The sequence below is a fragment of the Chiloscyllium punctatum genome, chromosome 1 (assembly GCF_047496795.1).
Source record: "Chiloscyllium punctatum isolate Juve2018m chromosome 1, sChiPun1.3, whole genome shotgun sequence".
In the NCBI taxonomy this organism is placed as follows: Eukaryota; Metazoa; Chordata; class Chondrichthyes; order Orectolobiformes; family Hemiscylliidae; genus Chiloscyllium; species Chiloscyllium punctatum.
This window is the reverse complement of record NC_092739.1, coordinates 92,406,864-92,478,952: the sequence shown is the minus strand read 5'-3', so window position 1 is coordinate 92,478,952 and position 72,089 is coordinate 92,406,864. Positions and strand designations below refer to the sequence as shown.

The 72,089-nt window shown below is 40.7% G+C and overlaps 1 protein-coding gene and 1 long non-coding RNA gene across 2 annotated transcripts; one reads left to right on the top strand and one right to left on the bottom strand.

Annotated features, from left to right (window-relative positions):
- Positions 1-15,536: 15,536 nt before the first annotated feature.
- On the top strand, positions 15,537-30,489 carry LOC140482391 (uncharacterized). The gene is made up of 3 exons (XR_011961718.1): positions 15,537-15,642; positions 23,986-24,118; positions 30,094-30,489. It is a non-coding gene; the product is annotated as an uncharacterized lncRNA (long non-coding RNA).
- A 3,248-nt stretch (positions 30,490-33,737) lies between these two features.
- LOC140482387 (bone morphogenetic protein 2-like) lies at positions 33,738-64,524 on the bottom strand. Its single transcript, XM_072579797.1, has 2 exons — positions 64,071-64,524; positions 33,738-34,636 (listed from the first exon to the last, which is right to left on the bottom strand). Exons 1-2 carry the CDS (start codon positions 64,387-64,389, stop codon positions 33,813-33,815), a joined length of 1,143 nt encoding a protein of 380 aa, XP_072435898.1. The 5' UTR covers positions 64,390-64,524; the 3' UTR covers positions 33,738-33,812.
- Positions 64,525-72,089: the final 7,565 nt, after the last annotated feature.

Here is a 72,089-nt window from a genome sequence, read left to right as displayed (position 1 = left end):
CTTCTGTTTCTCTCTCCACAGCTACCTTGAGACCTGCTGAGTTTCCCTTTTTGTTTTCTCTTTTTACTCTAAAACTGTGATTGTTTGTTTAGGAAGTACATGTTTATAATGCATTACCCTGCATTTAAAGATAAAAGTGAAATAATTGGTGAATGGGGCAAGCCAAGTAGGAAGAGTGTTCCCTTATGTCTGTGACATGTTCATCAGAGGCACATTCCAGGGCCTCTTCACTTGAAATCTCAATCTCTCACTCCTTTGACAAGACAACTGAGCTCCTTATGGATCTAGGGTTCTCAAAAGATATGACTGTCTAGTCTCAGGAGTGGTACTGCTCGCAGCGAGGACTGCTGCATTTACTGAGCTGTCAACTAATCCAACCAACTAACACTCAAATGTGAGATTACCAACTGAGGTGAGTTAGCCCAACTCGTCCATGCTGACCAGTTATCCCAACCTAATCTAAGCCCATTTGTGAGCACTTGGCCCATATCCTTCTGAACACTTATTCAAATACCAATCCAGATGCCTTTTAAATGTTGCAATTGTACCAGCCTCCACCAATTCCTCTGGCAGCTCATTCAATACACGCACCATCCTGTCTGTGAAAAAGTTACCCCTTAGGCCCATTTTAAAATTTTCCCCTCTTACCCTAAACCTATGCCCTCTAGTTCTGGACTCCCCCATCCCAGGGAAAGGACTTTATATATTTACCCTATCTATGCCTCCCACGATTCTATAAACTTCCAGTCTCCAAAATTCCAGGAAAAACAGCCGCAGCTTATACAGCCTCTCCCTGTGGCTCAAAACCTCCAACCCTGGCAACATCCTTGTAAACCTTTTCTGAACCCTTTCAGGTTTCACAACACCCTTCCGAAAGGAGGGAGACCAGAATTGTACACAATATTCCAAAAGTGGCCTAACCAATGTCCTGTACAGCTGCAACATGACCTCCCAACTCCTATACTCAATGTTCTGTCCAATAAAGGAAAGCATACCAAATGCCTTCTTCACTATCCTATCTACCTGCGACTCCACTTTCAAGAAGCTATGAACCTGCACTCCTAGGTCTCTTTGTTAAGCAACACTCCCCAGGACCTTACTATTAAGTGTATAAGTCCTGTTCTGATTTGCCTTTCCAAAATGCAGCACCTCCCATTTATCTAAATTAAACTCTATCTGCCACTCCTCAGCCCATTGGCCCACCTGAACAAGATCCCAATGTACTCTGAGGTAACTTTCTTCACTGTCTACTACACCTCCAATTTTGGTGTCATCTGCAGGTTAACTAACTATACCTCTTATGCTCACATCCAAATCATTTATATAAATGATGAAAAGTAGTGGACCCAGCACTGATCCCTGTGGAACTCCACTGGTCTCAGGCCTCCAGTCTGAAAAAAACAATCCTCCACCACCACCCTCTGTCTTCTACCTTTGAGCCAGTTCTGTATCCAAATAGCTAGTTCTCCCTGTATTCCATGAGATCTAACCTTGCTAACCAATCTACCATGATGAACCTTGTCGACCAACTTATTGAAGTCCAGATAGATCACATCCACCACCAGGCCCTCATCAACCCTCTTCGTTACATCTTCAAAAAACTCAATCAAGTTTGTGAGACATGATTTTCCACACACAAAGTCACGTTGACTATTCCTAATCAGTCCTTGCCTTTCCAAATGCATGTAAATCCAGTCCCTCAGGATTCCGTCCAACAACTTGCTCACCACCGGTGTCAGGCTCATTGTTCTATAGTTCCCTGGCTTTTCTTTACCATATTTCTTAAACAGTGGCACCACGTTAACCAACCTCCAGTCTTCCAGCATCTCACCTGTGACTTTCAATGATCCAAATATCTCAGCAAAGGACCCAGCAATCACTTCCATAGCTTCTCACAGAGTTCTAGGGTACATCTAATCAGTTCCTGGGGATTTAACCACTTTTATGCTTTCTAAGATGTCCAGCACCTCTTCCTCTGTAATACGTACATTTTTCAAGATGTCACCATCTATTTCCCCACATGCTATATCTTCCATGTGCTTTTCCACAGTAAACACTGATGAAAAATACGTGTTTAGTGTCTCCCCTTCTCCTGTGGTTCCACACATAGGCTGCCTTGCTGATCTTTGACGGGCCCTATCCTCTCCCTAGTTACCCTTCTGTCTTTAGTATATTTATAAAATTCCTTTGGATTCTCCTTAACCCCATTTGCCAAAGCTATATCATGTCCCCCTTTAACCCTCCTGATTTCCCTCTTAAGTATGCTCTTACTGCCTTTATACTCTTCTAAGAATTCACTCGATCTCTGCTATCCATACCTAACATATACTTCCTTTTTCTTAACTAAGACCTCAATTTCTTTAGTCATCCAGCATTCCCTACACCTACCAGCCTTTCCTTTCACCCTAATAGGAACATATTGTCTCTGAACTCTCGTTATCTCATTTTTGAAGGCTTCCCATTTTCCAGCGTTCCTTTACTTGTGAACATCTGCCTCCATCTTTCAATTTTTGAAAGTTCTTGCCTAATACCGTCAAAATTGGCTATCCTCCAATTTAGAACTTCAACTTTTAGATCCGGTCTGTCCTTTTACATCACTGTTTTAAAACTAATGGAATTATGGTCACTGGCCCCAAAGTGCTCCCCCACTGACACCTCAGTCACCTGCTCTGTCTTATTTCCCAAGAGTAGGTCAAGTTTTGCAGTTTCTCTAGCAGGTACACCCACATACTGAATCAGAAAATTTTCTTGTACGCACTTAACAAATTCCTCTCCATCTAAACCCTTAACCCTATGGCAGATCCAGTCTATGTTTGAAAAGTTAAAATCACCAACCATAACCACCCTAATATTCTTACGGATAACTGAAATCTCCTTACATGTTTGTTTCACAATTCCCCACTGACTATTGGAGGGTCTAAAACACAACCTACTTTGGTCTTGAAGGAACCCACCTACAAGATGGTTACCAAAGTGGGCTCCTGCTACAACATAGCGAGCAGCAGTGACCACCATTATTTACAAAGAGTGCCAACTCAGGGAATTAGAATTTAGAACTTGAAAAACTGAGGAAATGCATGCCAGTGACCAAAATGACTTCAATAGGAACTAATGTTGGCAATGGCTACTGACAACAAACATCTCATGACAAAACGCAACATTGAAAAATACTTCACAGAAAAACGCAGAAAGCTTTTCAGATCTGAGATGTGCAGGATCAGAACAAGTGAAGGACTTAAAAGTTAAAGGTAGGGGCCTGGAGAATGTTGTTAAACAGAGAGACCTAGGGGTTCAGGTACCTAGTTCTTTGAAAGCTGTGTCACAAGTAGACAGGATGTTAAATAAGGCATTTATCATGCTTGCCTTCATTACTCAGACCTGTCAGTACAGGAGTTAGGACATCATGTTGTGGTTGTATAGGCTGTTGGTGAGGCCACTTCTGGAGTATTATGTATAGCTTTGTTCATCCTGCTACAGGAAGGATATTATTACATTGGAGAGGGTACAAGAAAGGTTTCCAAGGATATAAAGGATAGCCTGGGATTTTTTCACTGGAGGTTGATTTGAAGTTTATAAAATAATGAGGGGTATGGATAAAGTGAATAATCAAGTTCTTTTTCCCTAGGGTAGGGGAGTTCAAGACTAGAGGGCATATATTTAGGTGAGAGGAGAAAGATTTAAAAGGGACCTGAGGGGCAATGTTTTAACAAAGAGGGTAGTTTGTATGTGCATTGAATTGTCAGAGAAAATGGTAGTTGCAAGTACAGTAGCAACAGTTTAAAGACATTTGGACAAGTACATGAATAGGAAAGGTCTAGAGGTATATGGGCCAAACACAGGCAAATGGAACTGGATTAGTTTGGGAAACTTGGTCGGCATGGACGAGCTGGACCAAAGGGTCTGTCTCCATATTGTATAACTCTATGTATCTAAATCAGCAGCGTTAAGGCACAGCTATGGAATGTATCATGAGGCAGTCTGTGGAAGCAGTCGCAAGTCTGTGTTGAGACAGCAAGCTGTCTAGATATCAAGGATTCCATGAGTTAAAGACCAACATTTTTTGTGCAAAAGGAGAAATTTTAAATAGTATGGCAATTCAGACTGAAAGGGCAGTAATGTAAAAATCAACAAGTTGCAGCTCCAATCGTGTTTATTGGGAGGAGTGGGCTCCAGTTTGCCGGGAATTGGCCCTAGTACTGGGAATGTTAAATCTGTACTGATGAGACAATCTCCTCCTGAACCATACTGGCTCTTCTTACCAGCCGCTTAACAAGGGAAGTAGAGAGGATTTTAAACTAAGCAGTGGGTGTGAGGATTCAGATTTGGGAACATGTGATAAATTAAAGAGTAGAGGTAAGACCCAAGAGAAAGGTGTTAAGATGGGAAATGATAAGCCACTGTGACAGGAGGGAATAGAGAGTATGAATATCTAAGCAATCAGATGAAACTAGAAGTTGCACACAGAAAGGATAGAACTAATGTACATATTATTTGAAAAAAAAATGAACTAAGAGTACAAACAGAAATGAATAAGTGCAATCTGGTCACCATTTCAGAAACATGGTTGCAGGATGACATGGATGGGAGTCTGAGTCTTGAGGGTACAGGGAAACATTTAAGAATTTCAGGAAACTAGGTAAAGGTGGAGGAGAACCTCTGTTAGTTAATAATGGTATCAGCACAGCAGAGTGGTATGAGGTAAATTCAGGAAACCAAGATGTGGAAACAGTTTGGGTTCAAATGAGAAATGATAAAGGCAAAAGGTTACTTGTGCAAGTGGTGTACAGGCCCATAACAATAAATACATGTAGGGTGCAACATAATATAGAAATAATGGGAGATTATTGGAAAGGTATAATGTGAGATTTTGATACAATAACGACTGGAAAAGGTCAGATAAGCAAAGATAGCCGAGATGAGGAGTTCATGTCATGCTTTTGGATTGCCCCTCAGCAAAGTACGTACTGGAATCAAGTAGAAAGCAGGCTCAACAGAATATGGTTATGTAATGAGATAAGATTAATTAACAATACTGTAATGAAGAAGCTCATATATAGCACTAACCATAATATGATTGAATTTTACATTCTGTTTGAGGGAAAGAGGAGTGGCCTGAGACTGCTATTTAAATTTAAATAAGGCCAGGTATAAGGGAATTAGGTTAAAGGGCAAGTCAATAAAGATGCCATAGCAGAGATTTGGGAGTATTTTCAAAAGATACAATAAAAATACATTCCAATGTGTCCAAAAAATTTCAAAGGATAGACCCACAAATCATGGTTAACGAGCAATGTTAAAGATGGTATAAAACTAAAAGTAAAAGCAGATAATTGAGCAAAGACGGGTAGAAGTTCAAGATATTTTATGGAATATAACAAACAACAAATAATTCCCCAAAAATTATTAAAGAAAGAAAATAATTACAAAAGAAAGACAGCCAGAAATATAAAAACAAATAAGCCCATAAGACCACAACGCACAGAAGCAGAAGTAGGCCATTCAGCCCATCAAGTTTACTCTGCCAGTCAATAAGGTCATGGTTGATCTGGTAATCCATAACTCCACTTTTCTGCCTTTTTCTCATAATGCTTGGTTCCCTTACTCATTAAAAAATGTGTCAATCTCAGCCTCTAATTCATTTTGTGACTAGCGTGTCTGATGTCGATAGTGAAGAAGATGCTAGAGTTCATCATCAAGGATTTTAGAGCAGAGCACTGAGAAAACAGTGGTAGAATCAGACTCAGTCAGCATGGATTTACAAAAGAAAAATCATGCTTGACAAATCTTATAGAATTCTTCAAGGATGTAGCTAGAGTTGATCAAGGGGAGCCAGTGGATGTGGCTCAGGAGTTCAGAAGACTTTTGACAAAGTCCCACATAAAACATTAATGTGTAAAATAAAAGTGCATGGGATTGGGCTAGTATTTTAAGATGGATTCAGAATTGTTTAGCAGACACAATGTAAAGAATAAGAATAATGTTTTTTTTCTGACAGTGGCAGTGAATAGTGGGGGAGTGCAAGGATCAGTACTAAAGTCCCAGTTATTCGCAATATAAATTAATGATTTAGATGAGGGAACTAAATACAATATCTCAAAACTTTCAGATGACACAAAGCTGGAAGAGTGAGCTGTGATGAGATATTGCAGACTGATTTGGACAGGCTGAGTGCAAATGCTTCACAGATGCAGCATAACATGAATAAAAGTGAGGTTATTCACATTGGTAGTAAAAATAGGAAGGCAGGTTTTTTTTGAATGGCTGTAAATTGAGAAAGGGGTAGGTTCAATAGCTCTGGCTGTCTTCGGACACCAGTCATTGAAAGTAAGCATGCAGGTGCAGCGGGCAGGAGAGAAGGCAATCTTTATGTTGGCCTTCATAGTGAGAGGATCTGAGTACAGGAACAAAGATGTCTTGCTAGAAATATACAGGGCCTTGATGAAGCCACACCTGGAATATTGTGTGCAGTTTCGGTCTCCTTATCTGAGGAATGTTACTCTTGCTATGGAGAGAGTGCAGCAAAGGCTTATCAAATTGATTCCTGGGATGGCAGGACTGATACATGAGGAGAGATTGAGTCAGTTAAGATTATATTCATTGGAATTTAGAAAGATGATAGATAGAAAGATAGAAACCTGTAAAATTCTAACAGGGTTCAGGTCATAGGTTAAGGAAAAGTGGTAAACCTTTTAGGAGTCAGACAAAGAGGAATTTCTTTGTCCAGAGAGTGGTGAACCTCACTACCAAGAAAATGGTTGAAGCCAAAACATATTCAGTAAAGAGGTAGTTCTTGTGCCAAAAGAAATCAAAAGAGAAAGGGGAGGATGGGATTAGGGTATTGAGCTCGATGATGAGCCATGATCATATTGAATGGTGGAGCAGGCTCAAGGGATTGAATGGCTTACTCCTGCTCCTATTTTCTCTGTTTATTTATGACCCAATCTCAAAAGCCCTCTCTGGAAAGGAATTCCAAAGATTCAGTACTCTTTGGGACAAGAAATTCCTCCTCATCTGTCTTAGATGTGCAACCATTTATTCTGAGATTATGCCTTCTAATCTTAAAATTTCCTACAAGAAAAAATAACCTTTCTGCATCTACAATGTCAAGTCTCTGAAGTAACATGCATATAAGGCAACCTCTCATTCTTCTACATCCCAATGAATACAGGCCCATTCTACTTAACCACTCCTCATAAGACAGTCCCTCCACATTTGGCACCAGCTGAATGAACCTTCTCTGGACTGCATCCAATGCAACTACAGCTTTCCTCAGATAACAGAAATCATAGTTTCTACAAATAATTAAAGAAGGAAAGAGTTAACAAGAGGGCATAGTGAAATAGAGGTTTAATAATGGAAAATAAGGGAAAAGCCAATAAATTGAACAGGTATTTTTCAATCATCTTCATTATAGATGATGCAGGTAATATCTCAGAAGCCGTGATAAATCAGGAAATGGAAAGGGAGGAGGAACTTTCTTTAACAGTTTCCACAGTTTCTTATTGTTAAGTACTTTGGTTAGTTTGCCCCACAAGATAAGTAAGCCAAATGATGATATATAATTTTACAATAACCAACCCACGACAAATAATTCAGACGTATTGAAGTATTTGTACATTTAAGTCAATATCCCACCATGTTGTTACTGATTTTATCTACCAAATTTTAACCTTTGTTGCCTCTAATAATAATGTTTTTGAAAAAAAAAATCCTTTGTAATTCAAACTGTTTCTGCCAAAATTGGAACATCGCATCCAAACCTCAGCAAGTACTCATTAGTTCCTTTTCTGTGACAGTCCCATTCACAGTCAACTTTAACGGTTTATGATAATACATGGCCATATTCATGTGCCGTGACCCTTCAATGACCTCTTCACATTCAGGATGCAGCAGACAGTACATGAGTGTTCTAATTTGACGTTCTCTTTTAAGATGCCATTGGAAGCTCCTTTCCCATATTGTGATACAATTTTTCCTTTTTCTGCATGAGATACCTACAGGGGTTGGGGTTGGGGGGAGGGGTTGCATTTTGGAAATAGTGCTGAACATACAATTTTTTTTTTTACAAATCAGTAATACCTACAGAATGCTGCAGTGTTCAGACCCAAATGTCAAAGGCACAATACCATGTTAAGTACCCACGATGGCATCCTTCCAATTTCAATTACTTGCTTATTCATTTCTATAACAAAGCAGTTTGTATGCTCATATTTCACATACATGCTATCAGCCTAAAAATGTGTAATATTTTCCCATCTGTACAGGTTCAGGGCTTCCTTGTACTCAGAAATAACAACTGTACATATGACAATCCCAACCGTCCTAACATTTGTTTATTCTGCATTCAGTTTGAAATTGGACTGACTCAGGCTGTGCGGAGTTGACGGAGATTGTTGCTGTACTGGCTCCTGACTTGAGATTTTGATTATCTATCCACGGATGGAATTCCTTACATAGCACATTGCATTACTTAACAACAGGCTGTTTTATATATATCAACATATAATTTCTTCTCCTTTCACTTAGCTTCCAAGTGGAAAGTCAGTTTGGCAAACATTTAGGTGATGAAGGTTGCAGAGGCTGTGGACTCTTCTCCTTCAGCGTAGAAACATAAAAGGAGCAAGAGTACACAGTTCAGCCCTTCGAGATCATTCTACCATTCAATATGATTGTGGTTAATCATCCAACTCAATATCCTGTCCTGCTTTTTCCACATACCCTTTGATCCTTCAGCCCTAAGAAGTACATCCAATTCCTTCTTGAAAGTATTCAGTGTTTTGGCCTCATCTCTTCTTGTGGCAGAGAATTCCATAGGCTCACCACTCATTGAGCGAAGAAATGTTCTGTTACCTCAGTCCTAAATGGCTTACCCTCTGGTGAACCCTATTCTAGACTTCCCGGTTACCGGCAACATCATCATCATCATCCTACATTTTGGCCACATCCACCAGTCCCAAGCTGACATACTCAGCATCATACCTTGTACCTGGCAAGAAACAAAAAAATGAACAGAAAGAGCTTCTACTGGTAGAGAGAAAAAACAAGAGTAGCTAAAGTGAGTTTGGAATAATTGGAGGATGCCATTGAGGAATTGATAATGGGAAATTGATTGCAGCACTTGGTTTTGTGAAAGGGAAATCATGTTTGACCAATTTTGTGGAGTTCTTTGAGGTTGTAATGAGCAGAGCTTATAAAGCAGAACTGAAAGATGTTGTGTACCTGAATTTCGGGAGGTGTTTGATAAGGTGCCACATAAAAGGAGAACAGAGAAATGGCAGATAATTTAAGGCACAAATAGGAACTCAGGGTATTGGTAGAAATATATTAGCATGGATTGAGAATTGGTTAACACACAGCAAATTAATGGGACTTTTCTATTTGGAAAGACATATCTAGTGGAGTGTTACAATGATCAGTCCTAGGGGCCTCAATTATTTACTATATGTATTCATGACTGCAGATGGGCAGAGTGTAAAATATCTAATTTTGCTGATGATACAACAACAGGTGAGCTGGCAAGCTGTGATGAGGCCATAATGAATCTAGAAGGAGATACAGATAGATAGAGTGGATAAAAGTTTTCCAAATGGAAGTTAAATGTGGAACAATGTGAAGTCATGCACTTTGATTGGAGGAATCAAAAGGCAGACAATTATATTATAGTCTAAATGGAGAGAGAGACCACAGAAAAGTACATCACAGAAGGATCTGGATGTCCTTGCACATGAAACCCGTAAGTTAGTATGCAAGTCGAGAAAGATATTAAGAAGGCACATGGAACTTTGAACTTCATTGCTAGGGGCTTGGAGTTTAAAAACAGGGAAGTCTTATTACAACTATATCTAGTATTGGTGAAGCTACACCTAGATTAATGTGGACAGTTTTAGTCCCTGTATTTAAGAAAGGATGTATTGGTAATGGAGGCAGTTCAAAGGAGATTCACTAGACTGATTCCTGGGATGAAGGATTGACTTCTGAATGGCTAAACAGGTTAGGCCTTTATTAATTACAGTTTAAAATAATAAGGGGTCATCTCCTAGAAATATAAAAGACTCTTTGGGGACTTGACAGGATAGATGTTGAGAAGATGTTTCTACTAGTGGGAAAACCTTGACATAGGGAACATAGTTACAGAATAATGGGACACTTATTTGAAGCTGAGATCCTGAAATTTCTGGAAAAAAAATCCTTTGTTAATTCAAACTGTTTCTGCCAAAATTGGAACATCACATCCAAACCTCAGCAAGTGCTCATTAGTTCCTTTTCTGTGACAGTCCCATTCTCCAAAGATAACAAATGTCAAGAGTTCTTTCCCAGAGAAAAACTGAGGCTAGAAATACTAAAAGTAATGAAAGAAGATATATATTTAAAATACATTGAGTTGAGAGTGATATGAAGCTGGCACAAAAGAGGAGTTGAGTTTTGAGAATGTCGGATTAGCAATAATCTTAGACCACAAGATTATAAGGAGCAGGAACAGGAGTAGGCCATCAGCCTCTCAACTCTTCTCCACTATTCAAGAGGATCATAGTTGATCCGACATTCCTCACATCCACTTTCCTGTCATTTCCCCATAACCCTCGGGTTCTCTTACTGATCAAGGATCCATGTCAGCCTTAAATATGCACAAAGACTCTGACACTTTGTGCTCTGTGGCAAGGAGTTCCAAAGACTCTCAATCCTCAAAAGAAATTCCTCCAAATCTCAGTCTCAACTTGTATCCCTTTTTTCTGAGACTTTGCCCTCTGCTCCTAGCCTCTCCCATGAGGGGAAATATCATCTCAGTATTTACTCTGTCAAGTTCCTTAAGAATCCAACATGTTTCAATGAGATCATCTCACATTCTTCCAAACTCCAGCGAGCCCCAGCCTGTTTAGCTTTTGCTCATAGACAGTCCCTCCATATCAGTGATCATTGTAGTGAACCTTCTCTGAACTGACTCCAATGAAATAAATTCTTTCCTTAAATAGGGGGACTAATCTACTCCAGATGCAGTCTTATATCTAACTCTCTTTAAATACCTTCATGGAGGATTTCTAGCCTCCATAACTCTCTGAGATAAGGAATTCCTGACATTCACTATCCTCGGAGAAAGAAATTCCTTCGGTCCTCAGCCTTGTACAGTTGGAATAAGATTTCCTTACTCTTATACTCATACCCCCTAGAAAAAAGGACCAACATTCCATTAGCCTTCCTGATTACCTGCTGCACCTGTGTGTTGGCTTTCTGAACAAGTTTCCCAAGACTCTTTGTATTGCAGCTTTCTGTAGTTTCTGTTCATTTGAAAAGTATTTTGTTCCTTTGTTCTCCCTTCCAAAATGAACAATTTCACATTTTCCTACTTACTCAACCTATCACTATCTGGTTGAATTATGGGGCAGATTTGAGGGCTGAATGGCCTATTTTGTCTCCTATTTCTTATGGCTTTGTGTACCCTCTGCCCTAAGTTGCCTACAGGTCTTTTTGGTTCTTGTACAGCTTGCACTGATTAGTGTTTGGACACATATATCACACACACCATCAGGCTGCTCTTGTCCACAATGGAGTAAACCCATGTACAATACTTCAGTCATCTTTACTCATACATAATTCCTGACCATTATCTGATCCCCATTGTTATTCTCTTGTTCTGGATGATTTATTTTCTACGTAGGCCTGTCTGAACCAATTTACTACCTGGTAATATAAATTATTTCTGTTTCTCGTGCATCTCTTTGACAAATCTATCCTCTGTTTGCCTATTATTGCACCTGTTCAGTCAATGTAAGCACTAACACTTTTTTACGAACAGTTTTTAACACTAACAAGTTTATCAAGATTAGTGGCAACACTTATGTTGCTCTAATGGTCCTGTGCAGCTCTTTACTCAACCTCTCCATAAGGATTTATTCATTCTTTCCAAAATTCCCAATATGCAATGCAAGCCTTGATTGACTTGAAGGTGGTTGATGAGAAAATGGCATCAGGTGAGAATGGACTGACATCAAGTTGACAAGTCAAATCATCCTTTACAGATTCAGATCAATTTTTATTTTGATTGAGCATTAGCGCAATGTTTAGGCTACTGGACAAATAAACTGGAGATGTGGAAACAAGAGTTCAAATTAAGCTTGGCAGTGTATAAACTTTTATTCAGCTAAATTAAGTAAATCTCAAACAAAAGCTATTGTCAGTAATGGTCACCATGAAAATCACCAGATAATTGTAAAAATACATAGAGGCATAGAGATGTACAGTACAGAAACAGACCCTTCAGTCCAACTTGTCCATGCCAACCAGATATCCTAAATTACTCTAGTCCCGTTTGCCAGCATTTGGCTCATCTCCCTCTAAACCTGTCCTATTCATATACCCATCCAAGTGCCTTTTAAATGTTTTAATTGTATTAACCTCCACCATTTCCTCTGGTAGCTGCTTCCATACACTCACCACCCTCTGTGTGAAAAAGTTACCCCTTAAGTCCCTTTTGAATTGTTTCCCTCTCACTTTAAAGCTATGCCCTGTAGTTTTGGACTCCCCCACCCAAGGAAAAGACCTTGTCTATTTACCCTATCTATGCCCCTAATGATTTTATAAACCTCTGATGCTCCAGGGAAATTAGCCCCAGGCTATTCAGTTCTCTCCATATAGCTCAAACCCTCCAATCCTGGCAATATCCTTACAAATCTTTTTTTATTTATCTGATTTCAGGAATGAAATCTACTATCCTCCATATAACGCCAGATCCAAAGTATTGTGTTGACTCTGAACTGTCCTCTGAAATGTCACTCAGATACAACAAACCACAACAAAAAGGTATGTCAAGAATATGGCTGGACAGAGCGTATGGAATTCATCTAAGTTCAGGGATTTGGGGTTTTTCTCGTTAGAGGAGAGGTGATTGAAGTGAGGTTTGATAGAGATATACTGTAGATTTAAATGAGGGACTCAAAGGAAAGCTGTTCCCATTAGACGTTGTGTAAGGACTGGTGAAGACATATTTAGTTTTTGGCCAAAGATACAGGAAGGATGTGATGAAGAACTCAGCAAATAGTAATGACCTGGAACTCACTGCCAGCAAAGGTGGTAGAAGCATACAGGATCAAAATTAGATTTCTAAAGGAAATTGGATGGGCAGTTGAGGAAAATAAACTTGCAGGTCTATGAGGTTAGTGCAAGAGATTGGAACTGACTGGATTGCTCTGTAGAATGTTGTTGTGATCTCATTGAGTCAATTGACCTCCTTCTGTGCTGAATGATTGTGTCTCATTCCAGCCCAGGTGATGAAGGTGAATATTTACCCCACTGTGTTTCTGATTGTGATTCACTGTTCTGCTATTGAATGAAACAGCATTCAAACCATGCATGAAGTTTAAAGGAGCATCGGTTTCATGAGAATGTCTTTGAAAAATCCTAACACAATAACAACGCACAAAATAGGGCAAAGTAACAGCTACTGTTGTCTATATAGCCATTCCTAAAATATAAACTACTCCTAAAATCAAATGAGGATTGCCTGCGCAGTTTTCACTTGAATTTGCTGGTGCCCTAAGTAACCCCACTGTCTGTGTGGCCTGTTCATTCTATATATTTACTCCATCTGTTCATCCACTACCCCACCCTACCCCAGGCTCTAAATGTGAAATTTAAATAGGTTAAATCTTGAACAAAGAAGGAATTGTAAGGATGGCATTGCTAGCCACCACCAGCAGTTTTGGAAAATGGATTTCACATCTTAAGTATTAATGAGTTACCCATTAGAAGGATTGTGAGTAAATTCATCTTGAGCTTATCCTATGAACAGTTTCTGCAAACATTTCCATCTCACAGTGTCAGTATATGTTCAACTCACTAAGGTATTATTTAAAAGTTTAAGTATTTAGAACATATGCCTATGTGGTAGTCATTAGCGAATTTTTATTGTGTGCGTGACAACCATCAGGTTTGTTGTTTGGCTGGTCTTTTGCTCTTCAGTGAACATTTACACTGATAAAGTGCAAATTTAAATCTTGGCTTGTACAGTACTTGCACCTGGAAACTTGTTTCTCTTGGCCTACAAAAGTTGTATACTTTTAAAGTTGCCACATCATTACACAATATGTATTTTGAAGTTTGAGGCCACTCTAACAAGTAGCAAGGTCATTATCCTAATTTAGTTTTGCAATGAGCAGTAAAACAGCTGTAGGAGTCCATAAGGTTCACTTGAATTTCCCTTTTGAAGTGCATCATCACATATTTCTCAATTCTTTGACTGTGTATAGCATAAAATCTGGTGAAGAGGTGGAATATCGTTTACTCATCACATTGGCCATTTTGGTTGGTTTTCATGACATAAGTAACTTAGTTTGAAAGCCTGTTTTTTGATTCTTTGTTTTCTATTTGTTGTTCAAGATCTTTGCTATCAGGCATCTTCTGCTCCTGCCTTGACATTGATTTTCCATGTCTAAGAATACAGAATTAACACAGCACATAACTAATACTGCACAGAACTAATACAGCACAAAGGAGGCCATTCGGTCCATTGGGTTTGCATGAATTTCACAATTTCTCTTTCTGCGAGGCCTTGCAAATTTCCTTACACTATCATCCCAAGTGCGCCTCATTAACCAGCAGGCATGCACTCTACTAGCCCTCTCATCCAAAGCTAGCCCAATTCTCCCACTCTCCATAGCTGGAGAAAACTCATCACAGCCAGGCTATCTTGGTATATCCCAGCATTCCTGGCATCAGCATCATATTTAAAAGATCAATATGCTGCCCATCAATCACTGGTAATCTAGGGCTAAGTAGCACATTTGCAGATATTAACCCCAGACACAGCAGATGAGGGAAAATTGGGGCCCCACTTTTCCAACAGGGACCTGGTGAACAGGAGAGGAAAGCCATTCTCTTCCCGGAATGCCACCAGAAACAAAAACAGAAAGGGCTGGAGAAACTCAGCAGGTCTAGCAGCATCTGTGGAAAAAAAGAGTCAAGACCCTTTCTCCAGAACTGATCCACACCACTTGAGTCTGCTGTCTTGGTCAAAGGTCAGTGCAGTCTCCACAGTCTGGAGAAACATCCAACAGTGCAAATGAAGGTGAATGACCTTCTTCCCTCATGACATCTTCCCTCACATGCTCTTGCCACCTCAAACCCACCTACCATCCCTGCAGTATTAACCCTCTCTGCAGCCTACTCACTCACTCAGGCCACCTCACAATCTTTCCCTTAGCAGCCCCAGTACTAACAGCTCTGCCACCAACCTTCACCCACTCAATCTCTCTCCTCCTCTCATTCCAGCGGAGAGTAACCCATAATAGGGCTGAATGAGCCAGACCAGGTGGCGGGGTGCTGGATATTTGACAAGGATATTTTGGTGATGACTGGTGAAGACTGGGACCACTCCTGTGTGGACAATGAAACCTCCTTGTGCCCATAACCAAATACGAATCATTGTTCACAATTACACTACTCTCCCATTACCTCCACTGTACATTTAATGTTAGCATGCATCAACTTCTACTCCTTGGTCACAACATTCACTCTTTTATCTTCTGCAGTCACCAGTGGGATATCAACAGTGTTAACTGTCAAGAGTCTTGCCATAGACAGAAACTCTGCAAGATATGGTGCCCACCATCTCGGAGAAAGAGGGTACGGGGTGCCTGACAGGAAGTCCTGGTAAGGCTGCCTCTTATATCCAACAACAAGTCAGACTGATACCTCAGTGAATATGTTTTCTAGATTAGAATCTGGAGCACTGGAAAGCTGTTGAGTATTTCTTTTCTGTACCTCCACACCTGGCCTGGGTTTGTTGCACTGGACCCAAGATGCTGACTGTGGCCCTTCCCAGGACAGTAGCAGTTCTGATCCCCTGATAGTGACTGCCTCAACCAGCCGACAGATTGTGCCCCCTTCCATGGACTGATATTGGAGGCTGCCTTGACTTTCTCTGCCAGGAACTCCTGAATGAAGTGTGGTTCCCTGGAATTTAGATTTAAATTTAGATTTATTGTCACATGAATATAGAAAATACAGTTAAAAGTGTTTTTCGCGCATTATACGCAAAGCGTCGCAATGCTGTGGCACCATCTTGAAACGCTGAATATAATACAAGATTTTACTGCAGTAGAGTTCATCTTTCTCTCTTCTTCTTGTTCTTCCTTCACTGCCTCTCCAGAGTTGGAGTCTCTGATATCCTGAGTCTCTTTAATGGGCTCTGGCATCTTGATACTGGCCTCTGCCACTGCCAAATCATGCCTGGAGTCATGGGCCTGGGATGCGAGGGTTCCATATCTCTTGTTCCCATCAGTTGTCAGTATACTCTGCCATCCCTTTTGCCAATGCTTTCACTCTGTCAGATGCTCGGGCCTAACCACAGACCTGGAGCCTCGGCTCAGCCTGGGGGTCCGAGCTGGCGGGGAGTTAGCCCAGGGCCTGCTTCTCGCTTGCTGGGGGATGCTGGGCTGGAGTGGAGTCATGTCCAGCTCATCCTAACGTTGTTGTGACTACCACCACAGGCCTTCTCTTTCACTCGCCATTCTCCACGCTTAACACAAAAAAAGAAAAAAAGCAAAAGCAAAAAGAAGAAAAGAAGTGAAAGAAAGCAGATGGGAGCAGAGGAGCCCTAGGCTCAGCTCTGCTAGATCCACCACTGTCTTGTTGACTGAGGAACGCCTGGCTCAGTGGTTGGGGTGACACAGTGGCTCAGTGGTTAGCACTGCTGCCTCACTGCGCCAGGAACCCAGTTCGATTCCAGTCTCGGGCGACTGTCTGTGTGGAGTTTCTACATTCTCTCCATGCCTGTGTGGGTTTTCTCTAGGTGCTCCAGTTTCCTCCCACAATCTAAAGATGTGCAGGTTAGGTGAATTAGCCAAGCTAAATTGCCCATAGTGTTCAAGGATGTGTAGGTTAGGTGCATTGGTTAGGGATAAATGTAACGCAATAGGGTAGGGGAATGGGTCTGGGTGGGTTACTCTTCAGAGGGTCAGTGTGGGCCTTTTGTAAAGATTCTAAGTTATAGGACTCACATTAGACTTTGAGAAATGGCTGTTGCATTGAAGCATATGCAATATGTTTGCTGAGTATGCAGCTGGCTCATGGTGTAGGTATGAGATTGATGCAGCACAGTGCCATGCAGCAAGATGTCCACTGCCACTTGACTGAGAATTGCTGACTACTACCATCAAGCTGTCCAGCTTTGTCGCTGCACTAAACAGCAAGGCGATACAGAACCACTGTGAACCTGTAAGCTGTAGATTGGGTGGGAAAGTACTAGAAAGTAAGGAAAGACAATGCAAGGCATGGGTGCTTTGAGTATCCAGTTGGCACTAAGCTAGTAAGCGCTAAGAAAACAAACAAGTAGTGTAGAGATGCAGCCTAGTCAAATCCAGAAGCTGGGTACCCATCCCTGTGCACAAAGTCTTACAGCAGCATTTCAATGTTGGTTGCCAGTGAGCCTCAAAGTGTAGCCTTGCAGTGCAGAAATGTACTGGACGTGGATCATGGTGATGCAGACAGGATGGTATATTGGACACCAACACCTGAGGGCATGCGGTAAGTACAGCCGCCATCTGTGGAGCATGCCCAGAGATGTTGGTGCTGGTTGTAATCCAGTGAGATAAAGTAAATTCACAGGAGGCCTTTATGGAGCATAAACATCACCTTAGACGTACTGAGCTGATTGATAAGCTTCTTTTCTCTCTGAAGATTGCTAACAGATTAGGTCGTTAGTAAATTGTTGATTGACCAAATGATAGTTGAGTGATCAATATTGATCATAATACTGGAGTACTCTTTTGTTTCCCTTTGAAAATATGCCTTTTGGTTCTTTTAAGTCTACGTGAAACAGATTATGCCTCTGATAAGAAGCAAAAGACCCACTCTCTCAATAAAGCAGTTCACATCTGCTATTCCAAGTGAAATCAATGTCCTCAACAGAGGATGGATTGCTGCTATACGAAGAAGTGTGGGTTTTTTTTGGTTTCTTTTATTTCCTATGGTATGTGTGCACTGTTGGCTGGGCTAGTATTTATTGCCTGCCCCTAGTTGCCCTTGAGAAGGTGATGGTGAGCTGCCTTCTTGAACTGCTGCAGTCCATTTGGTGTATGTACACCAACAATGCTTACAGGGAGAGAGTTCCAGGATTTTGTCTTAGCAACAGTGAAGGAATGGCAATTTATTTCCAAGTCACAATGATGAGTGGCTTGAGGGCAACTTGTACGTGGTTGTGTTTCTATGTATCTGCTGCATATCCCTTCCAGGCGGTGATGGTTGTGGGTTTATAAGGTGCTATCTAAGGAGACTTGGTGAACTTTTGCAGGGCTTCTTGTAGACTGGATACACTGCTGAGACTCAATGTCAGTGCTAGAGGGAGTGAAGTATTGCAAGTGAGGTGCAAATTAAGTGGGCTGCTTTGCCCTGGATGGTGTCAAGCTTCTTGAATGTTGTTGAAGCTGCAGTCATCCAGGCAATTGGGGAGCATTCCATCATACTCTTGACGTGCCTTGTAGATGACGGACAAGTTTTGGGAAAACAGGAGGTGAGTTCCTCACTGTAGGATCCCTAGCCTCTGACCATGTCTTGCAGACACAGTATTTATATGGCAAGCCCAGTTCAGTTTCTGGTCAATGGTAATCCCCAAGAAGTTGATAGTGAGGGATTGAGATGGTCATTGTCTGACACTTATGCGGCACAATGTTATTTGCAAATGTAAGTATCAAAATCAAAAGTACTTGGAATCATTCAAGTAAAATAAGACAGTAAAATATAATATGCCACTCCTTATCTTACAAATAAATTACTTTTATTGCTGTTGTAACTGATAATTGAACATTCATTGAACTTATTCACTAAATATGCTATTGCTATCAGTGAGATTAAAGGAGCATGAGATTGCATTTGGTCCCAGTATACAAGTCTGAATAATCTGGGACACACTGAGTTGACATGCACTCCAGAAGGATTGAATTTCATCTGGTTAGATGATGGTTAAATTGGTCTGGCATTTGGGTTTACCCAAAGCACAGGTGTGGGATTGTACCACAGTTGCAGGAACAGGCAACTATGGAAATGAAACAGAATAGACATTCCTGAGGCACCAGGACCAGTTTTAGAACATAGAACATAGAACAATACAGCACAGAACAGGCCCTTCGGCCCACGATGTTGTGCTGAACTTCTATCCTAGATTAAGCACCCATCCATGTACCTATCCAAATGCCGCTTAAAGGTCACCAATGATTCTGACTCTACCACTCCCACGGGCAGCGCATTCCATGCCCCCACCACTCTCTGGGTAAAGAACCCACCCCTGACATCTCCCCTATACCTTCCACCCTTCACCTTAAATTTATGTCCCCTTGTAACACTCTGTTGTACCCGGGGAAAAAGTCTCTGACTGTCTACTCTATCTATTCCTCTGATCATCTTATAAACCTCTATCAAGTCACCCCTCATCCTTCGCCGTTCCAACGAGAAAAGGCCGAGAACTCTCAACCTATCCTCGTACGACCTATTCTCCATTCCAGGCAACATCCTGGTAAATCTTCTCTGCACCCTCTCCAAAGCTTCCACATCTTTCCTAAAGTGAGGCAACCAGAACTGCACACAGTACTCCAAATGTGGCTTAACCAAAGTCCTGTACAGCTGCAACATCACTTCACGACTCTTGAATTCAATCCCTCTGCTAATGAACGATAATACACCATAGGCCTTCTTACAAACTCTATCCACCTGAGTGGCAACTTTCAAAGATCTATGTACATTGACCCCAAGATCCCTCTGTTCCTCCACCTGACTAAGAACCCTACCATTAACCCTGTATTCTGCATTCTTATTTGCTCTTCCAAAATGGACAACCTCACACTTGGCAGGGTTGAACTCCATCTGCCACTCCTCAGCCCAGCTCTGCATCATATCTAAGTCCCTTTGCAAACGACAAATGCCCTCCTCACTGTCCACAACTCCACCTATCTTCGTATCATCTGCGAATTTACTGACCCACCCTTCGACTCCCTCATCCAAGTCATTAATAAATTCATAAAGTCATTTTCTTTTGCAATTTGCAACTTGCAGTTCTGAGGAAGAGTTACTGGACCTGAAACATTTTCTCTGATTTCTCTCCACTGTTGCTGCCAGAGCTGCTGAGCTTTTCCAGCAGTTTCAGTTTTGTTTCCATTTGCTTTATCATTTTGTGATTTTCCTGAAAAATCTGGCTCTCCTCAGGGCACCAGACAGTGTTGAGAATGGAAGTGGAATCTTCTTTTGCAAACTTGTTAATGATCATGCAGCCTGAAGGTCTTCAACATGTTTTTGCCTAACCCTAAAGCTAGCAGAGCAAGAGCACAGCATCTACGCATGAGTGTCCATCTTATTTCCTGTCAAGAAGGTCTGCCAGGTGGATGGCCTGCATCATGGGTGTGACTAGGCCATAAAAATGACAGATCCGACTATCTTAGTAACACAATGTACAGCACACATTGATACAGCATCTTTCCACAATCTGCACGTAAAAGGCAAGGATAAGTTTGAACACCCCAGTTACATTGACCATACATACATATAAAAGGTATTAAAATTCAAAATGTCATTGTTCAAAGAGACTTGGCCTGAACAAGAAACACAAAAACATGTACAGCAAGCAGTTAGAAAGACAAATGGCATGTCAGCCTTTATTGAAGATAATTGGAGCATTAGCGGAGGCAAGTCTTGAACTGGAGATGACTTTGGTGAAGCCATATCTGAAGATGGTTGGGCTGAGGACACTAGAGAAATTCCTGCAAAGGTGTTTCAGAGCCGAGGTCAGTAACCTTCAACAACCACAACCATCTTCCTTCCTGCCAGGTATGACTCCAATCTGCTGAGAGTTTTTTTCTCTCATTCCTATTGACTTTAGCTTTGTTACGGCTCCTTGATGCCCCATTCAGTTAAATGCAGCTTTGATGTCAAGGGCTGTTGCTTTCACCTCACCTCTGGAATTCAGTTCTTTTTCCATGTTCAAACCAAGGCTGGTCAGGAGCTGAGTAATCCCAGTGGAACCAAATTGGGTGTGACTGAGTAGGGTATTGCTGAGTAGGTGCTGCTTATTATAGAGTCATAGAGTAATACAGCATAAGCAGACCCTTCGGTCCAAGACTGGGTTTCCGAAATTGAACTAGTCCCATTTGCCTGCGTTTGGCCCTTATCTCTCCAAACCTTTCCTATTCTTGTGCCTGTCCAAGTGTCTTTTAAATGTTATAATTATACTTGCTTCTACCATTTCCTCTGGCAACTCATGCCATAAATGTGTGAAAAAACATTTGCCCAACCCGGTCACTTTGAAATCTTTCCCCTCTAACCTAAATCTATGCCCTTTGGTGCTGGACAGCCCTACCCATGGGAAAAGACCTCGGCTATTCACTCCCTCCATGCCCCTCATCATTTTATAAATATCTATAAGGTCATCCCTCAGCCTCCTACGCCCCAGGGAAAAGCATCCCAGCATATCCAGCCTCTCCTTATAACTAAAATCGTTCAACCTCAGTGACATCCTTGTAAATCTTTGTTCCACCATTTCTAGCTTAATAACATCCTTCCGAGAACAGAGTGATAAAGCAGGGGTGTTGATGTTGATCACGATACTGATGATCGAGAGTAGACTGATGGGGTGGTAATTGGCTACATTTAATTTTGTTCTGCTTTTGTGTCCAGGACAGACTTGGGCAATTTGCTACATTGTCAAGTAGATGCAGTGTTTTAGCTGTGCTGGGGAACAGTAAGTTCTAGAGCACAAGCGTTCAGTATGTTGGCATCTTGTGAAGTAAATGCCATTAGCTGAAGATTGGCATCTTTGATGCTGAGGACAACTGGAGGAGGTCAAGATAGGTCACTCACTTGACACTCTGACTGAAGGTTGCTGTGAATGGGTCAAATGGCCTACTTCAGCTCCTGATTCATATATACATATGCAGTGAAGAACAACAGAAATGAGCCCCAATCTTAGATCATTAATCAAACAAAAATGGAATTCATACTTTAGATTTGACTTATTGAACGAATGAAAACTTAGCAGGGATTTGGAGAGAGTGGTTGGTCTATTGAATGATCTGCCACAGGAAGTGGTGGAGGCTGGTACAATTGCAACATTTAAAACACATCTGGATGGGTATATGAATAGAAAGGGATTAGAGGGATATGGGCCAAATGCTGGCATTGGCACTAGATTGATTTGGGGTATCTGGTCAGCAGGGACAAGTTGGACCAAAGAGTCTGTTTCCGTGCTGTACAACTCTATGACTTTATGACTCTATATAAGAAGATAATCTGTTTAAGATTAATGACTTAATAGCAGATAGAAGAATGCCATACAAATGAATTCAGTTTTTAAAAATATTATAATACAATACAATGTATAATCTTAATGCTTGAAGTTCTATCTATGAAAAGATAAGCATATATTGAATGCATAAAATATACCAACTATTTTGTCACACCATGACTTCATGACAACTATTTACACTTATAATATGTTTTCAACCTAAACAAAGACTCCTCATCACTCTCTAGTAGACACCAACACGAAAGTAGGAAAGAAATTGTGGGAAATGTCCAAAAGCACAGACATATGAAATGGTGAAAATTATATACTTTGCTTCAAATGTCTGGTTGTTCAGTGGTAATTAGTTGTTACTTTTCCAAGGATATAATTAAAAATTGGCCAAGTTAAAATTAACCATAAAACCTTGATTGTAAACGTTTAGGTAACAGCAGTGTAACTCTGCATGATACAGAATGACCAACGTTGGCCACTAAATGGTTACATTACATTGCTGCTTGATCCTTGCTGTGTGAATACAGGACTAAAAATCCATAGAGACTGCCACCAAGACAGGGATAGTATTCTGTGAGGTACAGGAGACAGTGAAAAAATTGATACAAGTGAAAATGAATCATTTCATTATTGGGACATATTATTTGATATGTTTTTGTCTTGAATCTCTGTTTAAATCTGTTTTGCTACAAAGTCACTAACTATATTTATTTATATATGAATCAATGGATTATGCCATGAAAAATGTTGCATAATAATAGAATATCTACTCAACATTTCCATTCATGCATATGTTATTAAAGATGTAATGCAGAAAGTCATTGTAACATACTGTACAACATCTAATTGTCTTTAACATTTTCACCAAATATATAATTACATTACTTTTAGTAATCTATTATGTTATTGTAATACACTGTACAATAGTTCATTGTAGAAGATCGGGTGGCAAAGTGGGTTGAAACTTTGTCCTTTCACCTCTGGAAATTAGTTCAATTCCATCCCAGACAGAGAGGTTGCAAGTATCCTCTCTTTGGCTATTTTAACAAAGGGTCTTAAGAGAAAGGATCACTGGAGACTCAACACCCAATAACTATTACATATATAACATTCTACATAGTTTGGAAATGTCAGAGTATGGAGGAAAAACAATTTTGTAAAACTCTTTGGAAAATTACTAGAATTTGAAGAAAAAGTGCATTGCAATTTGGCTGGGAGATCATTGAAACGTAATTTCTGCAAAAGCATATCAATAACTTGATAATCCATAAGTATTTATTATTCCAGAAATATAGGAACATTGGGGAAAAAATATGAGCAGAGGCATAAGGCAGAGAAGGAAGCTAATATCCCCGATATGTGACACTAGGAAGCTAATTAAAATGCCAAACGATGTTATGTCAAACTTCTGGAGAGTGGGCAAACAGAAGAAAATCCACTGACTGGGGAGCGGGGAAGGAGTTTGGAAGGTGTAAAATATCTCTTCACAAACTTCTTTAAAAGGATTCCACTAACATCCTAAACTAAAAATATGATTGTGAAATATCGATGTAAAACGTGATACCATCTAGTTCAAACTCAGCCTTTCTCTTTCTCTATAAAAGTATGTACATTGCTGCCAGGTATAACATTTAATTCTGTAACTTGTAGGTGACTTGCAGATATTACAGCAATAAAACACACTCTCCTTTGACATTATGTTGGTTTGATTTAAGCCTTGAGCTGAAAATGTGTTGCTGGAAAAGCGCAGCAGGTCAGGCAGCATCCAAGGAACAGGAGAATCGATGTTTCGGGCATGAGTCCTTCTTCAGGAATGAGGAAAATATGTCCAGCAGGCTAAGATAAAAGGTAAGGAGGGGAGGGACTTGGGGGAGGGCATTGGAAATGCGATAGATGGAAGGAGGTCAAGGTGAGGGTGATAGGCCAGAGTGGGGGTGGGGGCGGAGAAGTCAGGAAGAAGATTGCAGGTTAGTAAGGCGGTGCTGAGTTCGAGGGATTTGACTGAGACAAGGTGGGGGGAGGGGAAATGAGGAAACTGGAGAAATCTGAGTTCATCCCTTGTGGTTGAAGGGTTCCTAGGCGGAAGATGAGGCGTTCTTCCTCCAACTGTCATGTTGCTATGGTCTGGCGATGGAGGAGTCCAAAGACCTGCATGTCCTTGGTGGAGTGGGAGGGGGAGTTGAAGTGTTGAGCCACGGGGTGGTTGGGTTGGTGGAACAAATTGATAAATAATTGATAACATAGAGTGATTTCAGGGTAGTAATCTGATCAGTATATTCAGATGATGATTGTAAAACACTTTATCTGAACTATATTTCTCAGTTCTTCCAACCTAATTAGGAAATATAAGTTCTGAAGAGTCATCATAATGGAGTCAAAACATTCATTTTCTCTCCTGATGCTATCAGAACTGCTGAGTTTCTCCAGCATTCTCTGTGTATGTTTCAGATTTATAGCATCTGTAGCATTTTGCTTGACAGGCAATATCAATTTTGGGGAATAAGTGTTGATTTTTTTCCATGTCCTAACTGCAAAGAGTCATTTCAAAATTATGAAGTCCCATTACTCCATCCTCTATCCCCTAGTCTCTAATACAAAATCTAATTTGATCTCCTGAAAAATTACTATCTCCTTTTCCAATAACACTTTCTTTTCAGATGAGTTTCTGTGACCTCTTCAGTTCCACTCTCAATGAGCCTAACAAAAACTGCACTCCATGTGACTACAGTTGTGTTAACTCCCATGGGGTGAGTTTTATGTGGATGACGTAACTACACCTCTCCAATCCCACCCCACACCAGCTGAAGAACACATAGGCCTATGGCTTTAAGAATGACACTTGTTGATACTTTTAGAGAGAGCTAGGCATTGCAAATAGTGAAGTGCTTTATCTCCCCTTCCAATTCCAGTTTCATTTCGTCCCCTCCCCCACTCCTTACCTCACCTTCACATAAATTATTGAATTGGAAACATTGGTGATTTACTGGTGGTGGTTAATAAATGAAAAAAAAGACTATGAGTGATTTGGTATTGGAAATAAAGTTCAGTTGTGTGTAAGATCACTTCTGGGATATAAGCAAAACAAACAGGAAGTCCTAGTCTAGAGAACTGCTGACCAATCTGACTCACAGCAGCTCTGCAGTACCAGGATTGAGTAGTAGCTATTGCTGGGACTAAAAGTAGACCCTGAGGTTGAAGTGCCATAGATCCCAATTTCAGGAATGCCCAGGGACTTTGGATAGGCATACCTGACAAAACTAATAAAGGTGGCAGTGGGTAGAGTGAAGGTGTGGATTTGGGCTTTAGAGGTGTATGCTTGGAAGCTGGGAAGGAATAAAGGGAGGTGCAATCTTAGGAGGAAGCTCTTGGTGGACATAGAAGTCCCTACTTTCTGTGTGTGAGAAGTTCATTCAAGAAAATATGCTGGAGTTCTTGCCATTCCCCCATCTTCTCCGTTGTGACAAAATAAATGTAGCAGAATCAGATTGAGACACTTAATTGGCAGTTAATTGTACACCTAAGGGCTTTAATAGGTTGAGAAGTTGGAAGGTTGTCTGATACCTTAACTGGCCACTATAATATAAGAGACATAGTGGGATGGTGAGATGCTATAATATAAGGGACAGAGTGGGATTGGTGAGATGCTTTATTTTACATTACCTCTGCCTGCAGAGTCTATAAAATTCACTCTTCCCTTAAAAAACATTTAAAATAGTTACTAAAGTGTTCGGAAGGGATCTTTTGGCATGAGTTCAAATCCGACCTGCACCAGAGGTTTGTCATACAGAGTCTGAATAAGTTAATTCAAATATCTTAAAGTGACTTGAATTGTGAGGTAGTGAATAAAATCCAGTGGGCAACTAGATACATTGGGTTGAAATCTCTTGTGTTCAGAGAATTTTAGAAATGGTCATCAGTTATTCAACTTTATTATAATTAAAAAGCAAGGATTTCATAGCTGTTTAGTTTAGTTCTGATCCTCCTCCTCCTCCTCTATCATCTGTTTTCATTTAATTCATGTATTTAAGTCTATCTTAGATACTGTGATTATCTTGGTTTCTACTTAAAGTAATACATTTCATAATCTAATGATATATTTGAAGATTTTCTAGCCTCCTTAATACATATCACTCTTTGTAAATTTATGTACCTCCCTCAGTCACCAACATCTCAACCATATCCCATGCCATGACCTCCAGTTTCCTGTCAGCAAAGGAGATGCCAATTACCCTTGGTCTGATATGTCTGGGGCAAATAAAACAAACTATTCAGGGCAGCTGTGGGCTGCCAATGTTTGACCAGCTGTCCATCTGGCCTTTGGCTGTAAGAATCTCAGGAGATCCTAGCGTTGACAAGTACTTCTGCCCGTGGAATGTTGGAGAATTTGGAGAATAAGATGAGAATGGTGCCATAGGGGCACAGGTAATGGTGTGCATTTGGGAAGATGGCACAAGCAAACCTACTTGTGCTCATAGAAACTCTGCATCAAATTTGTCAAAGTTAACCCTTAGCAAACTTTAGGTAAAATTCAACCATGATTCTTTTGGGTTTATGACAGGGAGTGTAAAAACATTAACTCATTAGAGTCACAGAGTCATAGAGATGTACAGCATGGAAACAGACCCTTCTGTCCAACCTGTCCATGCTGACCAGATATCCCAACCCAATCTAGTCCCACCTGCCAGCACCTGGCCCATATGCCTCCAAACACTTCCTATTCATATACCCATCCAGATGCCTTTTAAATGTTGCAATTGTACCAGCCTCCACCACTTCCTCTGGCAGCTCATTCCACACACATACCACCCTCTGTGTAAAAAAAGTTGCCCTTCAGGCCTCTTTTATATTTTCCCCTCTCACGCTAAGCCTATATCCTCTAGTTCTCCACCCCAGGGAAAAGATTTTGTCTATTTACCCTATCCATGCCCCTCATGATTTTATACTCTTCCATAAGGTCATCATTCAGTCTCCGACACTCCAGAGAAAACAGCCCCAGCCCATTCAACCTCTCCCTATAGCTCAAATCCTCCAACCCTGGCAACATCCTTGTAAATCTTTTCTGAATCCTTTCAAGTTTCACAACATCCTTCCGAAAGGAAGGAGACCAGAATTGCACGCAATATTCCAACAGTGGCCTAACCAATATCCTGTACAGCTGCAACATGACCTCCCAACTCCTGTACTCAATACTCTGACCAGTAAAGGAAAGCGTACCAAACGCTTTCTTCACTATCCTTTTTACCTGTGACTCTACTTTCAAAGAGCTATGAACCTGCACCCCAAAGTCTCTTTGTTCAGCAATGCTCCCTAGGACCTTACCATTAAGTGGTTAAGTCTTGCTGAGATTTGCTTTCCCAAAATGCAGCATTGCGCATTTATCTGAATTAAACTCCATCTGCCACTTCTCAGCCCATTGGCCCATTTTATCAAGATCCTGTTGTAATCTGAGGTAACTTTCTTCGCTGTCCACTACACCTCCAATTTTGGTGTCATCTGCAAACTTACTAACTATACCTCTTATGCTCACATCCAAATCATTTATATAAATGATGAAAAGTAGTGGACCCAGCACTGATCCTTGTGGCACTCCACTGGTCACAGGCCTCCAGTCTGAAAAACAATCTTCTACCACCACCCTTTGTCTTCTACCTTTGAGCCAGTTCTGTATCCAAATGGATAGTTCTCCCTGTATTCTGTGAGATCTAACCTTGCTAACCAGTCTCCCATGGGGAACCTTGTCGAACACTTTACTGAAGTCCATACAGATCACGTCTACCACTCTGCCCTCATCAATCCTCTTTGTTACTTCTTCAAAAAACACAATCAAGTTCATGAGACATGATTTCCCATGCACAAAGTTAAGTTGACTATCTCTCTAATTGGTCCATGTCTTTCCAAATACATGTACATCCCATCCCTCAGGACTCCCTCCAACAACTTGCCCACCACCGATGTCAGGCTTGCTGGTCTATAGTTCCCTGGTTTGTCCTTACCACTTTCCTAAATAGTGGCACCATGTTAGTCCAGCTCCAGTCTTCTCGCACCTCACCTGTGACTATTGATGATACAAATATCTCAGCAAGGGACCCAGCAATCACTTCCCTATCTTCCCATAAAGTTTGTTTTTGAACATATCAGTGTTTTCACTGTACATAATCAAGAGTTCAGTTCAGAAGCAAGCTTTTAGCTTCTCTACTAACAGGTTTAAGTTCAGTTCAATTTAAAGGAAGCTAGCCACTGTAGTCATAGTATTTTGTTCAAAGTATAAACTTTCCAAAACTGAACAATTTGGGATTAAAATATTTAGGTTGTTGAAAGTGAATAGATTTACGCCATCATGAGAAAGCTTGTAGCCTTACATGTGACACATTTATAGAGGAGATGTGGGAAAGCACTTGACCATGGCAGGGGCATCCATTTGTTCAGAAGAATTGGGGATACCTATTCTTAGGGCCAATGGATTGGTGTAAATAAGGTGATAATATTTATTCACTTGTGGAATGTGTGGTAGTACGTCCTTCTCACCCTAGGGGCTGGAACACGCCTATTTCACAGTGGGATGTTGGATAACTGAGTTTCTGGTTTATATTGAAGACTCTTTACAAAACTCATACTCAATAGGAAAAGAACTTGTAATTTAATAAGCTGAGTGGAATATGTATGTAATAGAACAATCCTGATACATTTTCATGTATACCACACTGAGCAGATTTGAATTTATGAAGCTCAGTTCCCTCATCTAAACTGTTCTGGAATGTGAATGTCTCATTGCTCTTACAGGCTGGGAAAACACAAAGGCTAAAACCGACATAGTAAGGAAGTTGGAAGATGTTCATTTGTTAGTGAGAGGAGAAAACATTCTTCTGTAAATTACATTCACTGACTGAGGGCTCAAGGGACAGAGAGAGAGAGAGACAGACAGACAGACAGACAGGACTGAAGCTGGTGGAAAGGTTAACTCTTTGTGGTCTGCTTTGAGTGAACATTGGCTTATCATGGATTGAATGTTTGTGTGTTGTTCCCTGGAGCTCAAGATCCAGGAATGTTAAGAATTTAATTTGCACTCTGAGAATCTAAGATGATTTTATTAAAAACCCATTTAGTAGGACCATGATGCTGGACATGTTAGCTGAGCATGGTTGAGAGTGTGTTGCTGGAAAAGCACAGCAGGTCAGGCAGCATCCGAGGAGCAGGAAAATCAATGTTTCGGGCCAGAGCCCTTCATCGATTCTCCTGCTCCTCGGATGCTGCCTGACCTGCTGTGCTTTTCCAGCAACATGCTCTCAACTCTGATCTCCAGCATCTACAGACCTCACTGTCTCCATGTTAGCTGAACAAGGTTACCTCATGACCTTTCTCACATAGTTTAGACTAGTCCCCCATTATGATGTACTGTTAAAAGGGAAGGTTATCTAGCCAAAGCAATTGGCCCTTTGGGGCCTGGCTGGATCAAAGTTCCCCACTTTGATGTGCATGTAGTTTAATTAGTCAAGCATTCATAGACCTGTCAATGAGTTTATCTTCCTCTGCAAACTTTTGCCATTTATTGCTGCTTATCTGATTAAGGACATGTGGTGTTTTTTGTCATTTTAATACCAATTTCTGTAGAAAGACAGTTTGTTTGCAGCAATAAGGGGAGTAGCCTGAGAGAGCTCTTAGGGGTAAGAACTGGAGCTGCTACACTGCTAATGGTTTTAGAATCTTAGCTCAAGCCTGGCTTTGTAGGTATCTATGATATAGTCTAACATTGATACTATTGGTAAATAAAGGTAATAATTTAAACTAAACTGTCTGTAAGAGTTTTATATTCCAAACTACCACAGAATACGATCACCGGGACGAACCAAGAGAGGCTTACAGGTCGAGTCCATCAGGGATTCCCTGATCCATCTGGAATAGGTACTTGGAGAGGAAGCCTGAATTTTCTCTGCAGTTCAAGAAAGAGAAATTGGAAGGAGTCAATTAAACAGAAATGAAAAGAGTTGAGATACAAGTATATTTTCTCTGGACTTAATGTAATAGACTGTTTTGGGATATATGTTTGTTTACTTGTTTTCTGTCTTTTGTGTAATAACTCATGTTCAGCTGTTAAAGAATCCCAGCATCCTCTTGGGAATATGTTTCAGTACCCAACCACCACATTAACTAACAAAACAGAAAATGTAAACATATGATGTTTCATGCCATGTTTCATTCTGGGATCTGACTTGTTGGGATCATACCAGTATTAAAAGTATCTCACTAACATCACATCCCTTGTGTCAAAGATTTTGGTGATTTGTCCATGCACCTGAACATCAATGCTTCCTTGACCTTGGAGTATTTTAGTATGACTTTCACAGACTTAAATCATGGCCCATACATTCATCTTAAGACCTGCTGAGATAGTCAATGTATTGGTTTTAATTTTCCAAAATTCTCTAGATGCAGGGGAGGTTCTATTGGATTAGGAAACAGTGAATGTAACTCTTTTATCAAAAAAGAGTGGGAGATAGAAAGCAGGAAACCACAGTTTAAAATCTATCTTAGAGAAGATGTTATTATGAAGAACATTTGAAATAACTCAGAGGCCAGTTTTCCATCAGCAAGTTACTCTTTATTTACACGTGGAGAATCCTTGATACTGATCTAGTTTCCTCAGAGCCAGCTCTAAAGCTAAACAGGATGACTAACATTCCTGTTCTTATCTGTCAGCCAGAGCTCTCTACACTGAGCAGATTAACAGCCCCAATCGGGGAACTCACTCTATGAGGCCCACCTGGCTGATCTCATTACAATCACTACAATTATAGCATTTGAGGTTATCAGACATAGTCAACATGATTTTGTGAAAGGGGAGTCATGTCAAAACAATCTGTTGGAGTTCTTTAAAGTAGTAACAGGTTATCCAAACAAAAGAGAACTAGTAGATGTACTCTACATAGATTAGGAATAGAATTTAATAAAGTGCAACATCAAAAACAGTTGCAGAGGCAGTGGCCTAATGATAATGTCACTTAATTAGTAATCCAGAGTCCCTTGCTAATGGACACACATGACACCCAAATTCACCACGGTGATGGTGAAATTTGAATATAAAATCTTGAAATAAAAGCTAGTCTAATGTAGGACATGTAACCACTGTTGCTTGTAAAAAGCCATCTGGTTCATTTAGGGAAAGAAATTTGCCGTCTTTATCTGGTCTAGTCTATATATGACTCCTGACTCACAACATCATGGTTGATTCTTATTTGTCTTTGGCTATTAAGGATGGGCAATACACGCTGGCCTTGGCAATATCTCATGAACAAATAATAAAGAAGATTCCCATGCTGCAGGGTGTAACATCTTGGCATGCATTGAAAATTGGTTAGCTAAAAGGAAACAGAAAGTAAGCATAAATGGTTATTTTTCTGATTGGCAGGATGTAAGACGAGGTTGTGCCTCAATCTTTGTATAAAATTATTTGGATGAAGGACAAGAGATATGTGCCCAGATATTTAGATAGCCAGTAAATTGCGTTAGCAATGTGGACTGGAGTTGTATGTCAGAACCATGCAGAACTCTGATGGTAGCACACTCCATGGGAATTGTCTGGGAAATTGAAGATTTTGATTGGCAACTCCCCTGCAGTTGGAATCTTTCGGAAGAGTTTATTAAAGTCAGAGAATTTGGAGGGCTCCAACTCAGTTAAGCTAATAATTGTACAGGAAAATTAGAAAATTAAAAACCTTCTCTAACTCTTTGCTATTAAACTGAACATGCAACTCACTATTTACCATATCTAAATCCCAACCTTGTCTGCTTGCATCCACATATCTCTGATAACAATGCCCCAATCATATACCTCAACTACCTAATGTGATTCCAAACTTCCACCTTGGTAGGCAACACCTATCCCATCCCCTCAGCCCTTTGTAGCTGACAGCCCCAGGCCACCGGCCTGACCTCCCCTCTACCCCCCTCATTGATGGCCTGACTGTTATTGATGGCAACCATATACCATGCTTCCTCAAATGTGCACATTACTTACAACATATCTGTGCACATGCAAGTCCATGATGAAACCTGGTTTTCTCGATGGAAAGCTAGTTTCTATTAGCTCTCATCCTTTGTCTGTCCAAATTTAACATTCAAAACTTTTCAGCATTAACTTTCACCTGCTTTGCTTACATTATTTTGGAAGACGGATGAAACTTTCCTAAATTTTATATCCAATAAGAACAGCAGGTAAAGTCCACGATGGCAGCAAATATGTAGATTGTGTGCAAGAAGTAGGCTTGATGGGGCAAATGGGTCCTTTTTAATTCTATGCTTTCAGATGTAGTTATGTGAACACTGGAAATGTGGAACTTCGTCTACAAGATCATTCATTTCATGACATGTCAGCATCCACTGTTCCCTCCTCACTGTAGAAAGGGCTGCATGATTTGATTTCTAGCTGTTTTATATTAGTAGTATATCGAGAAATCCAATCAACAGTTTGTTTTTGCAATACAGAAGAATCAGCTAGAGAGAAGTATTCCCCCTTGATCTCCAAAAAGGTTCCTCTCCAAATTACATCCACCCCCCCCAAAAACATGGAAGTTGTTTCATGCCTGCTCATCAAATGATCATTTTTCAAACTGCAGATGAAATGCTCCTTTCCTACATTTACCCTCCTGAGTAATGTGCAATCAGATGTATTTGATTGGGTACTATAACTCAATTTGATATTGAACTTGATTTATCCAGATCAAACAGCAGGTTATGCACTTCATTAACAATGTAAGGCACCATCAGAATATTATACATCCAGCTCAATGTAATAAATGGCTACCCATTTGTCAATACCATTCTTTGGTTTCATAGACGTCATTTCAGAAAGCGTGCAAAAGTATTAAAAATGTGCCATTGACATTGGACAGGGTTAAATTCCCTTGATGCTTCTCCAACTTCATTGTCATAACTACTGCTAAAATTCATTAGAAACCCATTTGTGCCATGGATGAGGTTTCTGTTAAGTTGTTGGAGTGTAAGAAGCCCCAAAATAAATTGACCCTGAGACTTTGGGACTGGATCTGTCCAGTTTGCTGGATCAAAATCCTGGAATTCTCTTCCAAATAGGTCTATGGGTGTATCTATTCCCTATGGACTGCAGAGATTCATGAAGGTAGTTCAATACCACCATCACAAGGACAACTGGGAACATGTAATAGATGCTGGGCTAGCTCCCACATGCTCTGAATGAGTAAAGTTTACTTCAGTCATTTAATTCTGAAACTTTTATTTGAATACCCACTGCATGTACATTCTAATTTTAATAGGCTGCTCCCTTTTCTTTCTGAATCGTGTGTTAGCTGCACATTTAAGTTTTCAAGAATAACTTTGCTTTTTGGAATATCAAAAAGGCACAGAAAGACATATGGGCAGTATATTAACTTTAATTTGACATCTAGTGTACAATGATGAAATAACAGAAGATTGAATGAACTATTATTTTTACTGTAGATGGAATAGCACATAAATATCAATAAATACTTTATTTGCAATAAATAGCTAAATTATAAATTGGTTAATAAAATTATGAGCAATGGCATCTGGACACAATCATGTCATCAAATGCTGTAAGTGTTAATTTGCTGTTACTGTTAAAATGCAGGAGAGTTAGTGGTTCATAGGATGCAGGAACGCAACAAGGTGCAGGAATAGCTCCATTAGAAAGATGATTCATCTTTGATTTGATTAGTGTATGCATTGTGGCAAGTTTGTACTTTTGAGGACAAGTACCCTCACAGTAAAAGGCATTGTAACTTAGAGGGGCCCTAATCCAGTCTGACCATCCAATCTCGTCGAAAGAAACATGTAATGGTCGCCTACAACATTGTATTTGATTTCTCTGGCAGTCCTCTGTATGGCTTTCACGGCGTGTGCGGACCTCTTTAAAAACCTTTTGCATTTCTATTTCCAGCTCTGCTGCAATGGTCATTTTGTCTTCAGGAGTGTGTTTGTGACTGGCAAACCAAGGAATCAACTCAAATTCCAGACCATAATTTTCCTGTGGGTAGTTTATCCAGTATTCAACTGTTTTTCGAATGTCAAACATTACAGTCTTCTCATCATTTGACGTAATGACTGTACTGCCAAGGAAATGGCGCTGGAATTCTTTCCTTTCAACTGCTGGCTTGAGCAACTGGTATATTTTCACAAGCTGTAAGTTTGCGTCTCTCTTTTGCTGATGTAAATTTGTATTCTGTTGTAAGTGTTTGTAGAGCTTAAGTTCACCTCTCAAAATCTTTATTTCAGGAGAAACAAGCCAGTTTCTGGTCATGGTAATATTGAAGTACAGTCGCTGTTTATTGCTGGTCAGGCAATTTGTTGTTCTACCAGTGGTTTCCAAAACTGTCCCTGTTACAAACATAAGAGAAATATACAATTATTCAATAGAATATGGTGAATTTTCGTTATATTCTCCTAACACTTCCTATAGTTTTAGTGCTGTGAATCTTTCTCCTAGAGAAAATAATTGGGTTGGATATCTGTCTCCAATCCCCCAGGATTTTCAAAAAAATATCAGCTGGGGCTCAGTTGGAGCACTCTTGTCTCTGAATCAGAAAATTCCATGTTCAAGTTACATCCTTGGGTTTGAATATAAAAATCAAGATTAACATTCTAGTACATTAAAGTGCATGGTGCATTGTTGGAAATGCTGACTTCCAGATGAGATGTTAAATTGAGACTCTAAGGTGCATGTAAAATATTCCAAGCACTATTTATAGAAGCATCAAGAGATGCCCTTCTCTTGAAGTATCTGCTTTTCAAAGTTTGCTTTACTCTTTCTGTGGCTTTGCCTGATGCTACTTTGGTCAGTTATCAGCCACAAACATATTGACTGATGGGGTAGACCCAATGGGTTGAATGGCCTACACCTCATCTTATGTTTCTAACTGTGGCTCAATTCAAAACAATCTCACTTGCGAGTCAAAAGGTTTAAAATTTATGTCCATTCCAGAGACCTGAGTGCAAAACGTTCTAGGTTGACATCCTTGTGCAATAGAGAGAGTGCTATAGGTTGGAGATGCTGTCTTTCATATCGGTTATGAAAAGAAGACTTCAGTTGCCATCTCAGGAGGCTCTGAAAGGTCTCATGGACATGATTTCATTGAAAAGCAACAGAATTATGCCCAGCACCCTAATCAATATTAATCCTAGGTCATCATCACCAAAAGAAAAGGTCATTATCATACTGTGGATTATGGGACCTTGCTGTTGTTATACTTCCCACCCTTTAACAGTCACTACATTTCAAAGAATTTCAATAGTTGTACGTACTTATTCATGGAAGGCACTGCATCATTTCCTTTTTTGAACCGAAAGAAAGACAAGTTGAGGAATCACAGCTGTAGCCCCCCTCTTTCAGATTGTTGGATCGCCAATGTCTGATCACCATGTTTATTTCTATATAGTTTGATAATTCATTTCAAATTGCTAGATCACTTTGATAACGAGTCAGATGGCTACATAAAAGTAATGGTATTTTTCAGCAAGATCATCTCACCAATTCATATGAGAATCTGTCCAAGAACTTATCTTGTGAAGCATTACCAAAAAGGAAACAAATTATGACCATGAGTTTGATGCTGTCAAGTTTTAAAGTATAGTAAATATAAAAAAAAGATATCACATAAAATATAGAATATAAACAGAAGGCACAATGTTGAAGTTTTTTGTCTTGCATTCATCCAGGCAGAATTACAAGAGTCAGTTGCAGGAGAATCGGCGTTTCGGGCATAAGCCCTTCATCAGGAGTGAAGCTTTTGGGCTGGGGTACTGAGAGATAAATGGGAGGGGGTGGGGCTGGGGGAAGGTAGTTGGGAATGCAATAGGTAGATGCAGGTGGGGGAGAAGGTGATAGTCGGAAAGGAAGGTGTAGCGAATAGATGGGAAAGACGAAGGACAGGGCATGAGAGCAGTGCCGAGTCAAGGCTTGGGACTGGGATAAGGTGAGGGGAGGGGAAATGATGAAACTGGTGAAATCCACATTAATCCCTGCACCCCGTGTGGTTGCAGGGTCTCAAGGCGGAAGATGAGGCGTTCTTCCTCCAGGCATCAGGTGTTTAGGGTTTGGCAATGGAGGCGGCCCAGGACCTACACGTCCTTGGTTGAGTAGGAAGAGGAGTTAAAGTGTTCAGCCACAGGGCGGTGGGGTTTGTTGGTGCGGGGTCTCAGAGTTGTTCTCTGAAATGATCCGCAAGTTGGTGTCCTATCTTCCCAATGTAGAGGAGACCGCACCAGCTGCAACGGATACAGTAGATGACATTTGTGGAGGTACAGGTAAATTTCTGTCAGATGTGGAAGGATCCTTTGGGGCCTTGGACAGAGGTGAGGGAGGAGGTATGGGCGCAGGCTTTGCACTTCCTGCGGTGGCAGGGGATGGTGCCAGGAGCGGGGTGAGGGCTGCTGGGGTGGGCGTGAATCTGACAAGGGAGTCGCAGAGGGAATGGTCTCTCCTGACAAGGGATTCGTGGTGCATCTGCAGTCACCAGCATCTGCATTCCTCAATTTCTCCTAGAACTACAAGTATATCAAGTCTTAAGTGAACAACAATGTTGACTATATGAGAGATGGGTCCTGACTGGTTAACAAGTGGTAGAAGCATTTCTTAATGGGACATGTTCCTTAAATATTATATTGTCTCTCTTCTGCACCTCACTGAAGCAGCCATCTTTGTGTGTGACTAAACAGTGGAAGTTGGAATATCACAATTGCGTCTGACATTCCCAAACATACAATTATCAACAGAGTTATCAGATAATAATCAAGGGCTAATGATGGTATTGCTGACTCAGTTAAGATCAACTGTTTCATCACAGACCAAGGATGTCACCCCTGGCCTATATAGCTCAATATAACATTGAGATGTTTTTGGACTCTCTACCCTCGGATGGTTATATCACTATTCTACTCATGAGATTTCCAACATTTCTCAAAAATAATTCTCAACCTTGTGCATGAAGAAGTTTGTAAAAGCTAGTAAATTATATATCAGTAAAAATGTGATTCTTTAATGAACATGACAATATACAAGTATAAAGTTATAGAGACAAATAGCTGTGACCTATTTGCTGGAACATTTGATATAATACTCAGGGTCACACTTGGCATCTATTACATTTTAAAATAATTTGAGCTTAACACTTTGAAAACACATGTATTTCAATAGTAAATGCTTTCACTAGGTCTATATCTGGTGCCACTTATATCTTCTTCACAATAAACATTTCTAACTATCTTAGTGGAGTATAGGTGCCCTAATAGTTATGTACACCATGATGTGAAACAAGGTATATGAGAAGAAACTTTGGGTGCTTGTGATTAAGGAAAAAAATTATTGATGACTTTAACCTGCTTATAAAATGTAAAAATCAACAGTAGTTGCATGGATGAAGATTTCATAGAGTGGTTTCAAAATCGTTTCTGAGAACAGCATGTTTTGGAACCAACCACAGCACAGATTATATTAGATCTGGCATTGTGTAATGCCACAAGATTTTAAACGACCTTAGAGTTAAGGGAGCAATGGTCACAATATAACTAAAGTTTGCATCAGTTTGAAAAAGTGAAGACTGGGGTTAAGACTAGTTTTTAAACCAAAACAAGGGCAATTATGTGTGTATGAAAGCTGACCTAGTTGAATTAAACTGGCATACGGGGTCGGGGGAAAATCAAAAGAGACACAATGGTAGATATTTAAAGAAAATTTTCAGAATAATCAAAATAAGTTTATTCCTACTGTAAAGAAAAGTAGTGAAGGACCTACCACCTTAGCTAAAGATGTTAGGGAAAGTATGAAATCCAACAGCACTCAAGAAGCTTGGCACCATCCAGTTCAAAGTGTTTGACTGGTACCACATCCACAAACATTCACTCCTCTACCACTAATGCTCAGTAGCAGCAGTGTGTACTATCTAAAGTATGCAGTACAGAAATTCATCAAAACCTCTTAGATAGTGCCTTCCAAATCCATGACTGCTACCACCTAGAAAAACAAAGGTATTAGATGTATGGGAACCCCACCACTTGTGAATTCCTTTCGCCATCTTGACTTGGAAATATATAGCCATTCCTTCAGCTTCGCTGTGTCAAAACCGTGGATCTTCCTTCATAATGGCACTGCAGGCCCTAGATTCTGTAGTTCAAGAAGACACCTCTCCACCACTTTCTTCAGGACAATTATGCCAGCAATACCAACATCCCATGAACGAATAAAAAACAATTAAGGAAAAGATATATAACTGCTCAAAGATTAGTGTCAAGCTGGTGAACTGTCAGAGTATAAAGACTGCCAGAGAATGACTAAAAGCTAAATCAGGTGGAGGAAGTTAGTGTATGCCAGGAAGCTAGGCAGGAATGAAAAAAAGCAGATGACAAATTTGTACATATATTTAAATAAGAAAATACTAAATAAAGTGATCTTTGGTCTTCTGGAGAGTGAAAATGAGGTGTTAATAGTTGATAAAAATGAAATGGCAGATGATATGAATAAGTATTCTGCTTCTACCTTCACTATCAAGGGAACAAAAAGCATTCCAGTAATTGCTGTAAATCTCGAGGTGGAGGTGAGACAGCAAGTTATCAAATTATATTCATGGGGGGAGTAAGTACTAAGGAAACTGATGGAACTGCGGGTTGACAAGTCTCCGGGTCCAGGTGGATTTCATCCAAAAGTTTTTAAAGAGGTTGCTCATAAGGGGGTTGCTAAAAGATTCCACTGGCCAGAAAAGTAACAAATATAACCCCTGTATTCAAGAGAGAGAGAGACAGACAGACAGATAACAGAAAACTATAGGCCAGATATAAACGACCTTAGAGTTAAGGGAGCAATGGTCACAATATAACTAAAGTTTGCATCAGTTTGAAAAAGTGAAGACTGGGGTTAAGACTAGTTTTTAAACCAAAACAAGGGCAATTATGTGTGTATGAAAGCTGACCTAGTTGAATTAAACTGGCATACGGTGTTGGGGGAAAAAATCAAAAGAGACACAATGGTAGACATTTAAAGGAAATTTTCAGAATAATCAAAATAAGTTTATTCCTACTGTAAAGAAAAGTAGTGAAGCACCTACATAGGGGAAGATGTCTATCATAGGGGAAGATGTTAGAATCAATAATAGAAGTACACACTTAGAAAAACTGGAAGTAATTAGGAAGTGCCAGCATTGTTTTGCCAATGGGAAATCATGCTTAACCGGTTCAATGGAGTTCAGTGGATAAAGGGGAGTCTGTTGACGTACTATGAGAAAGGGAGGACTGCAGATGCTGGAGATCAGAGTTGAGAATATGGTGCTAGAAAACCATAGCAGGTAAGTCAGCATCTGAGGAGCAGGAGAATTGACATTTTAAGCATAAGCTTGAAACTTTCAAACACAAGCTTATGCCCGAAACATTGATTCACCTGCTGCCTGACTTGCTGTGCTTTTCCAGCACTACACTCTCGACTGTTGATGTACTATACTTGGAATTTTTGGTGTCAGGATAACCTATTAGCATGGCTAGAAATTTGTATGGCTGGTAGAAAACAGTGAGTGTGATTAACTGGAAGTGACATGTGAGTCCAACAGGTATCTGGGGTCTTAACATTTTACAATTTACATCAATGGCAATGAGGGGAGTGGAGAATGACAGCTAAATTCACAGATGATATGAAAATAGGTAGGGATGTTTAATGTGAAGAAGACAAAGAAATTGTGAACAGACATAGATAGGTTGAGTAAATGGACAAGAATTTGGCAGATAGTGTACAATGTGAGAAATATGAAGTTATTCATGCTGGCAGGAAGAATAAGAAACAATGTATTATTTAAATGGAGAATGACAGCAGAATTCTAAGGTGCAAACACAGTTAGATGTTCTGCTGCATAGGTCACAAAGGTCACTTTGCAGGTGCAGCACTTAATATCGAAGGCTAATGGAATGATGTGCTTTACTACAAGTTGAATTGAACATAAAAGTAATGATGTTAGGCTTCAGTTATACCGAGCTTTGGCAAAACCATGTCCAATACTGTATGTAGTCTTGGTCTCCTTCTTTAAGGAAGGACATAAATGCATTGCCATTCTGAAGAGATTGATTGACACCTGGAATGAATGGGTTGTCTTATAGAGTCATAGAGTCTTATGCCATCGAAACAGACCTTAAAGTCCAACTAGTCCACGCCGAATATGTTCCCAAACTAAACTAGTCCCACTTGCCTGTGTTTGGCCCATATCCCTCCAAGGCGAAAGTGAGGACTGCAGATGCTGGAGATTAGAGTCAACCGTGTGGTGCTGGAAAAGCACAGTGGGTCAGGCAGCATCTGAGGAGGAGAATTGATATTTCGGGCAAAACATTGATTCCTGATGAAGGGCTCTTTTCGATTCTCCTGCTCCTCGGATGCTGCCTGACCTACTGTGCTTTTCCAGCACTACATCCTCGACCTGTATCCCTCCAAACCTCTCATATTTATGTACTTATCCAAATGTCTTTTACATGTTGTAACTATATCTGTATCCACCACTTCCTCTGGCAGTTCATTCTATATACGAACCACTCTCTGTGTAAAAACGTTGCCTCTCATGTCCTTTTTAAATCTTTCGATTTCTAGTTAACCTCTGCTCTTACCACACAATCAACAGTTCTATTTAAAGAAGTCATCATCCTACTTTCAGGTTTGCTATTTTGTATTTTCTACTGGCTTTTGCTAAGTTTTTGAAAGTTTTGGACATTTTCAGAAGTTCATGAAGGTTGGTGAAATCCACAGTTGATAAAATAATACTGCACATGGAGAAGGCATTAATTGTTACTGTAAGACATCTTTTGTGAGCAATTATTTCCAGCCATGAAGCCTATAATAATAGTCCTCCTTGGGTTGCAACATCACGGGGCGATGGAGCGGAAACAAAGAAGGAGGATCAGGAAAAGAAGGGGTGTTAGTAAAAGGCTTATCTACCTAGTGAGCATTTTTCAGTGAACGCTTTTCCTGCTTGCACCTAAATCAGAAACAGTACATTTGGTGCTTCATCGTGAAACTGAAAGTCCTTAGTGAACTGAAGAACCAAAGTCACAATACTGTGTCACAGCCTGGAAGCAGACTTTCAGCCTCAGTACAAGGTGAGGTCTTCAACTGAAGTGAGTGTGAATGTGACCACTGTACCATTGGTAATTCAAGACTATACAAATCCAATACAAACACACTGGCACCGCAATATTCAAAGCCCAACCCTACTGGAGTTCCAATTCCTAGTTGGCCTTCGGGAATTGCAGCCAGGACGTCTCAAAGTAATTTACAGAGAATTTAGGGATTTAGATGTGTGCTTGTGAAACAAAAGCACAGACAATTCAACAGTAACAAAACCTATCCATTCCACACCCTGATTTTCAGCTACAACCCAATCGTAAGTGGTCAGCTTGAAATGAGAGTCTGACTGCTGTGAGAAACTTGATAAAGCAGGTGATTAAGATGCTGTCTTGGTCACTCTAGCAGAACCACCCTGTACTTAGCAGCAAGTATCTCAATTTTCACAGATCTGTTGCATCCAGCACAATATTACACCTGCACCATTGTCATTACCAGCTCAAGATACATTTCAGAAGGAAAAAGTTGGAAGAGGAGAAGGAGGTAGCCAGCACATCCATCCTCCCAAGGGGAATGTCCATGAGTGCATCATTTAATCTTAGTTCCTGTGAACACAATCCCAAATCACCACAGCATAAGAAATTCACATCTGACCCATTCCTCTGATAACAGCCCTCACTTGGTCACAATCCTGAATAAAGGTCATTACAAGATAACTATTCTACACCAATTTTATCCATTAAAAATTATATTGTATATAATAGTAAATCTACATTCCTGTCATGCAGGTGCTTTTGCTTGTTCAAGCATTCATAAAGGATCATCCATGAAGCATCCACACAAGCCATCCTTTCCTTCCATCCTGGTTGCAGGCCATTCATGCCTAATGTTTCCTCACATCAATGCTACTATCTTAAATTCACTCATCGCCAGAAGCTACTGGCTGTAAGTTCAGATAAATGACCATGGCCTGAAGTTCCATACAGATGGAAAGGCTCTGCACCTTAGGTGCCAGTGTCCCAAATATAGAAATCCCCAACTCCATAGGAGGCTCATTGAGGGTGCTGAGCAAGCTGATGGATAGGTTGGAAATGAGTTGACATTTCAGCATTTCTTGAGGCAGTGGTGCATTTTAAATTTTGCTGCTTTCACTTAGGGCCACAGAAAATAAGACACTTTTCACATGTCTGGCATCAAACATAAGCCCAAGGAGAGGAGTGCCTTTAAGCGTTTTCTGCCGTTGTGTCATCAGATACTTTGTAGGTAGCACAGGAACAATGGTCATTGGCCCATTCCTGGAACCACTGCAGTCCAATCTGTGATGCTCCTTCCAGAATTATGAGGAATTTCTGAATACTGGCTTAGTAATATTGACACAGCTCTGGCGCAATGACGCTTGAATTGAAAATAAATTGGAGACAATGGTGTCTCCTTGACTTAAGACTATAAGACGCAGGAACAGAAGTAGGCCATTCAGCCTACTGAGTCTTCTCCAAATTCAATGAGATCACGACTGATCTAATAATTTGATAGTCAACTACACTTTCCTACTTTTTCCCATAACTTTTGATTACTGATTAAATATATATTTCAGCTTTGAATATACTTAATAACACAAACTCTACAGTGTTCTGTGGTAAAGAATTCCTCCAATTCACAACTCTTTAAGATAAAAAGAAATCCTCCATGTCTCCATCTTAAATGGGCAAGTCTTTATTCTGAGATTATACCCTCTGATCCTGGACTCTCCCTTCTGCATCTGCCCTGTTAAGTCCCCTAAGAACCATTTTCATCTTTCTCAAAAGTAGAAGGTACAAAAACGTGAGATACTGTCAAAGTGAATTTGATGAATTGCTATGATGCATCCTACATAACTATTGCTGTCAATATGCTGGGGATGGAAGGAGTGAATACAGAGTTCACTTCCTTGCTTTATTGTGCCACACGAGACATCTTCAATTGTCAGCTTTCTGTTTTTCTTCTCAGCTCAGCCCCTCCTCTTTAAGGGTTGCAGTCGCTCTGCTGTAGTATTGCTTGAAGTTTTGAAGTTGATAATGGTAAACTCCCTCTTGCTCACAGAGATTAAATTGGGAACTTCCGTCAAAACTTAAAGAGCCCTAACTCAAGAAAATCTACTGAGGTCAGGGCAAAAAATGGAAGCCTTCAAGCACTGATACAGAAAAATTCAAATCTCAGATCTCAATAAAGCTAAAATAGTACCCTTACATTAAAAAAAATGTAAGTAATTGCCTGGTTACTTGTTTTGTCATTTATCAAATTGTGTGTGCTTCAAGGAAAAAGAAACAGCAATTGTAACTGGCATCAAAACTGATAAGACTGTTTATTAGCAATGCCAGTGCTACGCGGAGCATTGCAATTTGTGAGTGCGCAAGTTGAGAGAACTGCTGACTGGCTGCAGCAAAAACAATTTTGCCTGGTTGCACCGAAGCTTGTTCCAAGCACAAAACAAGTAACAATTACAACAATTGCTTGTATTAAATTTTAAGTTAGTTGGAAGATCCAGGAAACCACAGCGATAATTACTATCAGTCTGTAAACTTATATGCAACTTGGAGCTTGGAAACAAAACATGCTGGACAGACAGTCACTGTCATCGAATAGAATGACCAAAAACTGGAAACACACGTCTGCATTTGCACCCACACAACTGCGCACAATGCTGAAGTAGTCACCTTCATAAATAATTTAAATCTATCGTTCGTCGAATTACCAGGAGTGATTAATTTTTATCTAAATGTTATCTAATCACATGGTGTCAGATGACAGTTATAAACAACTTGAGTTTTACTCTGTCAATTTAACATTCCAATTCTTTTGAGCTAAACCAATAAAACAAAATAAAGCAGTCATCATCAAAAGGCATTGAAATTTGAGTTTCGTTGTAGACTCAAAGAGTCAAACAGGACAGGAACAGACACTTCAACCTAACCAATCCACACTAACCAGGTTCCCACACTAAAATAGTCCCTCCTGCCTGCACTTGGCCCATGTTCCTCCAAACCTTTCCTATTAACAAACTTATCCAGACGTATTTTAAACATTATAACTCCATCTACGTCTACCACTTTCTCTGGCAGTTCATTCCAAACACAAATCACTCTCTGTGTAAAAACGTTGCCCCTCGTGTCCTTTTTAAATGTTTCTTCTCTCACCTGAAAAACTGCCCCCAGTTTTGAACTTGCCCACCCTAGAGAAAAGACCTTTGTCATTCACCTTATCTATGCCCCTCAAGATTTTACAAAACTTGATAAGGTCACCCCTAAACCTCCTACGCTCCAGTGAAAAACATCCCAGCCTTTTAAGTCTATTTGTATATCTTAAACCCTCCATTCCTGGCAATATCTTGGTAAATCTTTTCTGAATCCTCTCCAATTTAGTAATATCTTTCCAATGTCAGGGTGACCAGAACTGCACACAGTACTCCATAAAAGGCCTCACCAACATCCTGCACAACCTCAACATGACATCCCAATTCCTATGTTCAAAGCTATGAAAGCAAAGGGGCAAAATGCCTTTTAACCACAGTGTCTACCCATGACACAAATTTCAAAGAATTATGTACCTGAACCCGTATGTCTCTCTGTTGTACTATACTACCCAGGGTCCTCCTATTATCTGTATACGTTCCGCCCTTGTTGATATTACCAAAATCTAATACTTCACATTTATCCTAATTAAACTCTATCTACTACTCCTCAGCTCATTGACCTAATTAATCAAGATCTCTTTGTAATCTTAGATAACTTGTTTTCACTGGCCACAACACCACCAATTTTGTGGTTTCTGCAAACTTACTAACCATGCCTGCTATATTCTCATCCAAGTTATTTATATGAATGACAAACAAAAGTGAACCCAGCACTGATCCCTCTGGAACATCACTGATCACAAGCCTCCAGTCCGAAAACAATTCTCCACCACCAGCCTTTGTCTTCCTAGCATTAAGCCAATTGACATGTTAATTGTTAGCATGGAAACCATTAAAGTGCATTTTGTAATTATGATTATTGTATAATAATTTGTGGTTCTAGATCATGTTTCAGAGCTTCCTGCAAATAATAATAAATTGTGACTTTATCATCTAGGGTGTAGGTTTGCTCGCTAAGCTGTAGGTTTGATATCCATGGATATCAAACCTACAACTCAGCGAGCAAACCTACACCCTAAACCTCAACCTGAGCTACAAACCTTCACAAACCTTGCACTTTATCATCTGCGTTGAATCTAATTGTGGAATTGGGCTTTTGCCCGAAACATCGATTTTGCTGCTCCTCGGATGCTGCCTGGACTACTGTGCTCTTCTAGCACCCCTAATCCAAAACAGACTTGGTCTAGTGAGGGGACTAAACTTCCATTATTTGTTTTAATATGAGCTTTTGTTTACAAATGGAAGTGGAAAAAAAAGTTTCTCAAGATAATTCAATTAAAAATGGCCCAAATAAACAATAAAATTAGCTATAAGATAAACTAAAGTCTTAAAGTTTGCTCATATTTACTTTACTCTTCATAACCTTTTGGTCAAATTTTTAACTTGCAATTTCAATTATTGATAATCCTATTCTATGTCCTGTACCAGTCAGCAGGACATGCATTTTTTTTAAAAAAATAATTTTTAAAATTTTCTTTCATGAAATGTAGATATCATTAGCAATGCCAGTATTTATTACCAATCTCTAATTGCCTTTGAATGAAACAGCTTTTCGGCCATTTCCAACAATTGTTAAGTGGAAATCATGCTGTGGGTCTGAAGTCACAGGTAGGCCAGACCAAGTAAGAATGGCAATTTTTCGCCCTAAAGCATTATTGAATCAGCTGCATTTTTATAACAGTCACAATAGATGTCATTGTCAGCATTACTGAAACTAGTTTTATATTCCAAATTTATTAATCGCAATATAATGGCTTCCATGGTAACAACTAAACTCAAATGCCAATGCTACCTTTTTGCCGTGAATGGGATTTGAACTTGTTTCCCCAGGTTGGTTCTCTGGATTGATAGTTCAATTATATTACTGCCATGCCATCATAGACACCCAAGTGGTGGCTACAAAGAGGAGATACTAGTGTTAGATGGATATACTAGAACCAGATGCTTCTGATGCTGGAAACAGTGATATAATTTATTTGTTTCTTTTTAAATCCCTTACTTACCCCTTTTACACTTAATAGCAATAGCCCACAGTATCATCAACGTATATAACATTAGTTATTTTCTTGACTGTTATACACTCATCAAAAATTCCTCTTCCCCATTCTCTCTTCCACCTCCCTTTTTGGATGTTCCTGTTATACAACCTGGAGAGGAGGCCTCAGTGTGAACTTCAATCAGGAATTCAATTACCTGGCTAGCAATCCATAGTATCACTATAAAGCTGTTCTGGAAATTATTTTATCCACAGATATAAAAGCACTAAGGCATCATGCAATAATAGTTTAAAAAATGCGTACATAAGCACTAATTCCATTTCCTATCAGTTTCATAACTTATGTCTGTAATTCACAATGAAAAGTTGCCTTGAAGAGGCAAAGTATCAAGGCTTTCAAGAATTAAGGGAGAAGGAAAACATAAAATTATGGCAAGAGAAGCTATTATATAGTACTTACACCATCAATTTAAAACAAATCTAGGTAAGGCATCTCCTGCATGATTTATCACCATTTTGTGAATCATATGGATATTATTTTGTTTGCCATGATACTGAGCATGACTCAAATGATATATTGTTCTGAAAAAGTGCAAATGCATTTGATGATCATTCTAAGCAATTGCTTAGAAGTCAGCACTTCAAACATGGCTAGTTATTAATTTATACTACTCAACTCAGGAAAATAGGCCTCATTACCAGTGATTGTAGAAATATAGCTGAGTGGTATTCATAATAATCAGAGACTACTGAACAAATACTCAGACTGACAATAGAAATCATTGGGAATCTAATGAATTTTGAAATTATTAAACAATTCATATTCTTTTCCTATTCTCAAATAGATCTCATTTCCCAAAAGTATTGTGATCCTGGAATAATAGGTTGTTAGTACCTATTATGGACTAGGCCTGACCACTCAAAACATTCTCAAGCAGGCAGGCAGCTCAGACCATAACTTTGCAATTTGTTTCTGTAAGTGTACAGTGAAAATTACCCGGATTAAGTTAGTGAGGTTGACTATTAGATTTTAAAATAGATAAAAATTTATTCACAAAATTAAACAATGAAACACAAAGACCAGAATAAAGAACCCCTACAGAACTCAATCTATCCAACTAGACTTAATCATGCAGTTCTGAATATACACAACAGTCCCAATAAGCAAACTTCCTTTAAAACCCAGTATAAATGGAATACATACTTACATGTTGAAGTTGAAGGGCAGAAAAGAGAGACAGAGTTTCCACACAGCTCCCTGTTGAACTTCCAACCAGTTCAAGACTGAACTAAAACTGCCCAGCTCAGCTAGAGAGCTAACCACTCCCCCTTCTTTATACAGGTCACTTCTAAAACATGACCACTTTGGCCTGAAAACTCATCTGTTTACCGATAAACAAAGACCTCTCACACAGACGTTCTCCTATTTCATTATTATTTTACTGTAACAAAATGAATGCCCAGCCAGTCTGTGCCAAAAGCACTATGATTGTTCAAGTAGGGTGAGCAGGACCTTCACAGGGCAAGCAGTGAAGGCAATAAATGCAGCTTTGCCCATTTCGAAAAGAATACTGGGCAGGATTTTTCCAGGTGATGAGTAGGATGGGCAATGGTGAGCTTCCTAATTATGTAGGAAAAAAAGTGATTTTTCTCCCTAAGCTTTCAACAGTGAGTTCTGAATTTCGCTAATCAACAACTATTACCTTATTGTGCATTTTCATCTCATTAATAGCAAAGCTCACCTCATTTCAATGCAGCTTCCAATTCTGCCTTCTTTGTGGCTTGCACTGTCATTCAGCTCATATTTTGTCCAGCTACACCTTATATACAGGCTATCAGCTTCACTGTCTTGCAATATTATTTAGCAAGATGGAGAGGTTTTCCTCATGTTCAGAGCACAGAGGTAAGGAGTTGACTTGCCGACTGGACAATACTGGGCTATGTAAAGGTCACACTTGCAGCCTGTGCCAATTGCTTACACAGCAAACACACTGCATGCTTCAAGTTAATGGCAATGTCTGAAAGTCAAAAGGGACCAGATTTAGTGGAGTAAAGGGAGGCTACAGCGAGTCAGGGAGTACTGCCACCTTCTGACAAGAGGCACATCCAATCTCCATCCAAGGAACTGACCACAGTTGATCAGGTGCTTGGTTTGACATCAATCCAATGTTCAGTGTCCTTGCAGACTGATGATTGCATTGTGGCAAACTCTTCAGATCGAGTGTAAGCACTCCAGGAATTTCAGCTAGGTCAGTGAGAATTCTTTGGAGACATCCTCTGATGGCTGCGTCATGCTCAATCAGGGATGTTCTCCCACATTAGTCCAGGGGGATGCACCACAGCCAGTCTTCGACATTTAGGTTTAGGTATTCAGGGACAATCTGTGCAGTGCTGGGGAATATGAGCTGTTCATTTCTGAAAATGGGATTCAATTGTCTGTGTCACGAAGGAAAGGATGATGGTGTGATATAACAATTCAAGATAGAAGTGAAGAGTTTCATGGAGCAGAGGAGGGGATGGAAATCTGAGGGGGAGGGATGTCTCACAATTTTCTGAAAAGCAGTAGTATGGATGTAGGGTGTAAGTTGAATAAGGAGCTGAAATTGGCCTGTCGCAAAGATGTTACTACAGTTGGTATGGGGGATTTTCAACATGCAGGTAGACTGGGAGAATCAGGATGGTATTGGACCTCAAGAAAGAGACTTTGTGGAGTGCCTCAGAGATGGATTCTTAGAACAGCTGGTGCTGGAGCCGACCAGGGAGAAGGCAATTCTGGATCTGGTATTGTGCAACAAACCAGAATTGATCAGGGACCTCGAAGTGAAGGATCCATTAGGAGGTAGTGATCATAATACAATAAGCTTCAATCTGCAATTTGAAAGGGAGAGGGTACAATCGGTAGTGACAATATTTCAGTTGAATAAAGGGAACTATGGAGCTATGAGGGAGGAACTGGCCAAAGTTCAATGGTGCAATACCTTAGCAGGGATGACAGTGGAGGAACAATGGCAGATATTTCTGGGTATAATGCAGAAGATACAGGATCAGTTCATTCCAAAAAGGAAGAAAGATCCTATGAGGAGGCAGGGGTGGCCGTGGCTGACGAGGGAAGTTAGGAAACATATAAAGTCAAAAGAGAAAAAGTATAACATAGCAAAGATGAGTGGGAAAACGGAGGACTGGGAAGCTTTTAAAGAACAACAGAGGACTACTAAGAAGGAAATATGCAGAGAAAAAATAAGGCATGAAGGTAAACTGGCCAATAATATAAAGGAGGATAGTAAAAGCTTTTTTAGGTATGTGAAAGGGAAAAAAATGGTTAAGACTAAAATTGGGCCCTTGAAGACAGAAACAGGGGAATATATTACGGGGAACAAAGAAATGGCAGAAGAGTTGAATTGGTACTTCAGATCTGTGTTCACTGGGGAAGACACAAGCAATCTCCCTGAGGTAACAGTGGCTGAAGGACCTGAACTGAAGGGAATTTGTATTTGCCAGGAATTGGTGTTGGAGAGACTGTTAAGTCTGAAGGTTGATAAGTCCCCGGGGCCTGATGGTCTACATCCCAGGGTACAGGAAGAGATGGCTCTAGAAATTGTGGATGCGTTGGTGATTATTTTCCAGAGTTCGATAGATTCAAGATCAGTTCCTGCAGATTGGAGGGTGGCTAATGTTGTACCACTTTTTAAGAAAGGAGCGAGAGAGAAAACAGGAAATTATAGACCAGTTAGTCTGACCTCAGTGGTGAGAAAGATGCTGGAGTCAATTATAAAGGATGAAATTACGACACATCTGGATAGCAGTAACAGGATAGGTCAGAGTCAGCATGGATTTATGAAGGGGAAATCAAGCTTGACTAATCTTCTGGAATTTTTTGAGGATATAACTCTGAAGATGGACAAGGGAGATCCAGTGGATGTAGTGTACCTGGACTTTCAGAAAGCCTTTGATAAAGTCCCACATAGGAGGTTAGTGAGCAAACTTAGGGCAAATGGTATTGGGGGCAAAGTAATTTCCTAGAATGGCGGGCTTGGATTGAAAGTTGGTTGGCTGACAGGAAACAAAGAGTAGTGATAAACGACTCCATTTCGGAATGGCAGGCAGTGACCAGTGGGGTACCGTAGGGATCAGTGCTGGGGCCGCAGCTTTTTACAATATATGTTAATGATATAGAAGATGGTATTATTAGTAACATTAGCAAATTTGCTGATGATACAAAGCTGGGTGGCAGTGTGAAATGTGAGGAGGATGTTAGGAGATTACAAGGTGACCTGGACAGGTTAGGTGAGTGGACAGATGCAGCTTAATGTGGATGAATGTATGGTTATCCACTTTGGTGGCAAGAACAGGAAGGCAGATTACTACCTCAATGGTATCAAATTAGGTAAAGGGGCAGTACAAAGAGATCTGTGTGTTCTTGTACACCAGTCAATGAAGGCAAACATGCAGGTACAGCAGGTAGTGAAGAAAGCTAATAGCATGCTGGCCTTCATAACAAAAGGGATTGAGTATAGAAGCAAAGAGTTTCTTCTGCAGCTGTACAGGGCCCTGGTGAGACCGCACCTGGAATACTGTGTGCAGTTCTGGTCTCCAAATTTGAGGAAAGACATTCTGGCAATTGATGGAGTGCAGCGTAGGTTCACGAAGTCATTTCCTAGAATGGCGGGCTATCTTATGTTGAAAGATTGGAGCGACTGGGCTTGTATACCCTTGAGTTTAGAAGACTGAGAGGGGATCTGATTGAGATGTATAAGATTGTTAAAGGATTAGACACTCTGGAGGCAGGAAACATGTTTCCGCTGATGGGTGAGTGCTGAACCAGAGGACACAGCTTAAAAGGGGTAGGCCATTTAGGACAGAGATGAGGAGAAACTTCTTCACCCAGAGAGTGGTGGGTGTGTGGAATGCTCTGCCCCAGAAGGCAGTGGAGGCCCAGTCTCTGAATTCGTTTAAGAAAGAGTTGGATAGAGCTCTCACGAATAGTGGAATCAAGAGTTTTGGAGATAAGGCAGGAACAGGATACTGATTGAGGATGATCAGCCATGATCATAATGAATGGTGGTGCAGGCTCGAAGGACAGAATAGCCTACTTCTGCACCTATTGTCTATTGTCTATATATTTTACTCTCCTTCATTTGTGACTATGGACTGAAATGGGAAAAGGATTGCTTAAAGCTAAGGACTTAGAAAGAGTTGTTGCACTTCTATAGGCAAGTTACTGGAACTCATTGTGAGTTGTGTTTACACATATCTGGTCGGCATGGACAGGTTGGACCAAAGAGTCTGTTTCCATGCTGTACATCTCTATGACTCAGTGACCCTATGCTGTTTGGAAACAGTGGCGGAAGACAGCTAATATGGTGTAGCATCAGAGTATGTATGTAGAGCGAGATTTGGCCAGTAACAGAAACAGTAAGATTTGACCAGCAATAGTGCTGATTGGCTTTTGTAACTATATCTGGTTGTGGATACCAGAGGTCATCAGCCTAAGGACAACTCTCTGATTGGCTCCTCAGCAGCTGAACAGCTGGTACATGTGAAAAACACAGAGACAGGAGCTCTTTCTCTCGGCAGTGAGCTAACCAAAAATCTGAATAATCGCTAACCATCCTCTTCCACCATTTGCTTTAATCAGTGTTATGGACCAAGCCAGACTGCTCAAAACATTTGAAGAAGGTAGCCCAGACCCTAACTTATCGAGGTGTTTTAAGCAGATGTAACACAGATATTCCAGGAGGGATGCAGTGGTCAAACCATGCACTTTTAAACATAACACAATTTATTTACAAGATTACTGAATGAAACACAGACAAAAGAGAACAGAATACCGAATATCTTAACCAATCTGAAAACCCAACAAGTTATATCAACTTAATGATGCAGTTCCCAATACTGGCAACAGTCCCCATAAACACCCTTTGGCACAAAAGGTAAAATCAAACATGGGGTCTTACAGGAGAGAGAGTACCAACCTGGACCTGATTCATTGGGTCCAGCAGCTTTCTTTTCCCACTACTCTTAAAAACCAAACCAAACCAGAGATAAGCTGAGCTGGGAGAACTGGCCAGCACCCTTTCATTGTGCAGGTGATTTTTTTTTTTATAACTTGAAGGCCTTCTGCCTTAGGCAGTATCTGTTAGGTATAAGCAAATTGACTGTAAAACCCTTCAACCCCAGACTTTTCGGAGTCTGTGTCTTTTATCACCTCACTGAAAAAAAGCCAAGGACAACATTACCTTGTCAAAGGAGCAGCGTCATCACATCAGTGACGATGAAATTATGCAATTAATGTGTAAATGCTATTTTTTGGCAAAGAGTTGAGGTTCTGGAAACAAAGGGATAAGAGTACAGAAGGAGTTGGTAAACAGAAGGACCACCTTATCAATTGTGAGGGCTGGTGCTGTTAAACTGTTGAACACTTTTCCCTCAACGTATACTTTTCTTTATTGTCTGCTGTGTCTCACTGTCTGGGTGTAGAGAGATTTAAAAGAGTTAGAGTTTCAACTAGCAGAGTTATGTGTTAACAATCTGTACTTTGTTTACCTGTGCCTAACAAACTTATTTATATCTAATAAAAAAGCAATTCTTGTTAAGTATAGGAACCTAGTCAGTGTTTTCTGTTAATTTGATTCCATCAGACCAGTAAATTAGGGAATTTGAGAAGTTTGGGTACTTTGCTTAAATGATTAAATTTTAGGAGTAATGGCACTTGAGAATCAAGACAGTCTTCCAAGTGATTTATGACAATTTATAATCATGCTCGCTTCAATATGAGAAGAGTGAATGGTCAACAACGGCATGGCATTTCACAAAGCCATGATCTTAGAGGGTAAATGGAGAACATTAACAGTGCCTTAAAGAGAGTAATGAGATATAATGGGTTGAATGAAAATGGAGGGGTGTTGCGGGGAGCTGAAAATTCATCAGGGTTACAAGAACAGTAACATAAAAGGAATCATGAAGGATTGGGAACAGGATCATTGTTCGTCTCAGGTGGAAACTGCAAATGCACTCATAAGGACACAAAATTGAAACCTCGCCATCTTTGCACCAAACTGAACTACACAACAAGGAGCCAAGTAGCAGCCACTGCATGCATAACTCTTGGTGATACCTATTCTTCCCTCTGCAGGTGCTATGCAATTATTTACTTGTGAGGCCCTGCTAGGGGCAAAAGTGCTAATTATGCATCCAGCTAATTGTGTAATGCTACCTATCTGCCATCAAATTGCCTTCTACTGAAAGTTTGTTATTTTGACAACTATGATTATGTCAAATTAAGGCTTCAAGTAATTATAACCATTGTATATTTTGCATAAATTGTCCCCCTGTCAAAGCTATGCAGATACAATCTTAAAAGTCTCACTTTACTTTGTGAATTCTGAATAACTTGTCATACCTGACAATGGAACACAATGCTTCAGAGCTGCATCATTCCACACCTAATTATAAGTCTGCAATAGCATGGCCTGCAATGTTAAGGGGTGGCTTTATTTGGCAGTGGGTGCTGTCAAAATGGAGAAATGCCTGTACTTAGACAAACTAATGGAGGAGGTGTTTTAATAATGCTCTTATATCTGCATAAAGAGTTAAGAGCTTCTTATTGTTCTCCTTCTGCAGGCAAGGGCCCAATGACACCACAAGGCCATAACATGTCATTTCCTTGTGACTGATGTGAGAGACCATGCATACCATTACTGATATGCTGTTCTATTTTTCAGATTGAACATAAATTATCTGATCACACATCAGGGATATAACCAGGTCCTGGAGGTTAACCTGCAGTGTTGCTGACCATCACATATCAGCCTCAAAGAAGACATTCAGTGGGACACCTTCACCAAACCCAGTAACTTCCAGTAGCTATTGCACAGCCTCCAAAGACAGTGCCAGCAGCTGCAAATCCCCAAAACCAGTGGAAGAGAAAGTCCAAATCCCACATGTGTCAGACACAGTGTCACTTTATTCTTTAAAGTTCATTCATGGGATGTGGGCGTCACTGGCTTGGACTGCAGTTACTGCTCAGAAAGTAGTTGAGAGTCAACCACATTGCTGTCGGTTTGGAATTGCATGCAGATCAGATCAGGTAAAGACAGTGGTTTCTCTGAACCAAACAGGGTTTGCAGAGTTTTCTCTGAACAATCAGCAACAGTTTCATGGTCACCATTTAGCTCTTAATTCTAAGCTTTATTGAGATTCAGGTCTTTTTAACTTGCTGCCTGATTCCATGTATTCTGCTTTCAAGACCCAATCCTTTTGTTCACCTATGTTGTTGGTACAACCACCCTCCCCTTCAGGGGGAGGGAGTTTCTTTAGATATATAAAGGGCAAAAGAGAGGTAAAAGTGGACATTGGACCACTGAAAAATGACGCTGAAGAGGTAGGAGTGGGGAATAAGGAAATGGTTGAGGAACTGAATAATTACTTCACATCAGTCTTCACAGTGGAAGACATGACTAACATTCCAAAAATTCAAGGGAGAGGTGGTCAGGCTGAGTATGGTGGCCATCACCAAGGAGAAGGTCCTAGAAAAGCTAATGGCCTAAAGGTGGATAAATCACCTGGACCAGGTGGATTACACCCAGAGTTCTAGGGGAGATAGCTGAAGAGATAGTGGAGACATTAGTGATGATCTTTCAGGAATCACTAGAATCAGGGAGGGTCCCAGAAGACTGGAAAATCGTTAATGTGACACCCCTGTTTAAAAAAGGAGTAATGCAAAAGATGGAAAATAACAGTCTGATAAGCCTAACCTAAGCTGTGGGTAAGATCCTGGAATCCATTGTGAAGGATGAGATTTCTGAATACTTGGAAGTATTTTGTAAATAGGACAAAGTCAGCATAGTTTCATTGAGGGGAGGTCAAACCTAATAAACCTGCTAGAATTCTTTGAGGGAGTAACAAGCAGGTTAGACCAAGGAGAGTCAATGGATGTTATCTAGCTGGACTTTAAGAAGGCCTTTGATGAGGTGCCGCACAGGTAGCTACTGAGTAAGATAAGGGCCCATGGTGTCAGAGGCAAGGTACTAGCATGGATTGAAGCTTGGCTGTCTGGCAGAAAGCAGAGAGTGGGGACGGAAGGGTCCTTCTCAAGATGGCAGCCAGTGACAAGTGGTGTTCTGCAAGGCTCAGTGTTGAGATCACAACTTTTCACTTTAAACATTAATGATCTAGATGAAGGAACCAAGCGTATTCTGGCTAAGTTTGCAGATGACATAGATGGGTGGAGGGACAGGTTGCACTGAAGAGGCAAAGAGGCTGCAGAAGGATTTGGACAGGTTAGGAGAGTGAGCAAAGAAGTGGCAGATGGAGTATGACATGGGAAAGTGTGAGGTCATGCACTTTGCTAGGAAGAATAGAAGCATGGACTATTTTCTAAATGGAGAGAAAATTCAGAAGACTGAAGTGCAAAGAGACTTGACAGTTCTGGTCCAGGATTCTTTCAAGGTAAACTTGCAGACTGAGTTGGTAGTTAGGAAGGCAAATGCAATGATGGCATTTATTTTAAGAGGACTCAAATATAAAAGCAAGGATGTACTTCTGAGGCTCTATAAGGCTCTGGTCAGAACACATTTGGAGTATTGTGTACAGTTTTGGGCCCCATATCTCAGGAAAGATGTACTGGCCTTGGAGCATGTTCAGAGGAGATTCACAAGAATGGTCTCAGGAATGAAAGTCTTAACATACAAGGAACGTTTGAGTACTTGGGTCTATACTCGATGGAGTTTAGAAGGATGAGGGGGATATAATTGAAACATACAGAATACTGAATGGCCTGGACAGTGTGGATGTTGGGAAGATGTTTCCATTGGGAGGACAGACTAAGATCTGAGGGCATATCCTTAGAGTAAAGGGAAGACTTTTTACAACGGAAATAAGGAGAAACGTCTTCAGCCAGAAAGTGGTGAATCTATGGAACTCATTGCCACTGAAGGCTATGGAGGCCAGGTCATTGAATATATTTAAGACTGAGATAGATAGGTTTTTGATTGTCAAAGGGATCAAGGGATAGGGGGAGAAAGTGGGAGAATAGAGTTGAGAAACTTATCAGCGATGATTGAATGGCAGAGCAGACTCGATGAGCTAAATGGCTTAATTTCTGCTCCTATGTCTTATGGTCCTGCAGCTGTTCCAAAACATCCTTGATCCTAGCACCTGGGAAGCAATGCATTATCCTGGAGTCTGGCAGCAACTGTGAAGAGAAATCCGAGTTAACGTTACCAGTCCAGTGACCCATCCTCAGAATGGACTCGAAACATTAACTCTGATTTCTCTTCACAAGTGCTGCCAGACTTGCTAAGTATTTCCAACAATTCCTGTGCTTGTTTCTGATTTACAGCATCCACATTTATTTCAGTTTTTATTCAGGAGTTCTGCTTTGGGATTCAGTGAAGATTCTCACTGCTCTGCTCTGCTCTGCTCTGCTCCCACTGCTATGACTGGGCTTAGAAAAAAATGGATAGTCATCCCATCCTGGTGCCAGTCCATGTCATAGAATTTATATGGCAGCGGATTGTTCCAAGAGCAACTAGGAATCACTGTAGCATCTCCTAATCCCTGGCCCACAAGTGCATCTGGGATGTCACAGATGCCAGGCCACAATGAAGCTCAGAATCGAGAGTGTTGCGCTGGAAAAGCACAGCAGGTCAGGCAGCATGCGAGGAGCGAATGCGGCGGTGGATCCTGTGGTGGTCACGGAAGCAGTCATCTTCCCAGCGATCACTGAGGTGATTGTCTGGACGGTGATCGTGGAGGCGGGATGGTTGGCAGTAGCTGCGGTCTATGGGGCGGAGGGGGCAGAAGTGACATCATCATTTGCCACAGCGGTTATGACTGGATTGACCACATGGCTAATGGCATCTGACCAGTTCCAGAGGCCAGGAGAACATTCTGGAATGGTTGAAGAAATCTGTGTATTGAAGTAAATGCATGAAAGTTTGTTTAACTTACGTTCTTTTAGTCCGATATAGTGGACAGAAAGCATGAAGCTCACTCAGTTTGTTACTCGTGGAGGTCTGAGAGCCCTGTATGAATAGTCACTCAGTCCTCCATCCATCTACAACAGTTTCTGCTCATTTCAAGGTGAGGAACCTATTGTTACCTGCTGCTGGTTCTGGCCCTCTTGGCTCAATTTTGGCAGATGAAGAGTCACTGGCCTCAAAACATAAACTCTGCTTTCTTCTCAAAGATGCTGCCAGACCTTCTGAGTTTCTCCAGCTATTTCTGTTTTTTTTTGTTTCATGACAGGTTTTTGTCATATACCGTGTAATGACCCAAAGAGAGGGATTGAGTATGATGCAAGTAAATGGGCGAGTTGTTTGTGATGATGCACGAGCAGGAGAGATATTGAAGTGAGTGAATAGGAAATGCAGAGGACAGGAAAGATCAGTAGCTTGAGAGGATGAGGTGGCTGGGAGCTTCTGAGTGAACATGCAACGTGCAACAGTGAGTTGTAGTCCACTCATTTTGGTGAGTTGTGGCCTTGTGAGGGAGATGTAGCAGAGAACAGATGGTGACACGTATCTTGTGGAGCACAAAAGGGTATTAAGCTTCTTACGGCACTCCTGGTTGTTTCTGATGACAACACTTACCCAGGTGGCTATCTCCATCCCAGGCTGTCCGCATCTAGTGACACGATCTCCTTTGTCAGTCAGAACACTCCACTTCTCCCGACAACCACATCCACCTGAAATGGATCACAGCTTTTCTCTCTGCGCTATTTGTTAAGATTCAAGGGTGGAAGCAGCAAAATGTAAAGAGCAGTTCCTGGTTTGCATCATCTGAAGTTCTGTGGAGCTAATGTTTAAATACAGCACCAGCAGAGAACATCACAATGCTCCAGCAATGGCAAGCACTTCCACTGCTCCCGCTGTATGATTACCTGAACCAGGCGCTGAAGAGGTCAGGTGCATAATTAATCAGCTGAAGTGTGGATGATTGCAGGAGAAAGGTCAACATGAGCCAACATGGACCACACTACATAAATCTCACTGAATAATTCAGCCCATTATTTTTAAAAACTACTGATACCATACATTGAATCTATATAGAGGCGCATTCGCCATTTATCCTGACTCTCTGCTTTCTAATGATTAGCTGATTCGCAATCCAAGCTAATATATTATCACTAGCCGCGTGTGATCTTATCTTGTGTATTAACCACTTATGTGGCACATTATCAAATGCCTTATGGAAGTACAGATATACACCGAAAGGACCCCCATTATCCACATTGCTTGTTATATTTTCAAAGCAAAGTTAAAACAAAGCCAATTACATTGGTAAGATGGGTGATGTGGGTAAATAGTCAAAAAGTAACGGTAAATAAAGAGCAAAAATCATTTGAGGAAGCAATTAATTTTATTTGGCAAATATACATTCCACCAAAACACAAAAACTCAGTGAGAAAGATCCATCAAGGGCTCACTAGACAAGGTAGGTATTATATTAGATTAATAGAAAAGGCTTATATTGCTGTAAAAGGTCACTTTAAGCCTGAAGACTGTTAGAGTTTTAAAAATCAGCATCAACTTCCCACTAAGGGTTTCCACAGGTGCAGCCCACCTGATCCTCTCACATGAGACCATACTGGGGATGAGTGTGACATGTGGGCTGACAGGAGACCCATATTTTACAGGTCCACCTGATTTTACAGGTCCACCTTGCTTTGCGGCCTGTGGGTGGGCTTGTAAAATCCAGTGCATACGAGGATTTGATGGAATAGCTTTGTCAAAGGGAAATTATACTTGACAATTTTATTGGAATTCTTTGAGGTTGCAACGAATTGGCTAGATAAGGAAAGTATAATACTTAATTTCCACAAGGTATTGAATTAAGTTTGACACAAAAGATTAATAAGGGCTAATGGATTTGGGGCAATCTATTAGCATGGGCAGGAGATACAGGAAGTGAGTATTGGGTAAGTAGAGCACTTTCAAGCTAATAGGTGTTATCTAGTACAGTGCTACAAGGATTGGTGCTGCAGGCTCAGTGATTTATGATTTACATTGTTCACTTAGAGTTAAGAGGTCACTTCACTAATGATAGGAAGGTAGGTGTGCCTATTCAGAGGCAGCATGGGATGTCCATCAGCACAATGGAGGCCTTTAGAGACCACTGGGCACTACAGGAGCTGGAGTGCATCATCATCTCGGATAATGCTATTTTCATTTAATAGGTTTCCATTTACCTTTTAGAAGTTTCTATTAACCGTTAGTTTGCATTTTTTTTACAGTGCCCTATTGGGGGATACTTAGTTGTTAAAATAATAGTGTAAAAGTGTAGGTGGGGTTATGAACTGTGAAGAGGTAGTAAAGAGATATGGACAAGGTAAATAAGTGGGCCACATGATGGCAGATGGAGTATTATGTGATAAATTGTTAGGTTAATCCCTTTGGTGGTAAGAATAGGCAAACAGGATATTATTTAAAAGGTGTGCAACTTCTAAATATAATACATCTGAGAAAGGAAGCGCCGATATTGAATCAATTACTTGGGAATGAACTATGCGATCAGAGGCTAAGAGAGGGGGAGATATGGACAATATGACCATGTGCTTTAAGATTATAATAGTGAATGACACAATAATGACAAAAACAGTTAATACATTGGAGTAAATCTGATTATGAGAAGCTGAGAATAGAACTTCAGGAAACAAAATAGGCAACTGTACTGGCAACTGTATTGGCAAACAACAATTTAGAAGACTGTTGGGCCTATGGAATGTCGCCGATCAAAACAACCTTGGAGTGCAGGTTTGTAGCTACTTGAAAGTGGAGTCACAGGTAGACAGAGTGATGAAGAAAGCATTTGGTATGCTTGCCTTTATTGTTCAGTGGCATTGAGTACAGGAGTTGAAAGATCATCTTGCAGCTGTACAGGACATGGTTTAGGGCACTTTTGGAATACTGTATTCAGTTCTGGTCTCCCTGCTATAGGAAAGGTGTTTTGAAATTTGAAAAGGTTCAGAAAACACTTACAAGAATGTTGCCAGGGTTGGAGGATTTGAGCTATAGGGAGAGGCTGAATAGGCTGGGGCTGCTTTCCCTGGAGTGTCGGAAGCTGAGGAGTGACCTTATAGAGGTTTATAAAATCATGAGGGACATGGAAAGAGTGAATAGACAAGGTCTTCGGGTAAGGGAGAAACTTAAAATTGACCTGGGAGCATCTTTTTCAACTAGGCAAAAGTGAGGACTGCAGATGCTGGAGACCAGAGTTTAGATCAGAGTGGTGCTGGAAAAGCACAACAGGTCAGGCAGCATCCGAGGAGCAGGAAAATCGACAGTTCGGGCAAAAGTTCTTCATCGGGAATAAAGGCAGGAAGCCTCCAGGGTGAAGAAATAAATGAGGCGGGGTGGGGCTGGGGAGAAAGTAGCAAGGGGTACAATAGGTGAATGGGGGTGGGGATGGAGGTGATAGGTCAGAGAGGAGGTTGGAGTGGATAGATGGGAAGGGAGATTGGCAGGTAGGACAGGTCATGAGGACAATGCTGAGCTGGAAGGTTGGAACTGAGGTAAGGTGGAGGGAGGGGAAATGAGGAAACTAGTGAAGTCCACATTGATACCCTGGGGTTGAAGGGTTCCCCAGCGGAAGATGAGGCGTACTTCCTCCAGGTGTCGGGTGGTGAGGGAGCGGCCTGCAGAGGGTGGTGCATTTATGGAACAAGCTGCTAGAGGAGGTGGTGAAGGCTAGTACAATTACAACATTTAAAAGGCATCTGGATGGGTTCATGAATAGGAAAGGTTTAGAGAGAAAAGGGCCAAATGCTGGCAAATGGGACTAAATTAATTTAGGACATCTGGTTGGCATGGACGAGTTGGACTGAAGGGTCTGTTTCCATGCTGTACATTTCTACGACTCTATAACTATGGAAAATATTTAAAATGGAATTCAACAAAATATAATGAAAACATATTCCACTAAAAGGAAATAACAAATGGAACACATGAATAAATAAACACATATCAGTTAGGAAAAAGAAATCCAAGGGATTTCTGAGGAAAGAGCTTTTGACCCAAACATTAACACTGATTTCTCTCCCCAGATGCTGCAGACCTGCTGAGATTTTCCAGCAATTTCTGTTTGTGTTTCTGATTTCCAGCATCCACTGTTCTTTTGGTTTTTATTTCATAAATAGTACACATTGCATGTGTCAATGATGAAGAGAGTAAATGCTTGCAGATGAGGTGCCATTTCAGTGGCTGCTATGTCTGGATGGTGTCAAGTTTCTTGATGAGTAATGAGGTAAATGCATTTAAATAAACGTGGGATGTACCAAACCCTCTACGATCAAAACCTCTTGTCCACGGATTGCATTTTCATATTTTAAAAGAAATGAAATTCGTACCAATGAAAAAAGTACGAACATCTATAAGTAAGAAATATAATGAATAGTTGGCATGGATATCTAAATGGAAAATCTTGCTTCAGCAACTTATTGAATTTTTGCAGAGATTATCATGAGAATAGGTATTAATCTGGATACATTGCAGCTTGTTATGGCAACCGGTCTGCCCTGGACCATAAGAAATAACAGAGTTGTGAACACAGCCCAGTCTATTATGCAAGCCAACCTTCCATCCATTGACTCCATCTATACTTCTTGCTGCCTTGGAAAAGCAGCCAACATCATCAAACACCCCTCATACCCTGGTTATAATCTCTTCTGACTTCTTCCATTGAGCAGAAGATACAAAAGCTTAAACACACGTACCAAGAGATTCATCAACAGCTTCTTCCCCGTTGTTATTAGACTTCTGAATGGAACTCTCAAATTTTAAATTTAATGTGATCTCACTCCTTATGCACCTTCTCTGCAGCCATAACATTGTATTCCTCACTCTGTTCTACTACCCTTATGTACTTTGAATGATATGATCTGTCTGTACTGCACACAAAACAAAACTTTTCGCTGTACCTAGGTACATGTGACAATAATAAATCAAATCAATAGATGCAATTTATCCAAATTTTCAAAAGATCTTTGATAAGGTGCCCGTAAAAGATTAATGAAAAATTTAGAGAATTTAGAGTTTGGGGCAGGTGGCAGAATAGGTTGCTAATTAGGTTCAAGACTTAATGCAGAGAGGGTTGCTGTGAAGTGTTGTTAGTCAGCGTGGCAGAAGGTGGAAAGCTGCTTTCCATGTGGAACTGGACTGGAATCACTTCTGTTCTCAATTTATATTAATGATTTGAAATCAAAAATACAATTTCTAAATTTCTGGATGAAATGATGTTAGTGGGAAAGTTAATACTGAAGAGGACTGTGACAAGTTAGAGATATGAATAAATTTGCCAAATGGACAAATAATTGCCAAATGAAGGTCAATGCAGACAAATATGAGCTAGTACATTTTGATAGGAAGAATAGTGAAGTCATTTATTACATGGAACCTGCGAGTCGAAGTCAGGTAGGGGAACTCAAGAGTTCAAGCATGCCAATCACTAAATGTTGCAACACAAGTTAGCAAGACCATAAAATGTAAAGTAAAAATTAAGCTTTATTTCTACAGGATTAAAATTGAAACAAGAAGGGAAAGTTACAAGAAGCCTGCATTAATTTTACCTTATTGCACTTAAAAAGAGTACTGTGTGCAGCTCTGCTTACTGTATTATAAAAAGGGACACAGAGGCACAGAAAAGGTTCAGAGAAGATTTATAAGGATAACATCAGAGAGACCTGTGTGTATATAGCAGGAAAGGGTTGATAGGTTGGCTCTGTTTTTTCTTGGATAAAAGGCTGAGTGGTTTTTAATATTATAAAATATTTTGATAAAGTGAATATAAACAGAATGCTTCATCTTGTGGGAAAGAACATAATAGACGTCACCAATACAAGATTACTAAGTATTTTGACATGAAATTCAGAAGAAGTGTCTTTACCCAAAATGCGCTGAGAATTTGCAACTTCCTTCAATAGGGACAGAGGGAAGTCAATAGTATAAATGCAGTTAAGGAGAAGCTCGGTATACATTTGGGGGAGAAAGGAATGTTTGGTAGAATTAGATTATAAAAAGTGGGGAGAATGGAACAAGAACATTGGCAAGGACTAGTTGCTCCCGTGCTGTATATGTTATGTACAGTAATCCTAAATACAGGTGTAGAAATAGATGAGCCAATTCCACTACCAGCAAGTGGGGGCCCCTGAGTCCCAAAAATTGTCCTGAAATAGCTGCCTGCGTTCCTTCGCACAAACACTAACTCTCAAAAAAGGAGCCCACAATCCCAGTGTTCAAGTTGGGGCGGTTTCACTTTAGGACAATCTACCGAGTTAGAATTCAGCCGCGAGCAGGGGGAACCTGGAAAACGAACTCCCATAACTCATCCACGTGACAGAGAGAAGGCAAATTTAACAGCATTAATTTTCTCAAATTTATTTCCTTAAAAATCGATATGTGTTTCAAAATTTATGCTCAACGTTGGAGCCAAAAAGTTTAATTCTAACAGGAAAAACAAGAGTTCGGGTTAGTGGATATTTACAGTGTGTGGCTAAAATGTTACCACGATACATTGGCTACGACTGAATCAAATTACATGCTAATATACACACCATTAATGTGCTTACCCTTCTCCACAAAGATGTTGACAGAACTCATTCTGATTGCGTCCTTGTTGGTCAAGCCAATATTTTGATCCAAATGCCTCACGCGCTGTCGGTAAAGTTTCTGCATTTTTTTCTCCTGTGTTCCCGAAATATTTCTTCCCGAAATAGGTGGTCTCAACAGCCCCAGTTGTTCCATGACTGCCTTCTTGATCGTTTCAATCCGGATTTGTTTCTCGTCTCTCCACCTCAGACCGGATTGATTTTTCATCTCGCTGCTCTTGGAGCATGTTAGCGCCAAATAAATAGAAACATACATGGGATAATAGCGGTACAATTCCATGCTGTGAGCTTGCCGTCAAAATTCCTGGCAGGTCCTGCACCAGGAAGTAATGATGCGACTGGACGCTTTCTCTTGCAGCTATTTGTTCCAGTCCGAGTGCGTGGGTTTATATTGTGTGTCCAAAGTTGACCCTGTGCGCCATCGCCTTTTGTTTATTCCTTTTCCTTTAAATAACAGAGATTTTATTAATAGCACACCCATAGCAGGTGTGAAGTTATTTAGAATTCTAAAAGGCTGCGATAAAACAAAATAAATAATGGCAATAAAACTCTCACAAAATGACAAAATTATTCAACAGGTTTGATTACAACAAAAAAGTAACAGTGTATCAAGATATGGATGGGGCTGTTGGGAGGTTTTCTGATTTAAGTACACAACAGGGGATCTGACTGCTCCTTTGTATGATTATAGAAGCAGAGACTCTAACCAAACTTCTAATGTCAAATTCCCTAGCCAGGTCAAAGCCCTACTGGAAATCAAATAACTCCCGGATGTTTCTAATCAGGCAAGAAATTATTAAGTGCTTCATGGTTTGGTCTGTGTTTCCACAATCGCAGCCAAGTAAGGTGTTCAGGTGCCACTGTTAATTCAGGTGGTCAGCTCAGCTATGTCCATCTCGTCTGCATTCTCCACATGTCCCCGCCCAGGGTATTGGAGCCTGATAACTGAGATGTTGGCTCAGGAACAATGTGATTTTGTTTATGGGAGAGTGTTCTTTGCCCAAGCTTCACTCTGGGCCTATCAATGTTATGAAGTTGGAGCTGTTCAGTTTGTGTCCAGAGAGAATTTGCAGAGTATGCAGTGAGTTAGGGGTCTGGGTGGTCTCTCTGTGGATGGCTGCCTGCAAATCCCAACAGGTTCTTCTGATGGTACTTTATGCAGAGGGAGGTTTTATTCTCTCTGGAAATAAGACAAAGCAAGAACATTTTCATTTGGACTGAAGAAGGGTCACTGGACCCAAAATTCTAATACTTCCCTTGCCACAGCTACTGCCAGATCTGCTGAGTTTCTCTAGCAATTTCTGCTTTCTTTTTGAATATCCAGCATCCACTGTTCTGTGCTTTTTTTTTCTATTTGGGCTTCCTGTTTTACTAATCCAGCAGCTGCTGCCACAGCTGTAGTAAATCCTTTATTGAAATCCTGGAGTACAGAAACAAATCAATTTGATTGGACCATTAATGTATAATTCTTATGGTATGAAGACTAGTTTCACAGCATTAAAGTTATCTTCTAAGCTGTCAGTAGCTATGAGCCCCCATTCCTGTCTATGTGAGGAAACAAAGTCAAATTGTATGCAGTTATAGAAGCACAGACTGGAATCGTTTCAACGCTTCAGTTTGTGAAGCATCTGGAAGGTTTAACAGACTGACACCAGAATTAAATTCTAATCAGTGCATGCCATAAATCACAAAATAAATATGGATGTGAAAGTTTTTTCAACCCATGCTAGATGACTCATCCAGTAAAACCTTACTCTACAAGTGATGCCCAATTAAGGCGGCATGGTGGCTCAGTCATTAGCATTGCTGTCTCACAGCACTAGGGATCTGGGTTCAATTCCACCCTTGTCAACTGTCCATGTGGAGTTTACACATTCTCCCTGTGTCTGCGTGGGTTTCATACGGATGCTCTAGTTTCCTTCCACAGTCCAGTACTTTGCAGGTTGGGTGGATTAGCCATACTAAATTGCCATAGCATCCAGGGATGTGTAGGCGAAATGGATTAGCCTGGGAAATGGGGGTTGCAGGGATGGAGTTGGTCTGGGTAGGATACGCTTTGGAGGGTTGAATGGCCTGCTTTCATGCTGTAGGGATTCCATTAACCACCTCTTTAAAAGGTCTGAACATTCATATCCACTGCCCTAGCCAGAAGCCTATTGTCCATGTTGATTTCTTTATGTCTGAAAAGCCTCTTGATATCAGTTCTGTATACAGAGGAACCTCGATTACCTGAAAAAGATGGGCGGGCACTATTTCATTCGGATAATTGATTATTCGGTTAATCGATTCAATGCCTTTCCTCTGGGGCTCGGAGTTTTCTGTAAAGTCTGCCGCCTGTTCAGGAGATAAGGCAGCATTACAGCGCATGTGAGCCCCCGCTTTCCCCAACCCCGTCCAACACAGCCCCTCCCCCCCCGCTTGCCCTCAATCCCATCCAACCTTGTCCCCAGCTCATGTGCCCCCAACCCCATCCAACCCTGCCGCCCCAAACCCATCCAACACTGCCCCCCACGCACACCCCAACCCCATCCAACACTGCCCACCTGCCCACCCCTAGCCCCGTCCAACACTGCCACCCCACCCACACCCCATACCCTATACACCACCCCCCACCTGCCCCTTTGCCCACCCCCGTCTGCCCCGCCCCCTTTCCGGAGCAGCCGGACTGGACACCAACAAGACAGCTGCTGCTGTTGCCTTTTGGTGGTGCTGGGGGGGTGAATCTCCAAATAGTGCACACACACACAACTTTTTACTGCAACTTTTTGACAGGTTCCACCTTTGCCCTGTACAGAACAATGTTGGAGAGATTATCTGGGGAAAGGGCGGTTTAGGGTACACGCCTCTGTAGAACTCCAGGGAAATTGTGGGAATAGAGAGGGAGAGAGAGTGTGGGAGATAAGACATTTAGTGATGGTGCCTGTGCTCCCAGCAGTCCAGGACTGTTCTCAGCAGCACTTTTAATCACTGTAAACAAAAGACGTGACCAGTGTTGGATGTAATGTTTCTGTCGAGAGCTCAAGATCTCCTTCAGATAGCCTGATTTTCGGATAACTGGTATTCAGATAGTCGAGGTTCCTCTGCATACCATTTACAGTTTGAATCTGTGTCCCCCTGACTAACTCCCACAATTTAATGAATCACAGAAAGGTTACAGCACCAGAGGAAGCACATGAGGAAGATCATCAAGTCTATACCAGTTCTCTGCAGCATTAAGTCACCTTGTCCTACCTACTTGCCATTTTTGCTGTACCCCTGATTTTATTTTGTCTTCAGACAATCATCTATCTCTCTTTTGAGAGCCATGATTGAGTCTGTCTCCACCATACTCTCAGGCAGTGTATTTTAGATTCTAACCATATGTTGCATAAAAAAATTCTCATATCACATTTATTTGTTTCACTATTCACCTTAAATCAATGTTGTTTGATTTGTGATTTTTCTGCCAATAGGACCAGTTTCTCCCTGACCAAATCCCTTATCATTTTGAACATCTCTATCAAATCTCATCTCAACCGTCTCATCTTTAAAAAGAACAATTCCAATCCATCGGTGTAACTGAAGTCCATCATCATCAGACCATTCTATTCATAAAAAATGACTCTGACCTTCTGGTTGTGTGTCACAACAACACACCACCATGTTCCTTGGCCAACATCCCTGTTTCATGCCTGCTGCAGTTTTCCATTGAGGCTCAACGTAAGCTGGAAGAACAACATCTCATTTTCTACTTGGGCACCCTGCAATCTTCAGGGCTCAATGTTATATTCAAATACTTTTAGAACCTGAGCACCTTCAACTATGTCCTTTATCCATCCTCATAATCAGGCACTGTTATGACTTGAGCTGCTTTAGTGCAGCTAATGCGTTTTGACCTAGTTATAGTCTCTACTATCAGCTTTTCTTTCTCTCTGGTTTACTATCAGCCATCCCTTTGTCTACCTAACTGTTATTCTCTCTCTCTCTGCGCTCCATCTCCACCTACTGCTTACTCCTTTTCCAACCTACCTTGTCTCTTCAACACCACCTTTTCTTTGCTACGATCAGTTCTGAAGAAGAGTCACTGGACTCAAAACATTAACTCTGCTTTCTCTCCGTAGTTTGTGCAGCAACTTTTGTTACAGATCTGTTCTAATCACAAATAACTGTTTTCTTCGTTTTTTATTTTGTATCCATTCTAATGTTTTACCCAGAATTCCCAATGAATTCAGCTGAATTTGCATTTTTTAATGTAAAACTTTGTCAAGTATCTTTTGGAGGCCCAGGTAGACTACATTACAGTTGAGTTCTGAAGAAAAGTCACATGGACTCGAAAAATTAACTCTGTTTCTCTCTCCACAGATGCTATCAGAACTTCTGTTTTTCTTTCCAGAGTCCATTTGAGATATTATTTCCTCAGAACAGATAAGAAAGTTGGTCTGGCAGGATTTTTACTCCTGATTAGCTCCGTCATTTTACATTGCTTTAAAGAATGTCACTTCGGTCTGAGCTTATCAATTCACTGTTCTTTTACAATGTGTAGTGGTAGCCTGTTTTAAGATACTACTCGTTCCCAGTCATCCATGTTTCCCTCACGATGATTGTTAATTTGTCACAAGTTCCATCCTTTTTCTATATTTAAGCAACCTGAAATGAATACCAAATGAACTAGGATTTAATTGTTTTGAGTCACTTTAGAATGCCTAGGTCATTTTTCCAATTTATTTCTAAATTATTCATTCAATATGACTTAGCATTACAAAAATGTAACAAAAAAGGTAGAATTGGATAGGAGGTTGGTCTCACGTTTAAGGACCACCATCAATGACTATGTCATCACCTAGCAGTTACGATGAAGTCAAAGTAAAATATTGAAATTTTAAATTCTTTTATGTCAGAATGTTAAGACAAGCATTGAGCATATAGTTGATGTTGAACAGATTTGTACTGTACAGGTCATGTATCAGAAGTGGATGATGCTTTTGATTGAAAGAAACGTGGCCAGTCAACTGCAATAACACCTCAAGCCCTAAATTAACAGCATGGGGACTGTGACAAGCAAGGGAGGATATTGAAGTGCCAATGGCAACATTATCTGGCTGAAAGGCAAGTGCTGGCTCCATCTTTAAAACGATGCCAGCATTTCATGGTTCAGCACTGCAGAGAGAAGCCTCATGGGTAACCTATTACCCCAAGTGAAGATCCGAGAAGCAAACTAGGAGGCTGCTATGTTAGAGGAAAGATACAGGATGGCCTCACAGTTTAGTGATGGGCTCCTGGAGTTCCTTGTCCCAATGGGCTACAAGAAGAGGTCAACCTTCTTGACCAAGCAAGATTGGTTGAAAATCGCGGAGGAGCTTGTCAGATATGGGAATCAAAACTGAACCTGAGTTCAGTGCAACAAACAGATCGATGACCTCCTTTATTATGGCAGACTAAATCCTTCATGTAGCTCTCCTCAAAGGCCTGTGCTAGTCTTTGTGGGAAAATTGGACAGTGTTCCTCCTTCTGCCTGCAGGAATAATTGGCCCATGATAATGAGGAACAAGCCAAGACTGATGGTGACATCCCAGACATCTGTACTTTAAAGTGTGCATAAGAGGAAAGACCCTGGAATTGGCTGAGTCATAGAACAATCGCATGATAGCTGATAGTGAGACAGCATTGTTGACCCTAGAGACTGAGTGAATGAGTGCAGGGACATGAGAGTATATTTGGACAACACATATGACATCATGTTCATGTGCCCACCACAGGGTATATAGAGCTCTACAGCAGGAAATGTTGGAATTTGAGATGGGCAGCTCTTACCCCCAAATGTTTGTGTTCACCCAAGTCTTAGAGATCTCAAAGAAATCTCAGCTCTCGAGGTCAAGGTCCAGCATACAACCTCTGAGGATGAGGGATCCATTGCAGATTCTCTCAAGTCAGAGTGTGATATTATGTGATCACAAACAGATTCAGCATTGAAAGCTGATGAGTACATTACTCAGCTGTCCTGTGAGCCAATGGAGTCTCCGACAGCTGAAACCACTGATTGCTGGTGGCCTTGCCCTTTCCGAACTCCAAGCTACTGTTGTGCCTCTGGAGTCAGCAACATGTCACCTATCAGAACTGCAGCAAGAGGTAGGGGAACGTGTGGGTAGAGCTACAAAAAAACATTGAATCACTAGATGAAGAAAGTAGAGGAGACCACCCAGGAAGTGAGTCCTGCTATATCTCAGATGTGTGTGCTTCATCGAAAGGTTGGCGATCCTCATGGAGAATCTGACCAGATAACGGATGTGAAGATCTGCATGCCATCATTTTGTCCACGAGTTCAACACAGCAGGCTTAGATTCTCATTGTCCTCCAGTGAGCAGAAAGGGGTAAGTCTGTCCTACAAGGGAAGAGGGATTTGAACTTCCTAATCAGGAAGCTTTGCTTAAGGTGCTCTTAGCATGGACAGATGTTCCTCAGTCCCTCTGCGAGTGACCCCATCTCCAGCCCACACAATGACTGTGGAGGTCCCTATTCCTGTGCAGGAGCTCCTCAGTGTATTGGCAGCCACTGGCTCCCTGACCAGTAGACAAAACTCCACTGCAGCCTGTCTCTGCTATAGCTACAAGTGCAGAGGTTGCATCTCTTGAGAGTTCATAGTCAATGAGCTGGCCCTTGCTTCATCCTGTCACCATGCCTCTTCCTGCAGCCGTACCTTCTCTTCCTGAAGTGACAGAGGGGTCTAAATTTTGAGCACCTGAAATAAAAAAAAGAGGGATAGGGATTAGCTTTTAATATGAAAGCAAAGCAGAAGGAGTGGTTGTTGCAGTTTGTCATGTAGTATAGAGTGAAAAAGTGGTAGGAAGGTTAAAAGGAGGATAAATGAATAAATATTTGAAGAAGGTTTGCACAATGACTCTCTAGCATTGTCACTCATCATGTTGAAGATACTTTACCTGTCCTCAATGACCATGCATTTTATTTTACAGGAAAGAGCAGATTTGTACTTTCACTGCATTTTTTGCTGCCTTCCCATGTTTCTCCTGACTCGTCAGACTAAGATACGACAGATGATTTGGAGAACCTCTCCTGAAAGCCACCTTTGGAATATGCAGGCTGGATTTGCCTCATTCAGGTGCAGCCTCCCAGAACAGGTTATATTCACTCAAGTGTGGTGAGAAAGAAAGGAATGTATTAGTGACTGTTCTGTGAGGTATATCGGGAATGTTCCTGGCTTGATTAAATAAATGCCATGAAACAAGGCATGGAGATATGAAGTTACAAATTTTGGGAGAAGATTTGTAGCACGGATGCTCATTGTTGTGGTTCTGTTCGCCAAACTGGGAATTTGTGTTGCAGACGTTTCGTCCCCTGTCTAGGTGACATCCTCAGTGCTTGGAAGCCTCCTGTGAAGCACTTCTGTGATGCTTCCTCCGGCGTTTATAGTGATTTGTCTCTGCCGCTTCCAGTTGTCAGTTCCAGCTGTCCGCTGCAGTGGCCGGTATATTGGGTCCAGGTCGATGTGCTTATTGATTGAATCTGTACAAATCTCACAACACCAGGGTATAGTCCAACAGGTTTAATTGGGAGCACTAGCTTTCGGAGCGCTGCTCCTTCATCAGGTGGCTGTGGAGAATAAGATTGTAAGACACAGAATTTATAGCAATAGTTTATAGTGTGATGTAACTGAAATTATACATTGAAAAATATCTTGTTTGTTAATAATGACCATGATAGTTTGACTTCTTTCATATGCAAATCGCAAAACTTTTTGTTTTAAAAGTTACATTCTCAAGTGAACTTTAACAATTGGTGTCAGCCCAGACAATGTATTGGGTATTAGCACCCTCTGTGCTGCTGTCTGTGCCATAATGTTTAGAATGATTCTAATCTAAAAAATGAATTAACAGAATCTTACATGCAGTTTTTGAGCAAAGTACAATGTAACTGTGCAAGTACAAATTCACCCCACAAACCTGTATGTGTGAGTGAGAGTGTGTATAGTGCAGTGGGGTCACCTGT

Bases quoted from the DNA above. Each gene is read 5' to 3' on its own strand.
- LOC140482387 (XM_072579797.1), bottom strand. From the start codon at position 64,389: ATGGAATTGTACCGCTATTATCCCATGTATGTTTCTATTTATTTGGCG. The intron at 34,637-64,070 runs GTAAGCACATTA...TGTTTGTAACAG, and splicing joins CAACATCTTTGTGGAGAAGG to GGACAGTTTTGGAAACCACT.